General features: G+C 34.5%; 3 protein-coding genes and 1 long non-coding RNA gene across 8 annotated transcripts; 2 read left to right on the plus strand and 2 right to left on the minus strand.

The window, feature by feature from the left end:
• The first annotated feature begins 19,846 nt into the window (after positions 1-19,846).
• Positions 19,847-21,523, plus strand: LOC142240322 (uncharacterized). Its single transcript, XM_075312028.1, has 3 exons — positions 19,847-20,547; positions 20,611-20,778; positions 20,842-21,523. Exons 1-3 carry the CDS (start codon positions 20,326-20,328, stop codon positions 20,989-20,991), a joined length of 540 nt encoding a protein of 179 aa, XP_075168143.1. The 5' UTR covers positions 19,847-20,325; the 3' UTR covers positions 20,992-21,523.
• Positions 21,419-26,956, minus strand: LOC142240321 (uncharacterized). The gene is made up of 3 exons (XM_075312027.1): positions 26,527-26,956; positions 25,807-26,419; positions 21,419-22,589 (listed from the first exon to the last, which is right to left on the minus strand). Exons 1-3 carry the CDS (start codon positions 26,758-26,760, stop codon positions 22,273-22,275), a joined length of 1,164 nt encoding a protein of 387 aa, XP_075168142.1. The 5' UTR covers positions 26,761-26,956; the 3' UTR covers positions 21,419-22,272.
• Positions 26,957-43,779: 16,823 nt separating this feature from the next.
• Topors (Topoisomerase I-interacting protein) lies at positions 43,780-59,371 on the plus strand. Of its 5 annotated transcripts, XM_075312033.1 has the most exons (6): positions 43,781-43,934; positions 44,353-45,338; positions 45,407-45,721; positions 49,212-49,597; positions 49,676-51,818; positions 57,987-59,371. In XM_075312033.1, exons 2-5 carry the CDS (start codon positions 44,677-44,679, stop codon positions 51,811-51,813), a joined length of 3,501 nt encoding a protein of 1,166 aa, XP_075168148.1. In that variant the 5' UTR covers positions 43,781-43,934; positions 44,353-44,676; the 3' UTR covers positions 51,814-51,818; positions 57,987-59,371. The 5 variants fall into 5 exon arrangements, with proteins under 5 accessions (XP_075168144.1, XP_075168148.1, XP_075168147.1 ...); XM_075312029.1 differs by having other exon boundaries at positions 43,780-43,934; positions 49,212-51,818; XM_075312032.1 differs by having other exon boundaries at positions 43,791-43,934; positions 44,433-45,338; positions 49,212-51,818.
• Positions 59,372-66,223: 6,852 nt separating this feature from the next.
• Positions 66,224-67,137, minus strand: LOC142240325 (uncharacterized). Its single transcript, XR_012723232.1, has 2 exons — positions 67,003-67,137; positions 66,224-66,522 (listed from the first exon to the last, which is right to left on the minus strand). It is a non-coding gene; the product is annotated as an uncharacterized LOC142240325 (long non-coding RNA).
• Between the last annotated feature and the right edge of the window lie 4,952 nt (positions 67,138-72,089).

Genomic DNA, 72,089 nt, shown 5'->3' on the forward strand with positions numbered 1-72,089 from the left:
ATATGTTGACCCATAGCTATATGTCTCTAGATCCAATAAAACTTAAAAATCAAAAGAATTTAAAACTCAATAAATTTTATGAAAATTTAGAAACTGCGACAAACTGGTGCACTGGTACTAGTCCTGTGATAGGTCCGTTAGTGGTAATATACAGCAAATTTTCGTAGGATCGCTAATTGGACAGGTGGTGAATTTTTCTCTTATTAATGGTACTACTTGATCATATATTTAGAGAAACTAAGAAATACACAGGAATGTCAACATCATTTGTGGGAGGGATTACCTACGGCTGGAAATTTTTTTTTTGGTGCTGGTACGTCGAGAGTAACATACATCTATGCCGACAGGAGCATGTAGGACGTTTTAGGAAGATGTTACTATGAAAACTACCTATGCCTGGCACATCTTGAAACCGGGGACTGGAAACACATTAGGCTAAATGGTGATACGGTCAAAATTTGGTCAATATAAACTTGACGTATTTCTTTCAATTTTGTATTTAAAAAACCTGAACACCCCTCATTTTGAAGGTATGTGTGTGTAGAATGTTGCTCCTATTTTGATTTTGGAATTCACTCTTCAGTTGTCAAAATGCCGTCCAAGAAAGAAGAGCAGCGTATCAAAATTTTGCTCGCGCATCGCGAAAATCCGAGCTACTCGCACGCAAAGCTGGCAAAATCGCTAAAAGTTGCCAAATCAACCGTTACAAATGTAATTAAAGTGTTTGGGGAACGTTTGTCGACAGCCAGGAAGTCTGGATCGAGGGGAAATCGAAAACCGGAAGCCGCTGAGACGACAAAGAGAGTTGCCGGTAGTTTCAAGCGAAACCCTAACCTCTCTCTCCGAGATGCCGCAAATAAGCTGGGTGTATCGTCTACAACCGTGCATCGAGCCAAAAAACGAGCCAGACTATCGACTTACAGAAGGTAGTGACTCCAAATCGCGATGATAAACAAAATACGACGGCCAAAGCGCGATCCCGGAGGCTGTACACGACGATGCTGACGAAGTTTGACTGCGTGGTCATGGACGACGAAACCTACGTCAAAGCCGACTACAAGCAGCTTCCGGGACAGGAGTTTTATACGGCAAAAGGAAGGGGAAAGCAGATATTTTCAAGCACATAAAACTGTCAAAGTTCGCACAGAAATATCTGGTTTGGCAAGCCATCTGTACCTGTGGCTTGAAAAGCAGCATTTTCATAGCTTCCGGGACTGTCAACCAAGAAATTTACGTGTAAGAGTGTTTGAATAAACGTCTGCTGCCTTTCCTGAAGAAACACGGTTGTTCCGTACTGTTTTGGACGGATTTGGCATCTTGTCATTACGGTAAAAAGGCCTTGGAGTGGTACGTCGCCAACAACGTGCAGGTGGTTCCCAAGGACAAGAACCCTCCCAACACGCCAGAGCTCCGCCCAATTGAGAAATACTGGGCTATTGTCAAGCGGAACCTAAAGAAGACCAAAAAACTGCTAAGGACGAGCAGCAGTTCAAGGCAAACTGGCTTTCTGCGGCGATGAAGGTGGACAAGGTGGCTGTACAAAATCTGTGTCAAGCGTGAGGCCCGGCAATTCGGATTTGGAAAAGCGAAAGTCTAACTGAATATTTTTCCTGAATTGTATACTAATTGAACTTGAAAAAGAAATTTAGTTTGATTTTTTAAATAAACGATTTCACCGATTTACACGCGTTTTACCTTGACCAAATTTTGACCGTATCACCCTTTAAGTAGTTAGAGCACACAAATACTGACATGGGTGTATATAGGCCCCCATAAGATAGCGAATCTTGGATCCTCTTTTCAATCTAACCACAACTAGATGTATCAAGTTCATCAGTTTTTAAGGATTATTTAAATCAATATTTAAGTGCCTCTGTAGTTTAATTTTGCCAAATACTTATGAATTTTCACTCATCTGGTAAAAAACTACGGATTTCAATAAAAGTTAACATTTAATATTCCCGTTCGATTTAACGAATTTTTCGAAATAACGAAAGGGCCTGACAATATATCGTTCGTTAAACCGAGCTTCGACTGTATTTACATAAAATTTTATTTAAAAACGAAGGTAAGCAGTTCTAAATTTGAAGTAAAAAGATTACCACAAATATGTAAGATTTGTCCAAATGAATGAAAAAAGTTCAATAAAATCATTCCATATATGAATTCAATTCAGTTAAATTTTTTTCATTCTGTAGTATAGTGGTACATAAATATAGGAAAATGTTAACTAATATATGAAATGCATTCTACCTAATTTCTACGAAAATCACATCGTTCAAACAAATAAAAATGTCTTTGGCGCTATACGAAGTTCAAATTTCTTCACAATGAGTTCATTTTAACTTAAAGAAGGGGTCACTTTTTTCTGGGTGTATCATTCATCAATATTTGGATATGCGGAAGCTCTGTGCAAAATGGGTGCCGCGCGAGCTCACATTTGACCAAAAACAACAACGTGTTGATGATTCTGAGAGGTGTTTGCAGCTGTTAACTCGTAATACACCCGAGTTTTTCCGTCGATATGTGACAATGGATGAAACATGGCTCCATCACTACACTCCTGAGTCCAATCGACAGTCGGCTGAGTGGACAGCGACCGGTGAACCGTCTCCGAAGCGTGGAAAGACTCAAAAGTCCGCTGGCAAAGTAATGGCCTCTGTTTTTTTGGATGCGCGTGGAATAATTTTTATCGATTATCTTGACGTTATAATCGTTGTATCGCTCTTGAAGAGAACTATGTTGAATAATAAAAACGAATTTTGACAAAAAAAAATGTGTTTTTCTTTGTTAAACCGGGGACTTATCAGCCAACCTGTTATGGGGGTTATATCAAGCCATGGACCGATACACACCATATTTTTAACCTTACATATGAACCCAAACTACCTCTAGATTTTAGATTTCAGGCAAATCGGATAAAACCTCGGATGTCTAGATACTCAAGAAGTCAAATCGGTAGATCGGGCTATATGGGGGCTATATCCAAATGTGGACCGAACCGCACCATTTTCGCCACGCCTATTACCTCAAAATATTGAAATTCAGGCAAATGGGATAAAAATTGCCGTGTCTGGAAACTCAAGAAGTCAAATCGGTAGATCGGGCTATATGGGGGGTATACCAAACCATTGACCGATACACACCATATTCGGAACACTTATATGTAAAGCCAAAATACCTCTAAATTTTGTGAAAGTGAAACATACTTTCCACCCAAAATCCGTCAGTATCAAGTTGCTATTTCTGGCAAATTGGATAAAAATTGCGGTGTCTAGAAGCCTAAGAAGTCAAATCGGGAGATCGGGCTATATGGGAGTTATACCAAACCCTGGACCGATACACACGATATGCGACAAACTTATTTATGGTCCCAAAATACTTCTAAATTTTGGGGTGCGTGATGCGTTCATATGTGGACCGGAGGGGGACCGGAGGGGGACCTCCCCCTTGCCCGACTTTTTGAAACTTGGAACAAAATTATCCGATTTGCTTAAAATTTTCAGGCAAGGTTGAAGGGGGCGTCTAGATATAATATAGGATACGTGCTTTTCCGATATCTGGTCGGAGTGGAGCAAAAGTGGGGAGAGGGTTCCCTTTTGGCCGATTTTTTGAAAATTGAAAGTAGAGGGTTGTCCGTAAATGGGAACTCGGTACATAATTTTATGATTTTTCCACAGGCTTCTGCCAGACTTTTACTCGTATAAGTAAAAGACTTAAATTTACATGAAATTGGCAAAGAACGAAGAGGGTGCATCATTTTTCGGTGTATGATCGGGAAAGGTATGTCCAACATTTTAACAAATGTTAATGTGGTAAATTTTTTAAGTACTTTTGCTCTTTCCGATTTATTGGACGGGAAACAGTGATTCTTTGTATGTTGTTGAAATATAACGCTTAATTTTCCGGTATGTTGAGGAGAAGGATACCTTTTCTTGACAAACAACATTTAAAATTCCCACACGCAAAAAAATAATTCTTTCCTCCCAAAGGAAATTTTAGACAAACAAAGTTCGTTTCTCATTTGCTTTTCGCTGAAAGGAAGTGTATTTGGAAGAAAAGTATATACTTTTTGTGCTAAACGTTTATTCTTTTCCAGGATGTAAAAACAATTTCATAAAGACTAACTCAAATAAATTTTCTTTTCTGGCTAATTGCATTTTCCCTCACATCTTCCTCACTTCCACGAAGTTTTTTAGATCTTAGCACCTTTTCTGTAATACAAACAATGTAGAAGAAATTATACGATTTTATAAATTAAAATTTTTTTTACCTTTCGCCTGGACGGAGAATCGAACCGCGGACCATGCAATTTGTAAGCCAAATTATATTTATATAGCATAGCTTGCGGCGCCCACGAGCCGATTAAACAAACTTTATTTAACAGAAAAATACATTTAGTTGGGCACCGTGGAGCAGTGGTTGCTACACCCTCAAAAAAAATCGCTTCTGTAACATATACTCCCAAACATATTTTGCTTCAAGCATATACATTTTTGGGTATTGCCCAAACATTTATATGTTTGATTTCTTCCAATATATAATATGTTTGAAAGCATATTGGTCTAAACAATATAATATGTTTGGGTAGTCTAAGTTCCAAACATTTTGTATTTTTCCATCCAAATTCAATAATGTTGTCTTCCAAAAAACTATATGTTATTATGTGAACATATAATATGTTTGGAGGCATTTTGGACCCAAAAATATTATATGCTGAGAAGAATTTTCTCCCAAAGGATATTGTGCTCAAATTTTTTTTCTGCCTAATTGTATATTGCCTCACATTTTTTCACTTCCATGAGTGTTTTTAGTTCTTAGCACCTTTTTCTGTAATACAAATATTGTAGAAGAAATTATTATATTTTATATATATTTTTTTTAATTTTACCTTTTGCCACACAGTTTGTAAGCCAGCACACTAACCACTGGCCTACGTAGCTGTTATGGTCATCAAGAGATAATTATCGTTATAAGTTATATTTATATAACATAGCTTGCGGCGCCCACGAGCCAATGCAAACATAACATTGTTTAACAACATAACATTGTTAAACTTACATTTGTTGGCAGCGTGGAGCAGTGGTTGGTCGTCCGCCTTGCGTGACAGGGATCCTGGGTTCGATCCCTGCTTCGACCAACACCATTTTTTTATTTTTTTTTTTTTTTACATATATTTTTTAACATATATTCCAGATACGTTCGGAAGTTCCCGAAAAGGTGTTCAGCATTACATACTATTATATTACATTTTTACTACGAAATTGTAAAGTGTGTTTTATAAAAGACTTAAAGTCAGAAAAGAAAAGTGCTTGATATAAACGAAATGGACTGAGTTCAAATCAAATACTATTTTTTATTGCAAAAATAAAAATTGTGTAACAAATAAAGGTTTTTGTATACAGGTTTAAAATTTTCGAAGAAATTCAAAATCTCTTACAAAAGAAGAACGTGAAGTCGAGTATATATAAATATTTTTCCATCGAATCCTAAGGTTAACGATAACCATTCAAAAGCACATTATATTTAAATTCTAAACAGTAATTTTACAACAGCACATAAATTTATTTTGGTGTGAACAATTGTTTGCTAGCATGTACTACCATTAATTTAGACATACAAATAAATATGAATTTTTATTAACGAATAATTTTGTACTTAATTTAATTCTTAAGGCCGGTATAAATTGGCATTATCGCGTTAAAATGGCCATGTTTACCCTTTTACTTTTCTTTAATAATTTATTTTAAAGAAAATAAACTTATTCAATTGTTGCTTTGGATCTTTCCCCACCATGTTATAATACAATTTACCGGAAAAAGTTGTAATGTTATTCTGGTTTTGCCGCTAAAATGAGAAATAATTTTAGCGGCAAAACTCGAACTCAATGCCCGCTTGAATTTTCGAAAAAATCCGTCAACTCCTCTTGGACTACTCATTAATAAAGAGGAACTAATATTTGTTTTTATAGATCTTATTGTTTAATTTTTCACTGTTTCCCCCTGTTTTCATTTTACTTTCACATCTCTAAAAAGAGTGCACTGAAAAAATATTGTCGTGAGGCCAAAGAGTTCATGTCCTTAAAATAAGAATACAACTTTTGCTTAGCTTACAAGACGCATTTCTCTAATATAAAGTTTTTTTCCATGTTCAAAGGTCGATACTTTCAATGAAGTCGTGTTGTCGTTATAATTAAGTGATTTGACTTAAAAATGGGTATCATAACATGAAAGAACAAATTTTTGGACTAAGGTCAACTTGACTTTAATAATTCAGAAAAATTCTTTAAAATTAATGAAACTGTCTTTAAATTTGTTGCATTTTTGCATCTTGACTACAAGGCAAAATCACTAAAAAATAGGATATGTTTTTCAATACTTTATTTTAAAGACATTTTTTACTTGAAACATAGCATAATTTCTACTGGAAGTCTTGTTTTTAATGGACATTTTATAGCATATGAAAAAAGCTGAAAAAGCGAAAAATTGAAATGTGCTTCGTAGAGTCAAGTACACAAAACCCCATTTAAAAGAGACTTGTGTCTTAAAAGCATCCTTACTTGTATTCTCCGCTTCTTTGGTTTGGAATCAATACCAAAATTGTTAAAGTGGAGACACAATCTTTGGAACCGGACATACTTTTTGTTCAGTGTATAGTGCCCTTTCGTTAGTTTTTATGAAGATCCCTTTAATTACCTTTGTTTGAATATTTTGACTTACTCGTCCTACGTTCCGATTTGTTTTGATGAAACAAAAAAAAATTGTGCCTGCACGCTCATAAAAAATCGCTTCTGTAACATATACTCCCAAACATATTTTGCTTCAAGCATATACATTTTTGGGTATTGCCCAAACATTTATATGTTTGATCTCTTCCAATATATAATATGTTTGAAAGCATATTAGTCTAAACAATATATGTTTGGGTAGTCTAAGTTCCAAACATTTTGTATTTTTGCATCCAAATTCAATAATGTTGTCTTCCAAAAAACAATATGTTATTATGTGAACATATAATATGTTTGGAAGCATTTTGCACCCAAAAATATTATATGCTTAAAAAAAATTCTCCCAAACAATATTGTGCTCAAAATTTTATTTATTTATATATTTACAATCATAACGAATTATGAAAAAAAAAAACAGGTAATAAGGTGCTAACAACATAGGTTTTCGACCTGAATGCTCAAAATTTTATTTCTGCCCAATTGTATATTCCCCCACATCTTTCTCACTTCCACGAGATTTTTTAGTTCTTAGCACCTTTTTCTGTAATACAAACATTGTAGAAGAAATTATTCAATTGTATGATTTTTTTTTATTTTAATTTTACCTTTTGCCGGACGGGGATTCGAACAGCGGACCACACAGTTTGTAAGGATCAAAGAAGTAGCTGATCAATTGCCCAAGGAAAAATAAAATGTTAATTTTGTAATAACAAGCAACAACCACCAACTTAATTCAATATCGCTCCCTGTTAAATAGCGCTCCAAGCTACTAAACACATATATGTTTATAGGCTATTTCTAAATTAATATATGTTTGCATCCAAGCATATTATATTTACAAACATTTTATGTCCCAAACATAATATGTTCTAACATATTAACATATATGTCCCAAACATGTTATGCTAGTTTATGAACATTATATGCTTGCACTCAAAAATATTGTGTTTAAAATTTGTGTTCCAAACATATAATGTTTATAGCCAAACATATGAAAAACAGCCTTTTTCATCCGTGTGTAATGCGAAAATGATAAACAAAACTCATGCTCTTTTTTTCAAATATATTTTACTTGGTTCCGAATGAATTTTCTCTCCGAATACTCATTTTAATATTTTACTTAAGGATGTACAATTTTTGGCGAAGTCTTATATCACAACATATATATGTTTACTCATAATATGTAAATTTATACTTGTTTATATTCACACATAGTATTTTTCCTATATTTAATGAAATTTTCTTTGTGTATATATATTTGTAATGCGCCAATTGGTTACTTTCATTATTTTACTTCCAGCACACACTTTGTCTCTCTTTGTAAACACATATATGTTTATGGGCTATTTCTAAATTAATATATGTTTGAATCCAAGCATATTATATTTACAAACATTTTATGTCCCAAACATAATATGTTCTAACATATTAGCATATATGTCCCAAACATATTATGCTAGTTTATGAACATTATATGTTTGCACTCAAAAATATTGTGTTTAAAAATTTGAGTTCCAAACATATAATGTTTATACCGAAACATATGAAAAACAGTCTTTTTCGTCCGTGTGCATATCCACCGTATTTCTATCTATAAACAAAAAAGCAAGTTGTCCGATTTGTTTGAAAGAATTCAAATCTTTTCGAATTTGTTTTCAGCTCGAATGATATGGTTGACTAAGTTAACACAAAATGTTCCTACAAATACGCTTCGGAAGGCGCAGCGAAGCGGGCCGGGTTACGCTAGTAATACATAGACCTGAATTTATAACAAGCGATGAAACGATTGTCTCTAGTAATTTTTATTTGCTTCTAAAGAAAATTTATTTCCGACAAAAGAAAACTACACGGATGAAAAAGACTGTTTTTCATATGTTTGGCTATAAACATTATATGTTTGGAACACAAATTTTTAAACACAATATTTTTGAGTGGAAGCATATAATGTTCATAAACTAGCATAACATGTTTGGGACATATATGTTAATATGTTAGAACATATTATGTTTGGGACATAAAATGTTTGTAAATATAATATGCTTGGATGCAAACATATATTAATTTAGAAATAGCCTATAAACATATATGTGTTTAGTAGCTTGGAGCGCTATTTAACAGGGAGCGATATTGAATTAAGTTGGTGGTTGTTGCTTGTTATTACAAAATTAACATTTTATTTTTCCTTGGCCAATTGATCAGCTACTTCTTTGATCCTTACAAACTGTGTGGTCCGCTGTTCGAATCCCCGTCCGGCAAAAAGTAAAATTAAAATAAAATAAAAATCATAAAATTGAATAATTTCTTCTACAATGTTTGTATTACAGAAAAAGGTGCTAAGAACTAAAAAATCTCGTGGAAGTGAGAAAGATGTGGGGGAATATACAATTAGGCAGAAACAAAATTTTGAGCATTCAGGTCGAAAACCTATGTTGGTAGCACCTATATTGCCTGTTTATTTTCATAATTCATTATGATTGTAAATATATAAATAAATAAATAAAATTTTGAGCACAATATTGTTTGGGAGAATTTTTTTAAGCATATAATATTTTTGGGTGCAAAATGCTTCCAAACATATTATATGTTCACATAATAACATATTGTTTTTTAGAAGACAACATTATTGAATTTGGATGCAAAAATACAAAATGTTTGGAACTTAGACTACCCAAACATATATTGTTTAGACCAATATGCTTTCAAACATATTATATATTGGAAGAGATCAAACATATAAATGTTTGGGCAATACCCAAAAATGTATATGCTTGAAGCAAAATATGTTTGGGAGTATATGTTACAGAAGCGATTTTTTGTGAGGGTGTACGCTTGCCCAAAAATTTTGTTCCTCAGAAAACCCTTCTTTCAGTGTATACTTTGCAATAAAACGCCCAATTTTCGTAATTTTAAAACGAATAATAATAATACCCCACAACTGTGTAGGTTCACTGATTCAATAGGGTATCATATAGACGGCCCTTCTGACTTTCAATTGTAATAACTTGTTTTTCATATTTTTCAATAATTGTTTTGGTAATCATCTGATTATCATCTGTATGATGGTATACTTCCAATTGAGAATTCACATGCATAGTGGACTTTCGAACACAATTTCTACCGCGTTTAGTCACCCCTCAAGTAATTCAACTTTATAGCTCTTAAACTAATTTTCCTAAAAATCGAGAAATAATCAAGGACCTGGTAAGTAACCGAAGTATATAAATTATAAAATTAACTCCATGTAGGTTAAATAAATGAATTAAATCGAACAGAATTTGAAAAATTAAAACATTTGATTAGAAAAATGACACCGTAAAGTGAAACGCCGTTTAGACTCTGCTATAAAAATGAGGTCCCTTGTCATTGAGCTAAACAAAGACTCGGGCAGCTCTCATTGATATGAAACTAGTTCATCATTTATTGTATTACAATTGACTGAACAGCCGAAGTGAGGCAAAGTAACAGGCCTGACACTATAGCTAATCTACATTAAGCATCATTTATTTATCCATTAATTGTCCACAAATGTATGGAAAATAATTCTGATTTTATTACACCTCATTGAAAATTTGTACACTCAATGAGATTTTTACATTCACCATCACAATGGCATTCGCAATTACTGGAGCCATTGGCATTGCTAGGGATGCTGGAGAAAAATTTTAACTACCCCCTCCTCGCAGAATATTTATCTGTACAATTATTTTGTCTTCATACCTTTGTATTCGAACATTATATACAGTGAGCAAAAAATTAGAAATAAATTGTGCAAGGATATGAAAAATATGAAGTACATATATAATTATTACAACTTAAATTAAAGCTCGGATCTCAAACTTTTATTTAAGGTATAACAAATATAAATTTACTTCATATTTTCAATATATATATCTCATATTGGTGTACAACTTTTTTCTTTGCTGACTGTATGTAACATTATATATGCGAAAGCCTTTTTACCGCAAAAAATCTTGAATTTTTAAAGGACGGGCGAAAAAACTTAAAAACTCAGATACGTGAGTTTGGGAATCGAAATAAGATCCAAATATGTAAACCTGAGAGATAAATATAAGTGGGGGGAATGCATTAAATATTATCCGACGATAACCGTCAAATGTTTATTTATGTTTCTGGGAAACGAAATTTTAGACTTTAGAATAAGTTTTCATTTATTGTTAGAATTTCTATTTGAAGCCAAACAATGTTCTTTGAGGGTAAACGGTTACCATAAGCAAAGATGTGCTTAGATCAAAAACTAAATTTTGTAGGATGTCTTCATAACGATCATACTGTTCTGATATAACCTGTACAGCCATATATCTTTCTGGCTCAAAAATTATTAAAAATGGAAGAAATTCGGTTGGTAACAGCATCTTCTAGAACAACTAGAGGTGTGCGCGTGACACGAAATTCTCGTGGCACGCGTGAATCACGTGAGTCGTGAATAAAATTCAAAGCAATGTACATGAATGGGACTAAAATAAATATGTCGTGCGTGAGAAATAAAATCGGTTCGTGAATGTGTGTGAATAAAGTTTCTGCAAAATCATGCTCACGAAAATAATCAAGATTTAATACACACTCCTATGTTAACTGAAATTCATTTAGCTCTCGAACTATATTATTATTATACCCTGCGCCACACTGTGGAACAGGGTATTATAAGTTAGTGCATATGTTTGCAACACCCAGAAGGAGACGAGATAGACACATGGTGTCTTTGGCAAAAATGCTCAGGGTGGGCTCTTGAGTCGATATAGCGATGTCCGTCTGTCCGTGAACACATTTTTGTAATCAAAGTCTAGGTTGCAGTTTCAGTCCAATCGACTTCAAATTTGGCACAAGTATGTGTTTTGGCTCAGAATAGATCCCTGTTGATTTTGGAAGAAATCGATTCAGATTTAGATATAGCTCCCATATATATATATTTCGCCCGATATGGACTTATATGGCCCCAGAAGCCAGAGTTTTACCCTAATTTGCTTAAAATTTTGCACAAGAAGAACAATTAGTGCTGTAGTCAAGTGTGCCAAAGTTTATTGAAATCGGTTCAGATTTAGATATAGCTCCCATATATATCTTTCGCCCGATATGGACTAATACGGTCCCAGAAGCCAGAGTTTTACCCCAATTTGGTTGAAATTTTGCACAGGGAGTTGAATTAGCATTGTAGCTAAATTTGGTTGAAATCGGTTCAGATTTAGATATATCTCCCATATATAGCTTTCACCCGATTTACACTCATATGAGCACAGAGTCCAATTTTTAACTCCGATTTAGTTGAAATTTTGCACAGGGAGTAGAATTAGCATTGTTGCTATGCGTACCAAATTTGGTTGAAATCGGTTTAGATTTAGATATAGCTCCCATATATATGTTTTTCTGATTTCGACAAAAATGGTCAAAATACCAACATTTTCCTTGTAAAATCGCCACTGCTTAGTCGAAAAGTTGTAAAAATGACTCTAATTTTCCTAAACTTCTCATACATATATATCGAGCGATAAATCATAAATAAACTTTTGCCAAGTTTCCTTAAAATTGTTCAGATTTAAAAGTTTCCCATATTTTTTTTTTTACTAACATTGTGTTCCATCCTAGTGTATTAGCCGACTTAAATTTTGAGTCTATAGATTTTGTAGAAGTCTATCAAACTCCGTCCAGATCGAGTGATATTTAAATGTATGTATTTGGGACAAACCTTTATATATAGCCCCCAACACATTTGACGAATGTGATATGGTATCGAAAATTTAGATCTACACGCAGAGAAGGAATATGATCACCTCAAACATGTTTCAAGAGCAAAATGTTATTTTTGTATGGTGACCATGTAACATGTTTGTCACTAAAATGTTATTTGCTCGTCAAATATAACCTGCTTGCCGAAATCAGATACATGATTTTCGAGAAAATAACATGGTTGCGAAAACCATGTTACATGGTCACCACTCAAAAATAACATTTTGCTCTTAAAACATGTTTGAGGTGATCATATTCCTTCTCTGGGTGTACAAAGTGGTGCAGGGTATAATATAGTCGGTCCCGCCCGACTTTAGACTTTCCTTACTTGTTTTGTTTTTTATACCCTCCACCATAGGATGGGGGTATATTAACTTTGTCATTCCATTTGTAACACATCGAAATATTGCTCTAAGACCCCATAAAGTATATATATTCTGGGTCGTGGTGAAATTCTGAGTCGATCTAAGCATGTCCGTCCGTCCGTCCGTCTGTCCGTCCGTCCGTCTGTCCGTCTGTCCGGCTGTCCGTCCGTCTGTGGAAATCACGCTAACTTCCGAACGAAACAAGCTATCGACTTGAAACTTGGCACAAGTAGTTGTTATTGATGTAGGTCGGATGGTATTGAAAATGGGCCATATCGGACCACGTTTACGTATAGTCCCCATATAAACCGATCCCCAAATTTGGTTTGGGGAGCCTCCCGGAGCAGCAAAATTCATCCGATCCGGTTGAAATTTGGTACGTGGTCTTAGTATACGGTTTATAGCAACCATGCAAAAATTGGTCCATATCGGTACATAATTATATATAGCCCCAATATAAACCGATCCCCAGATTTGACCTCCGGAGCCTCTTGGAGGGGCAAAATTCATCCGATCCGGTTGAAATTTGGTACCTGATGTTAGTTGACGGCCTCTAATAACCATGCAAAAATTGGTCCATATCGGTCCATAATTATATATAGCCCCCATATAAACCGATCCCCAGATTTGACCTCCGGAGCCTCTTGGAAGAGCAAAATTCATCCGATCCAGTTGAAATTTGGTACATGGTGTTAGTATATGGTCTCTAACAACCATGCAAAAATTGGTCCATATCGGTCCATAATTATATAGTTCCCATATAAACCGTCACCAGATTTGACGTCCGGAACCTCTTGGAGGAGCAAAAGTCATCCGATACGGTTGAAATTTGGTACATTTTGTCAATATATGGCCTCTAACAGCCATGTAAAAATTAGTCCATATCGGTCTTTAGTTATATATAGCCGATGACTTATTACACAAAAATTGGTCCATATCGCCAAAAATAATCTACCAAAACTTTATTACCATAGAAAATTTTGTCAAATTTTATTACTATAGAAAGTTTTGTCAAAATTTCATTTCTATAGAAAGTTTTGTCAAAAGTTTATTTCTATACAAATGCTTGTCAAAATTTTATTTCCATAGAAAATTTTGTCAAAATTTTATTTCTATAGAAAATTTTGTAATCTATTAAAACTTTATTTCCATAGAAAATTTTGTCAAATTTTATTACTATAGAAAGTTTTGTTAAAATTTCAATTCTATAGAAAGTTTTGTCAAAAGTTTATTTCTATAGAAATGTTTGTCAAAATTTTATTTCTATAGAAAATTTTGTAAAAAATTTATTTCTGTAGAAAATTTTGTCAACATTTTATTTCTATACAAAATTTTGTCAAAATTTCATTTCTATACAAAATTGTGTCAACATTTTATTTCTATAGAAATTTTTGTCAAAATTGTATTGCTATAGAAAATTCTGTCAACATTTTACTTCCATAGAAAATTTTGTCAACATTTTATTTCTATAGAAAATTTTGTCAAGTTTTTATTTCTATAGAAAATTTTGTCAAATTTTTATTTCTATAGAATATTTTGTCAAAATTTTATTTCTATAGAAAATTTTGTCAAGGTTTCATTTCTATAGAAAATTTTGTCAAAATTTTATTTCTATAGAAAATTTTGTCAAACTAGATTATATACGTATTTAATCGGCCTTTTTTTGTTTAATATATACCCCGTATGGGCTAACTTACAATTTAGAAGACAGTGTTAAAAACTTTTACGATACCTTGCCATCGGCAAGTGTTATCGCAACCCAAGTAATTCGATTGTGGATGACAGCCTTTAGTAGAAGTTCCTACGCAATCCATGGTGGAGGGTACATAAGATTCGGCCTGGCCGAACTTACGGCCGTATATACTTGTTTTTTTTATTTTGTTATCTTTGCTGATTTCCGTTTGGAAAATATCGTGAGTCTTGTGAATTTGTCGTGAATTGTCGTGAATCGTGAATGAACGTGAGTCTTTAAAAGTGGTTCGTGCGTGAGCGTGCGTGAGTACTGGTTTTCATTTCGTGATTGTGCATAAGTGGGATTGGCTACCATACGTATCGTGCGTGAATAAATATCTTGCTTCGTGAATGTGCATGTGTGTGAGTGAAATTTCAGTTACACGCACACCTCTAAGAACAACTTTACGCTTATTTAATTTAATTTATTTTAAAGAAAATAAACGTTTTGAATTAGTACTTTGGTTCACTCCCTGTTCAAGTTCTAATAAAATGTGCCAAAAATATATATCCATAATTTAGTTGACCATTTATTTTAATTTATTCGTTATTTCGGTTTGAGGTCCTTTTCTAATTGTTAATTGTCAATTAATTTTTTTTTAGATTTGTGTTTTTTCTTCTTTTGTGTTAAAATTGTAATTCCCCGTGGATGATTGACGATGTTAGTCGAAAAATTGGAAAAATAAATTCTACAATTAATCAAAACTCGTAAAAGGATTTTTATACCCACCTCCATAGAATGGCGATGGGGGTGTAATAAGTTTGTCATTCCGTTTGTAACACATCGAAATATCGATTTCCGACTATATAAAGAATATATATTCTTGATCAGAGAGAAATTCTAGGACGATATAACCATGTCCGTCTGTCTGTGTGTTGTAATCACGATATCGTCTGTCTTTTGTAATCACGAGATATCGTCCTGAAATTTGGCACAGATTCGGGACAAGTTCGAAGATTGGCTATATCGGTCCAGGTTTTGATATAGCCCCCATATAAACCGACCCCCCGATTTGGGGTCTTGGGCTTCAAGAAACCTATTTTCTATCCGATTTGCCTGAAATTGGATATCTAGAGCTATTTGAGAACCACAAATAAGTGTGCCGAAAATGGTACCTATCGGTCCATGTTTGGTATGGCCCCCATATAGACCGATCTCCCGATTTTCCTTGTTGGGCTTCTAGACACTGTATTTTCTATCCGATTTGTCTGAAATTTGAAGTCTAGAGCTATTTTAGGACCACAAATAGGTTTGCCGAAAATGGGGCGTATCGGACCATGTTTTGCTATAGCCCCCATATAGACCGATCTCCCGATTTTACTCCTTGGGCTTCTAGAAACCATAGATTTTATCCAATTTGCCTGAAATTTGAAATCTAGAGGTTTTTAGGGTCATAAATAGATGTTTCGAATATATTGTGTATCGGTAGAGATTTTAAAATATATCCCTCTTATAAACCCGCCCTCCGATTTGGGGTCTAGATTCTGAAGGTTTTACAGAACCACAATTAGCTGTTCTGAATTTGGTGTGTATCGGTGCATGGTTTTGGCATAGCATCCATATAGACTGATCTCCCGATTTAACTCCTTGAGCTTATATAAACCGTAGTTGTTATCAAATTTGCCTGAACTTTTAACTGGTTTAGTTTTTATCGGTCCATTTGGTAAGGCCCCCATATAGACCGATGTCACTTCTTGAGTGTATAAAAGGCGCACCGATCATGAAAATTGCATAAAACTGAAAGCAAAATTTCCAGATCTTATTTCTTATAATCATTTGAATAATGATTTGAAATCCAAAATCTGTAGTCTACTTTATCTATTACAATAGATAGAGTAGACACGAGCAGTGATGCTCCATTAGAATAATAATTGTTTTGTGATCATTGGCTCATATATCAAATCGCCTCTGAAGAAGCAATTCAATGATAGTTGCGAAATATTAGGAAGGATGGATCAAAAATAAATAAAGGATACTAAGATCTCAAGCTTAATAGAACTATTGACATTTATTAAAAAGAAAACAAGCAAGTAAAGTCTAAAGTCGGGCGGGGCCGACTATATTATACCCTTCACCCCTATGTAGGCCAAAATTTGTGTTACGATCTCAACTACTTCACATTTGCTGGAAGCTATATAAAGTAGACAATATTTGTACTTCTACAAAATCTCTAGAATTAAAATTTAAAACGGCTAACGCTATCCATTTAATTGGAAGAAACTTCCATTGAATATGGGTCTAAAATGTGTAACAGTCTACCATATTTCCCCAACTCTGGTGTACGTATATATGGGAGCTATATATAATCTGAACCGATTTTGACTAAATTTATCATGTATAGTTAGAATAATAATTCTGCTATCTATGCGAAATTTCACGTAAATGGGAGTATAACTTTGGCCCCCCTGGTCATATGAGTGCAAATCGGACGGAAGATATATATGGGAGCCATATCTAAATCTGAACCGATTTCAACCAAATTTGGCACAATTACCGATACTAATAAACGTACTCCTTGTGCGAAATTTGAAGCAAATCACGGTAAAACCCTGGATTTTGAGGCCATATAACTTCAAATCGGACGAAAGATATATATGGGAGCTATATCTAAATCTGAACCGATTTAAAAAAAAAATTGCCACACTTAACGATACTATTAAACGTACCCCTTGTACAAAATTTGAAGCAAATCACGGCAAAACTCTGGCTTTTGTGGCCATATAGTTCAAAGCGGACGAATGATATATATGGGAGCTATATCTAAATTTGAACCGATTTCAATCAAATTTACCAAGCATTGGTAGAATGTCAATTCTACCCTCTGTGCAAAATTTCACGAAGATCGGTAGTAAACTTTGGCCTCTGTGGTCATACGAGTCTAAATCGGACGAAAGATATATATGGGAGCTATATCTAAATCTGAACCGATTTGGCTGATATTTTGCAAGATTTTCGAGATTCATAAAATATTTGGATGTACGGTATTTCAAGAAAATCGGTTGATAAACACGCTATGACCAATCGGGGATAAAGATATATGGCAGCTATATCTAAATCTGAACCGATTTTTTCCAAAACCAATAGCGATTGTCTCTGTCCCAAGAAAGGGCCCTATGCCAAATTTGAGGGCGATCGGACTTATATTGCGAGCTGTACTTTGTGCACAAAATTACATATACAGACAGACGGACGGACAGACAGACAGACGGACATCGCTAAATCGACTCAGAATTTAATTCTAAGCCGATCGGTATACTAAAAGATGGGTCTATGACCACTATTTCTTGGTGTTACATACAAATGCACAAACTTATTATACCCTGTACCACAGTAGTAGTGAAGGGTATAATGATCGATTGTTGCCTAAAATTTAACATTGTTTCATTAAGAAAATTAAGTTTTTCATTTAAAAAATAAAAACGAAAAACAAATAAAACAAGTATATACGGCCGTAAGTTCGGACAGGCCGAATCTTATGTACCCTACACCATGGATTGCATAGAAATGTTTACTAAAGACTGTCATCCACAATCGAATTACTTGGGTTGCGGTAACACTTGCCGATGGCAATGTACTCGTATCGTAAAACTTCTTAACACCGTGTTCTCAATTGTAGGTTAGTCCATACGGGATATACGGTAGGTTAGTCCATACGGGATATAAAAAGGCCGATTAAATACGTAAATAATTCAGTTTGACAAAATGTTCTATAGAAATAAAATTTTGACAAAATTTTCTATAGAAATAAAATCTTGAAACAATTTTGTATAGTAATAAATTTTTGACAAAATTTTTTATAGTAATAAAATTTTGACAAAATTTTCTATAGAAATAAAATCTTGACAAAATTTTGTATAGTAATAAAATTTTGACCAAATTTTCTATAGTAATAATATTTTGACAAAATTTTCTATAGTAATAAAATTTAGACAAAATTTTCTATAGAAATAAAATTTTGGTAAATTATTTTTAGGGATTGGCTATATATAACTATAGACCGATATGGACTAATTTTGGCATGGTTGTTAGCGGCCATATACTAGCGCAATGTACCAAATTTCAACCGGTTCGGATGAATTTTGCTCCACCAATAGCTCCGGAGGTCAAATCTGGGAATCGGTTTAAATGGGGGTTATATATAATTAAGACCGGTATGGACCAATTCCTGCATGGTTGTCAGAGACCATATACTAACACCACGTACCAAATTTCAACCGCATCGGATGAATTTTGTTCATCCATGAGGCTCCGGAGGTCAAATCTGGGGATCGGTTTATATGAGGGCTATATATAATTATGTACCAATGTGAACCAATTTTTGCATGGTTGTTAGGGCCATATACTTACACCATGTACCACATTTCAGCCGGATCGGATGAAATTTGCATCTCTTAGACGCTCCGCAAGCCAAATCTGGGGATCGGTTTATATGGGCGCTATATATGATTATGGACCAATTTTTGCCTGTTTGTTTAAGACCATATACTAACACCATGTACCAAATTTCATCCGGATCGGATGAAATTTGCTTCTATTTGATGCTCCGCAAGCCAAATCTGGGGATCGGTTTATGTGGGGGCTACATATGATTATGGACCAATTTTTGCCTGTTTGTTAAAGACCATATACTAACACCATGTACCAAATTTCAGCCGGATCGGATGAAATTTGCTTCTCTTAGAGGCTCCGCAAGCCAAATCTGGGGATCGGTTTATATGGGGGTATATATAATTATGGACCGATTTGGACCAATTTTTGCATGGTTGTGAGAGACCATATACTAACACCATGTACAAAATTTCAACCGGATCGGATGAATTTGGCTCCTCCAAGAGGCTCCGCAAGCCAAATCTGAGCGTCTGTTTATATGGGGGCTATACGTAAAAGTGGTCCGATATGGCCCATTTGCAATACCATCTCACCTACGTCAATAACATCTACTTGTGCCAAGTTTCAAGTCGATAGCTTGTTTCGTTCGGAAGTTAACGTGATTTCTACAGACGGACGGACATGCTTAGATCGACTCAGAATTTCACCACGACCCAGAATATATATACTCTATGGGGTCTTAGAGCAATATTTCGATGTGTTACAAACGGAATGACAAAGTTAATATACCCCCCATCCTATGGTGGAGGGTATACAAATTACAAACATGTATGGAACTAACACCGTCAATGCAACATTTGGTGTGACGCATGCCAATTTCCCATCTTCCTACATATTATATTGTCTTTGAGCAACACTCATTGGTATCACATTATTTTGCCAATAATTAATTCTGCGTCTCGAATTTCCAAAATATGGAAAACGGAAGAAAATGAAAAAATAACTAAAAGTTTTAAAATGTCGGGCATGTGGTAGATTCCCTCACCAACCATTTATCGAGCACGCATGGCAAGGGGGAAGTACCCGATTTCGGGGCAAATATCATAGAATGAAGTATTGGGTTCCCATTTAGGGAATCTTAAGATAATATCAGAACTTTCAATTGCGAAAAGACGCACGTATGACAAGTTTGGAAGCAGATTCTTGGCTTGAGGCCACACTCAAATAATACGAATTATGGGAAATACGAATTCTGTAAATCTTTATACTTTAGCAAAAAAAAGAGCTTCCAAAAAAGTAGTTTGGATCCCCAATTTGCTTTAAGAATTGTTAAAAACTCAAGAATACTCAAGATTCATATATACTTGTGTATTATTTCTGACAATCTTTTTTTATCGCAGGCATCATTAACACTTTAAAGCGAGTTCCTTATGTGGGTCATTAATTCGATTAAAATTTTTCTAAGCGTAATGCTGCTTAGCTACTTGCAACCATCGGAAATGGTTTATTTTAAATTTACGAATATAAAGTGCCAAGAATTGGACAAACCTTTTGCTTCCTTCAAGCACTGTTACCTGAAAGCTCTAGATCGTCATAAAGTCTCCATGAATATGTATTTGGAATTGCATGATGTTCCAATCAACAATATAACGGTAAGTGTGAGAGATTTCAAGATCCTTATTCATTAACCAAAACTCCTTATTTTTTCACTTTAGGTGCACGCACAATTTTTTCACAAAGGAAATGGCTATCGTCCTTTCATATATAATAACACCATGGATTTCTGTGAATTTTTGAAAAAGCCATCGAGATATATGTTTTGGAAAATCTTTTTTAATTTACTTAAACCCTATTCGAATCTCAATCACACCTGTCCAATTAACGTGAGTTGTAAATTGCAATTTTGAAGCTTAAATTTTACGCTGTGAATGTCAAATATATTTCAGGAGGATATAATTATTAAGGATATGATTTTGTCAGGTGACATGCTAATGCCGATTCCATTTCCACCCAATGATTACATGGTTCAATTGAGAGTAGCCGCCTACAACATATATAGGATCGAGGTTCGAGCCTATGCATCAATCTATAATTGATCACAAATAAATTTTACTTTCGTCAAAAACGAAATTCAAGATAAATAAAATTTCCATTTACCTTGTCATTCCGTTTGTAACGCACCAAAATAGTTTTGTTGACGAATGCTGAGTCCTGTTCAAAAGTCCATGGTTTGCGGCCGAAATGTTTGTCACGAGCGATATGTTTAGTTTACGAGCATGTTTTATACAATTGCGGCATGGATTTTCATCAAATCTGGCCTTCACTTTTCGGATCATTTCTGGTGTTGTAACCGTTTTTTGTGCACTTTTTTGACGAGACTTTATCTATTCCGCAGTGATGGAGACTTTGCGATTTTTTTATCCCACGCCTCTAAATAACCAGATATTTTTGATTCCTGGTTTACAATTCACCAACTTTATAACTACTAGATACATAATTACCCTCTTCTTAGTATGAAAACACTTTGGTTTCTATTTTGTTTTGTATATTTTATTTCTTAATTTTAATAAGAATTTTTAAACATTAATTTCATATGAATATTATTCAAATACAAAAAAATTTAAAACATTTTCTCTGTTTTTATATATATATTTGAGTTTATATATAATTAAATTTGATGAATAATGGCGACTAAATCTATATGACTAAAGTGATCATCATATTTTACTCTAACTTATCCAGGGACATGTAATGAAAGTGTACAACTAAAAAAATGATAAAGAACCAGTGTTGCCTTAACATAGAGAGTATATCGCCAGCTAAATATAAGTAAAAACATTTAATTTGTATAAAGAATTAAGTGAAAACTTTGGGAGAGCTAAATCTAAATAAAGAAATATGCGTTGTGAACCTCTTTCAAATTACACAATTTATTTTTTCCCCCCTTCTTATGTTTTATTGTGGTTCGCATCTTTACGTAGATATTTATTAAGATTTTAGCTGACGATATGCATTTGTGTACGTCTTAACATTTAAATAAATTTGATTTTAAAATAAAACAATTTATTTAACAACACAATTTTGAAATGTTATTGTGAGTGGGCAGGCTGGTGGGTAGATGAAACTTTATTCTGTTTCATTTAAACTACAAAAAAAAAACAAGAGATTTGGGACTAAACTTACATATACAAAAAATTGCTAAAATAAAAATAATACAAATTTATAAATGATGAAAAGTATAAGCGAAAGTCAAATGAAGTTATTACAAGAAGTTAATAATAGAAAAAAATCTTTAAAACTTTACAATATGGTATTTAGGAATAATAAGCTTCATCCGAAACGATATTTACTAAAACATCGTTACTAATATCGTCCTACTATAACGGATTGAAGTTATAGTTAAAACCCGGGTTATTATATTTATAACGGGCAATCTCGAATTTGAGCTTTTCGGTCTTGATATCAGCCAATCGCTTTAATTGTCGTGCCACTTCACGTACATCCTGCGAAGCAAATAACTGGCCACCAAGTGCTGCCGTTGACGAAGAAGATGCAGGCACCTCTTGAACTATGCTATGGTGTTGTTGTTGATGATGATGACTTTGAGTTTGCTGATGATGCTGTTGGTGATGTTGTATATGAGGATGTGAGACCGTAAATGTAGTAGGTCGAGATGAATGTGGCGCTTTTTTTACTGCAAACAATTCGAAAAGAAAACAATGTTTAATACATTACAGGTAAAAGCGAATCAAAATCAAAACAAAATAAACGCCTCATAACATTGAAATATGATCATATTTTAATTGAAAATAATTAGGTATTAGGGAAAGTGTTTTGAAATTTTAGTTTAAGGTATATAGGTCTATTGAATTGTATTTCTATCAATACCATATGTAGACTGAGAAATGGGGCTCAGTCGATTAATAAAAATTTGATTTGAATTGAAAATTGAATTTAAACCAGTATCGGTGGTAGTCTTAAAGTTACAACCTGTTCAAGAGTGTATGTGTGGCTTTTCTCGTTTCTTATAATAATATAGGAATAATTCAATTAACCCTCTAATGCCCCAATTTTTTTGCCAGCTGATTAATGTTAACGACACAAAAGGAAGAAAACGAAACAAGAAAAATGTATGCGGTAAAATTCAGTATATGCTGCAAAGCCTCTTGAATGGTTTCAAATAAGTTATCTTTTTATTTTGCCCATTTTTGTTGCCTTAAGGTGTGTTTTACTAAAAGCTTCCTTATTAAATGAAGCCCGCCTAAAGGCGGGCTTGGTCATTAGAGGGTTAATTGGCATTGAAGCACCGTGAAAATATCAGAAATATTTGTGTAAAAGTAGATTAAGAAAGTTTTTATACAAATTGACTACCGAAAAAGTCTATAATTTACAACAAACGTCAAATTTCTAATTTCTGGGTTAGTAAAATTATACTCACTTCGATTTATGTCAAATTTTCAACAATGATAGTAAAAATTGTCAGTTGCCAAATCTATTTTCTTAGTCAAATCATGGACGATGCTTTATACTTGTAAGCAGTGTGCCTAACTTCTCATACGATGATAGTTTCGTACTAATTGTTTGTCATCATGTGCTACTTTTCAAATAATTCCTTTCAAATTATAAAGTTTTTCTTTATTAGATCGGTTTTAAAAACCGGCTTAGCCATAAGACAAAATTCTCTGTGATATTTCAATTTAGTTCTTTATTTTGTGGTGTTCCTATGCCATCGCATTTTACATTTAATAGTATTAGAAATCTGAACAAAAGTCTAAATATTTCAATAAAATTCATCCAAGAAGAAGTTGGAAATCACCAACGAAACATTGGATAAAAATATTAAAAGGTTTTTTATTTTCAAATATAGAGATATAATAAAATCAAAAATAATAAACTATCAAGGTCGGAAAAAATCACGCAATTCCAAATATAGGCTGATGAAACATTAACATACAATAATTCCGCTCCTTGTTGGTATAAAAATTGAAAGAACCAGGGGAAACTTTAGCAGTGGAGCCGTTGTAGATGTTATTAGACTTATCACTTATATACCAGCAAAATAGAAAGGAAACAGATGTTATTTTCATCCCCAAAGCGGATAAAATACTCCCATTCACATACAAGGGCTTTCTGACCAATAATCTTACAGTCATTCCTTCAAAATGCCCTAAATATGCTGTTTATCATCTTTGAAATAATATCGGTTCAAATTTGCTTTTAAACGATAAAATGCTTACTCGAAGGGGGTTAAACGCAATACTTAAGGTCTAGGAAAGGTAGCCGATTCCAAAGATTATAAACTTGAGGAAGATAGGAAATTGGCTTGCGTCATACCAAATGTTGCATTTACCATGTTAGTTCAATACATGTTTGTAATTTTTTAGTTGTTTTTCGTTTTTATTTTTTAAATGAAAAATTTAATTTTCTTAATGAAACAACTTCTTAATGAAAGCCACCGTGGTGCAATGGTTAGCATGCCCGCCTTGCATACACAAGGTCGTAGGTTCGATTCCTGCTTCGACCGAACACCAAAAAGTTTTTCAGCGGTGGATTATCCCACCTCAGTAATGCTGGTGACATTTCTGAGGGTTTCAAAGCTTCTCTAAGTGGTTTCACTGCAATGTGGAAAGCCGTTCGGACTCGGCTATAAAAAGGAGGTCCCTTGTCATTGAGCTTAACATGGAATCGGGCAGCACTCAATGATAAGAGAGAAGTTCACCAATGTGGTATCACAATGGATTGAATAGTCTAAGTGAGCCTGATACATCGGGCTGCCACCTAACCTAACCTAATGAAACAATGCTAAATTTTAGGCAACAACAAAAAAAAATTAAATGTTCCCCTTTATGGAAATTTATTTCGTGCACTTAATTTCTTTTTATTTGCATTTTAATGCAAGTCAATTCTTGTATACGCGTTTGGTTCGAGTATTAAACTAACCCGGTAAATGGTTCGATCTCCTCAGTAGATAATTTCCTATCTTCCTGAATCTATAATCTTTGGCTGATTCCACTTTTAGCAATATGAGAAATCACCTCTCTTTACATGCGAAGTCACACAGCAAAGCGTAGAAACAATCAGAAATGTCACCAGCATTTCCAATGAGAGATAACCCATTGATGAAAAACCTTTTGGTGTCCGACCGGAGCTGGAATTGAACGTATTACCCTTATATGCTGGTCGCAGGAACATATCAGGAAACTGCAAAACGGATAAGTTATCACATCTACTTTATATATTCCAAAGAGACTGGAAACTATTTGTACGTCTCTAGCAAATCGATGGAGAAGCAATAACCCTTGGAACAGGATGAGGCGGTAAGAAGTATCATTAGATCATTTTTTGGTATACGAAAATTGGATACCTGTTATTGCACACTTAGAGCATGGTCACATTAGGCAAATATTTGTCCAGGAACACTTTCGATAAATGTGGAAAATACTCTTATTGTGATGTAATATATCCAATATGATCTAGAAATCTTTGCGGATTTGACTGTGGCGACGAAGTCTTTTTTATTTAAGTCAAATATTTGCCTAGTTAAGTCATTTGTGATACTGTAAGTGGAGAACTTCATCAAATCAATGAGTGATATGTGTGCAATGGTACACAAGGTGTGATTCACATCAACGGAATAAAAAATGAGCCCAAATTAGAAAAGCTTTGGGACAATATATTTGATTTTTCGGACCGAATATAAAATAGGATAACGTTCCGGTTACAAGTCGGGCTAGGTATTGCATCATGGCGGCTTTCTAATTCATCGACATGTTCTTTTTCATCAATTATTTTGTTTCTTGTCGCTGCCTCAAAACAAGGCACCAGTCTGGGCCTATTCCTATTCCTATTGCAACTTATTCATGGGCAAATACAATGAACAAATAGTCGTAAGATAACTTCATTTTACTTACCCTCATATATGATTTGATCGGATATTTGTGATCGTAACCTCTTCAGTGGTATATCTCCATTGATCAACTTTGTTACTGTCCCCGATGGCGAAGTAACCACAGTTTGAACTCCAGATCCGGTTCGACGGTGTGTTATATATTCCAATTGTTCGTCTGGACTATTGTCTTCATCGTGGTATGTTGAATCTTCGACAACAATAGTACGATAAGTTGTCGGTGCATTACTTCCTCCACCCGAGTGCCCATTATTTTGTCCAACATTTCCTGAATGTGTAACAGAGCTATGGTGTCCGTGTTCCGGTACGATTTCTTCCTGGTCATCCTGTTCGTTTTCCACAATTGGCTCGCCTTCTTCATCCCCAATAGCTTCTTCAACGGCAGCTTGTAATTGTTTTTGGAATGTTTCCGTCGTCGGCATGTGTTCCATGTCGTCGATGTCTTCCTCTTTTTCCGACTTGAAATGTATTGAAATCTGCTCGGGTGTATTCTGAGGGGGGACTTTGCCAAATAAATCCAGGGCACGCATTTCCAAAGAGGTCATAGTAATGTCCTTTTCTCCAGTAACACTGCGCCTATACTTGCAGCGTGTTGTATTTTTCCAATCATTAAGTCGCTGAGTAAAACAAGGTAAGAAAATATTCGAAATGAAAATCTTATTCTCAAAAACAATAAATACACAATTTACTCATATTCAACTAAGCGAATACCTCAGGATCTTACCTTACGCCATTCCTCCGAGGTTAATGTTGGACCATTGGAACAACCATTGAGTTTGTCAGATAGTTCCTTCCACTTGCGAGCAAGATAATGAGTGTCATAATCGCGCGGAACTCTACCTGTGGCAAAGATAGGATCCTTTTCCATCATTTCAATATACATCATATATTGATTGGTGGATGTACGCTTTTTGCGACGATCCATTTTCTGTTGTGTTGTTTCCGCATTTTCTGACATTGGGATAAAATATTTCTATTGCCTCCTTCTTCCTTTTTTGTGGAAAATTTACTGCAAAACTATTGGAGGAACTTGTTTTCCTCCAAAATTCACTGCTTAGCGTCGGTAAATAAATATAACAATATTCGTTTGGGGATGTTTTTTTTTTTTTGTTTGGATTTTAATGTGTTATAGCTTTATGGCACGGTTGATCAATTTGTATTAAAAGTACTATTTCCATATATGCCAATTTTTGTTTTTCACCAGTGATGCCAATTTACGAAAATTTTAATAAATCTATGTGGTGCATTTTCACCACATATTGCCATTACTACCCAATAAAAACAAGAATTGAGGAAATTCTTATATTCAGATCGCATTCTACAAATTTTGGTACTTGTACTTGTAATCGGACATTTTTTCATGAAGTTCGTTGTTTTTTATTCGGATTGATGTGAATTACATCCTGTCAAAAGTTCGAATTTATTGGACACTTCTGTCAAAAGTTATGGTTAATATTCTACGTAGCCTGTGACTAAAGTTTTAAAAATTTCCGATCCAAAAAGGGCAAAAAGCTTTGTTCGGTCTAAAGCAATCTAAGTCATTTTTAGCCATGAACTCGTACCCTATTTTGAACTCGTACATACTAAAAAAATCTACAATAAACACGAAAAAAGTTCCAGTTCATCCTCATCGCTACCACAGACTCGTAAGTAAGTGACACTACAACAATCGCCAACTGTGATAGTATTTTGCCATCACTATTCGGATGAAACTATTTTGCCATCACTATTGTTACAAGAGCCACTTTATATTTTGTGAAACACCAAGCACAACTAGTTCTTATAATTTATTTAAATAAAAATGATAATGAAGTGCTGAAAACATAGTTATATCCCTGCCAACATTTTTTGAATTTGGGGGCGCTTCTGAGAATCCCCACTACGTCGAAAACAATCATATACGACATCAAAAACTCGTCGGAAAAGCGCCGTCACTATTGAGAAGTTGTACCACGACAAGTTACTACGAAAAAGTTTCTCATCAGTGCAATTATTAGGTGCCTATTTCCCTGCCAGCATTTCAATGTTCCATTTCATCCTCATCGGTACCACAGACTCGTAAGTTACACTGCAACAATCGCCAACTGTGATAGTATTTTGCCATCACTATTCGCATGAAAGTATTTTGCCATCAATATTGTTACAAGAGCCATTTTATGTTTTGTGAAACACCAAGCGCAACTGGCTTATTATAATTTATTTCAATGAAAACGAAAATAAAGTGCTGAAAACATAGTTATTACGCTTGAAATTGTGAAAAGTAAATTGGTGAACAATTTTTGACTTTCCAAATGGAATAAAGTGATAGTTTTTCAAATATTTTTCCAGACACGCTGCCTCCATTGGGAATAAAAGTACTGGCTGATAGACGCTACAACATTTAACTTACAACTTGTAACTCAACATCAATCTCTTATTAATGCATAAAAATGTGTTAAATGTGATGTAATAGCCGTATAAATGTTATATTTATGAGAATTTATAACTGTTTCATAGAATTAATAAACATCTAAACAATCGTGTTTTACTTGACCACAATGATTCTTTTACAACTATCTTAAAATGCACTTTGTCTGATTGTTTGAAGGGGCTCTTATTGGCGTCCTTCTAAATGTATCCAGAAGGGCTCCTAATAATTGCACTCATGCGATACTTTTTTGTAGTAACTTGGGGTGGTACAACTTCTCAATAGTGACGGCGCTTTTCCGAGGAGTTTTGGATATCGTATACGACTGTTTTCGACGTAGTGGGGATTCTCTGAAGCGCCCCCAAATTCAAAAAATGTTGGCAGGGTTAGATCAATTTCGAAGGACGCCAATAAGAACCCCTGCAAACTATCAGAAAAAGTGCATTTTAAGGTAATTGTAGAAGAATCATTGTGGTCAAGTAAAACACGATTGTGTAGATGTTTATTGATTTGATTACACATTTATAATTTCTTATAAATATAACATTTTTCGGTTTATCTCATCACATTTAACATAATTTTTTGCATTAATAAAAGAATGATGTTGAGTTTTAAGTAGCAAGTTACATATTGCAGCGTCTATCAGCCAGTTTGTTTATTTTCGATGGAGACAGCGTGCCTGGAAAAATATTTGAAAAACGATCACTTTATTCTATTTGGAAAGTCGAAAATTGTTCACCATATACCTTTCACAATTTTAAGCGTAATATCTATGTTTTCAGAACTTTATTTTCGTTTTTATTTAAATAAAATATAACAAGCTGGTTGCGTTTGGCGTTTCACAAAAAATAAAATGGCTCTTCTAACAGTAGTGATGTCAAAATACTTTCATGTACTTTTTGATATGCTTCCCCCATCACAGTTCGCGATGGTTGTGGTGATATTTACGAGTCTGTGGTAGCGATGAGGATGAAATGGAACTTTGAAATGCTGGCAGGGATAGAAAGCGGTGTTTATTTAGGTAACTTGGAGCGCTATTTTACAGGGAGCGATATTGAATTAAGTTGGTGGTTTCTGCTTGCTATTACAAAGTTAACATTTTATTTTCCTTGGGCAAGAGAAAGTTGGCAACCCTGAGAACAATCAGACGTATATCTTAATAGCAGAAAACAATTTTTTATTTAATTTTAAAATATTTGGTAATATTGTTGACCCAGGCAATTCTACTGCAAATTCTGCAAAGAATATGCCTGGCCGTATACCACGCGACATGGAGTGTGATGTAGTAGAGGTAGAAATACCCTCATCAAACCAAATTCAACAAGTTGCCACAGCCGGCAACAATAACAATGAGCAGCAAATCATAACCCAATCTAATGACCGCAAAAGGCAGCGGCTTGAAAAAACAACACCATCTGATATTGTAATTCCCGACCTGTCGGAGAAATTAAAAAATTATAAACCTACTGACGAGAACAGGTTTGGTATCTTAGGAGTATTGGCAGATGTCAATATTGAATGTCCAGCACCAAGCACCAGCTCGCAAGCGTCAATTAAAAATAACACCAACAACAAAAATACACAGAAACCAAAATGGTGTCCTCCAATCTTCATCTACAATGTGAATATAAAAACATTAGTTGACACTCTCCGCAATACAATTCCAGCGTTTTCATTCAAAATTAAAAACATCAACAGAAACAAAAGCAAAATTTACTTTGCAGACACAAATGTTCATACATCGATGATGGCAATTCTAAGAGAGAAAAATATTCATTCTTATTCTTTCACACCGAAAGATTTGAAACAAACTTCTCTAGTACTAAGAGGACTTACATCTGACACTGAGATTGAAGAAATAAAATCTGAAATAAATAACATTGTTCCTGATACTGTGGCAAGCATAGTCAAATTTACAACCCCTAATTCCATTAAAAACAACATTGATACCGGCCTTTTCCTTGTATCTTTATTTCCAGGGAAAACATTGAGTGACATTTCCAAAATAAACAGTTTACAGAGCCAAATTATTCAATGGGAAAAGCCAAAAAGAAAAGGAACAGACGTACAATGTCGCAGATGTCAAAGATGGGGTCACACTTCAAAAAATTGTAACTCGGCTTACAGATGTGTAAAATGCGACCAAACTCATAACCCAGGTGAGTGCCAGAGAAGACGAGAGGACAACAATGAACCCTTCTGCAATAACTGCAAAGAGCCTGGACACCCCGCAAACTGGCGAGGTTGTCCAACATACAAAAAATATGCAGCGGCTAGAAAACAAAGGCTGGTCAAAGCGGCTGAAGAACGTACCTTAGCAAGAAACAATGTCCACAAAGCGATAGGCATGTCTAACGTTATCCCAGACCAAAGTTTTGCCAGTCTTTTTCATTCACGTCCGGTTCAACAAAATTCAACAACATCAAAACCTTCCATCATTGAACAATTTATGAAGTTGAGTTCAATTTTTCTGGAGTCTGAAGAGCTGTCAATTGAACAGGAGGTAAATATTTTCCTGTCTGAATACCCGAAGATGCAAAAATCTGAAGCCAAAGCCGAATTTATTCGTATTCTGAACAAAATTAATAATAAATATGGACCATAGATCCATAAATTTCTTAACGTTCAATATAAGATCACTGGTTGATCGCAGTCGTCAAATCGACCTTAAAAATACTCTACTTCACAATAAAATAGATATTGGGTTCATTCAGGAATGTCACCTGAAAAGTAAAAAAAGAGTGAAATTGGATGGTTACAACTTTATATATGACTACTCACCATTGGGTGTTGCTGTTGTTTTAAAAAACACTTTTTTTTATGACAAAGTCTTATTAGACAATGTTGGCATCAAAACTTCTCTCATAAAAGTTGAATCGTCTATTAATAATTCCACAAAAAGATACTTGTTTGGGTCTGTTTATATACCTTGTAATCACCCTGCTCAGCAACTTGAAAATGATTTGGAAAATTTACTTCGGCTTTGTCAGGATTACGATGCTTTTGTACTTGGTGGAGACCTCAATTCAAAAAACCCCGCTTGGGGGGATACCATCGAAAACTCAAATGGCAAAATACTTTTCAATTGGCTGGAGAATAATACTTTAGATATTACCAGATTATGTGATTCATCGCCCTCTTATCCGAACGGCTCCTCATATCTTGACCATTTCTTAGTCAGCTCTCAGCTGATCAGTGGAAACATGACGAATCTTCAAATATCAACATTATCATCCTTTTCAGATCATTTCCCACTTAAACTTAATTTAAAACTGCAACATACTGACTTTCTCCTCAGAACTCCACGTAAAATTACATCATATAAAAATACAAACTGGAATAATTTTCGCCGTGATATGGACTCTGCCTCAAGTAGATTGCTGCCTCAACACAACAATAATCTAGAAAATACCGAAATCGACAATTTAATAAATGAATTCAATGAGGCATATAAGGTAGTACATAACTCACACTCACAGCAAATAGAAATCAATGACAATAAATTCCCGTTGTCAGAAAGGACAAAGAAACTATTCAAAATTAAACACAATTGGCAGAAACAATTGAAAAACATCTTCCATCGTACAGGGAACAAAGTGAGTAGCGAATATATCATTATCTCAAAGCAAATCCAGCTGTTAAAAATAATAATAAAAGACTCTGTTAATATTGAGCAAGCGGAAAAATTTAATAAGAAATTACAAAATATCAAACCTGGTCCGTCCGCCTTTAAGGAAATATACCAAATAACGGGTAAAACAAAATCTCCATTTTGTAGCCAAATTATTATCAACAATGATATTTCAAAGAATCCCAACGAAATAGCGTATCACTTTCAACAATACTACAACACAGTCTTTCAGAGAACAATACCCATACAACCAGTTTCAGATTTAAATACAAAAGTACCCGCTTATATTGGCGCCACAACCTCACATATATACTCATTTGATGACGAATTCAGTGCATCACAAAATCCAGATAACCTCCATTTCACTAATATTGAGCGGATTGGAAACATTATCCAGAATATAAATAATAAAAAGTCAAGTGGGATAGATGAAATCTCAAACTTTATTATAAAAAAATTCCCCAGCTCATCAATAAAATTACTTACATGTATATTCAACCATTGTATCAATAATGGATATTTTCCTTCTGTTTGGAAAATTGCAAAAATCTTGCCGATTAAGAAAAAAGCTGATAGTGTTGAACCGGCAGACTTCCGTCCAATCTCCCTCCTGTCTAACATTGGAAAATTGTATGAACATGTCCTAAAGGAGAAAATAGAAAACGGTTATATAATTGATCCTATTCCAAATTTCCAATTTGGTTTCAAAAAGGGCCATTCCACTCAACACGCACTTTTGAAATTCCACAATGACATAATTTCAAATCTCAACAACAAAAAATGTACTATTGCTATAGCACTAGACATCCAAAAAGCATTTGATTCCGTTTGCCATACCGGAATATTGTATAAACTTGTTGAATTGGAAACAGACCCATTCATTGTAAAAATACTTACCAGTTACTTTGCGAACAGAAAATTCTCCGTAAACATTCAAGGGATATCCTCCAACCTAGGAGAAGTCAATAGCGGGGTTCCTCAGGGCAGTGTTCTGGCCCCATTACTATTCAACATTTTCCTGAGTGATTTTCCACACACTCATGCGGACTCACAGGCAATTCTCTATGCGGATGATTGTCTAATCTACGCCCATAGCACTTCTCCAGCAGATGCACTACGCAAAGCCACATATCACCTGCAACTTATCAGTGACTTCTATATACAGTGGGGAATAAAAATCAATGCTTCAAAATCTGAAGCGATATGCATACGAAACGCTTCTGGCAAATGCCCGAGGTTTGTAGTCCCGGAGAGCAAAACACTCAAACTGACATTAAATGGTATTGAAATTCCCTTTGAGACAGAAATAAAATATCTTGGGATCACATTTGACAACTTGTTGAAATTCAACACACATGCACGATCAACGCTGAAAAAGACGAAACGGGTACTTGGATCCTTCTCCTACATATTGGGAAATAAATACTTGCCTCAAAAAACAAAACTTCTACTTTATAAAGTAGCTATAAGGCCAGTATTGATATATGGATTTCCAATCTGGTTCACTATCTCCCCGACAGTGGCTAATGAATTGGAGATCCTTGAACGAAAAATATTAAGAAAATGCGTCAACAAGCATTACCAAAGCCGTGATAAAAAATTTTCAAATACTTACATTTACGAATTATCTGGAATTCAACCACTTTGCAAGTACGCCCTCAACATTCAACGAAAATTCATTGAGCGGCTTGCCACACATGAAAATGACTTGCTGAGCACAATATATAGCACTGACGAAAACTCAAATTGGTCTGACTCAAAATATCTCTCATCGGTTGCCATCATCAACGAAATTCTTGACAATGAACCAGCTAATCATAACTTGCCACAGTTCTACCAGAAGACGACTCCTGGAACACATAGAGGATAAATAATATATATAAATTAGTTTACATTAACCTAGTCATAAAAAAAAAAATAATGATATGTTCACTTATTCACTTCACTAGACGAATTTAAAAGAAAACAAATCCTCTCAATACAATGTACCTGAATACATTCTCGATTCAACTGTGATATTAATGTAGAAATACTTACCTTTATTCCCTAATTGTTACTGTATTAGCATTCGTCGCTAACATATAAATTGTTATCTCGTTTTAAGTGCTTTTTAGTTATAGTTTATTAGTTAACTATTTATTATTAACACAGACACTAACGCTCTGTAAGAAATCGTAAAGGCCAATGAGCAAGCCTTATCTCCATTCATCTAATGTGCAATGTACGCACAATCGATAATTTATTATGAAAGCAAGTTGCTATCTTACTAAATAACCGTGTATTAGAACAAGACAGATATAGTTCTAAGTTTACCATAACTTATCGATAAGTCAACAACAACAAATGTAATCGAAATGAAAAAGTCTCAAATAAAACATACTTACTTACTTACTTACTTTCCTTGGGCAAATGATCTGCTACTCCTTTGATCCTTTGTATAGTTTCGGAACAAAAATATAATCCGTGTTTGTGTTATAAACCCACACAAATTGTTTTAATAAATAAATTATTTCTTAATTCACATTGAAAATGGCGCCATGCTATAAACATCAGTTTTTCAACTCAAAAAAAAAACACACAAAGTACACCCAGAAAAAAGTGACCCCTTCTTTAAGTTAAAATGAACTCATTGTGAAGAAAGTTGAACTTCGTATAGCGCCAAAGACATTTTTATTTGTTTGAACGATGTGATTTTCGTAGAAATTAGGAATAATGCATTCCATATATTAGTTAACATTTTCCTATATTTATATACCACTATACTACAGAATGAAAAAATTTAACTAATTTGAATTCATATATGGAATGATTTTATTGAAATTTTTTCATTCATTTCGACAAATCTTTCACATTTGTGGTAAAATTTTTACTTCATAATTAGAACTGCTTACCTTCGTTTTTAAATACAATTTTATTTATTTCTATAAGCAATTTTATCTTCAATAAAAGACATGTTTTATTAATATATTGAATATATTTATTAAGAATCAACAGCATCGAATCTCTTTGAAATATTAGTTTATTAATCCACTATTTCCAATTTCCGTGTGATATTATCAACTGTAAAACGCACTTTTTCTTCTTCTTGTACTTTTCACTTTTAATAAGTTGCTGCCTAACGATTTTGACCTCCTTTTACAATTTCAATACCTACAAATATAAAAAATCATAAAACATTTTTGTTGCAAAAGGTTAGCGTCACTGAATATTACCTGATATTTGAAGATTCCAAAATGAAGACAAATGAAAGGGTTGTTATTCTGCTGGTGTTTTCTTTCTTTATACACTATCACGAACATTGATAGATTTATTTAAAAAAAAACGAAAATTTTTCTCACTAATTTAAAATAACAAATATTTTATATATTTTATTTGTTATTTATTATATTATTTTACCATATTATTTTTTAACAATCTCTCCGTATACCAAAACAACGCGATTCCAACTAAGTAAGTAAGTAAGTAAGTATTTTTTTATTGAGTCTTCTTCTTTTTCGATAACAGGGTATGTTTTTAACTCTAAATGATAGTGAGAGATATAGAACTATATTTGTCTTATTCTAATACAATGATTTGTAGATGTATGCTACTTGCGATTTCATTTCAAGTGAGAAACATGTTGGTTAACATAAAGGGAGAGAATAGCGAGGTTTGCTCCCGGCCTCTGATGTGTCTTGACATGAATGGGTAATGTCAAATAAATAAATAAATAACAAAACAACTTAAAAACTACATAAATATAAATTGCACGTAATAAAATATGATTTGTGATATTAAGGTGTATATATACATATGTATGCGTGTATCAAAAATGGTTGTGAGTTATATGGTTTTTTTTTTGTTTTTTTTTTAGCCTCTGTGAGTTCCAGGTACATGTTTTGTGTAAAATTGTGGAGTAGAGTATTGGACTGGGTCGTTGTCGTTTACTGCATTTATAATTCCTATCGGTGAGAGGTATGCTGAGTCAGTCCAGCTGATAGATTTTTCGGTTTCATGTATATCATTCAATAGTACGTTTTCGTGGAATTCCAGGTTATCGGCAAACTGTTTTTGAAGACGAAAGGCGAATTTGCAGAAGGGCTCGATTCCTGAAGAGTTATAGATGTACGTATTTGAATACTTCTTATGTTGGGATTCGTAATGTCTATTGATGCATTTACGCAGAATTGTCCTCTCGAATACTTCTATTTCTTTGGCAACCGTTGGTGAAATTGCAAACCAGATTGGGAATCCGTAAGCCAGTATGGGTCTGACAACCACTTTGTAAAGCAGTAATTTTGTTTGTTGGGGTAAATATTTGTTGTTGAGGAGGTATGTGAATATTCCAGCAATTCGTTTCGCCTTTTGTAGGGTTTGTCTAGCGTGATCATTGAATTTCATCAAGTTGTCAAAACATATGCCTAGGTATTTTATGCTAGGCTTAAAAGGTATTTCGATCCCGTCGAGAATTGCTCGTAAAGCTTTGCTCTCTGGAACAACTGATCGTGGACATTTCCCCGATGGATTTCGGATACAAATGGTTTCTGATTTTGAGGCGTTTATTTCAATACCCCACGTTTTGTAGTATCTGTGAATAACTTTTAGATGTTCTAGTGCGTGATCTAAGGCTTGTTGTGGTGATTTGTTGTGAGCGTATATTAAGCAGTCGTCTGCATACAATATGGCTTTAGCGTTGTCTGTAGTGTGTGGAAAGTCATTTAAGAACAAATTGAATAAGTATGGCGCAAGAACGCTGCCCTGGGGCACGCCGCTTTTGATTTGTCCTGGCTCTGATATTGAGTCTTTAATTTTTATGGAGAATTTCCTTTGAGAAAGGAAGCTGTGAATTAATTTGATCAGGTATGGGTCAACGTCTAGGTCTATTAATTTATATAGAATGGCTTTGTGGCAGACAGAGTCAAAGGCTTTTTCGATGTCTAGTGATATTGCAACTGTGCAAATCTTTTCTCTTAAGTTTTTGGTGATGTCACTATGAAATTTCAGTAGAGCGTGCTGGGTCGAGTGTCCCTTTTTGAAGCCGAATTGGAAATTTGAAATTGGGTCGAAGATGAATTGATTTTCAAGTCTATCCTTTAAAATATGTTCAAACAGTTTGCCAATGTTTGAGAGCATGGAGATTGGTCGAAATTCTGCTGGGGTCTCGCTATTGGGTTTCTTTTTAATCGGAATGATAATTGCATTTTTCCATGCTGTTGGGAAGTAGCCGTTGTTGATGCAGTTATTGAATAAGCATGATAGTAGATTTATTGTACTGTCGGGGAACTTCTTAATTATGAAGTTGGAGATGTTGTCGCAACCGGTCGATTTCTTAGAATTTAATCTTTGAATAACAGTTTTTATTTCTGTAGGGCTGGTGAAGTGAAATGTGTCTTCATTTGTGAGAGAATTAAAATCGTCACTAAATGTGTAAATATGACTGGGGATCGCAGTAAGGCAAGAAGTAATCTTGGAGTCAAGATCTCTCACTGGTCTCTCAGGAATAGTCTCGCGGAAGGCGGAATTGTAAAATATTTGGAAGTTATCAGCTATATCCGTGCTCTTTGTTATGGTCTTGTTATTTATAATCAGTTGTTCACAAAATGGCGATTTAGTTTTCCCGGTGAAAGAATATATTTCTTTAAAAGCGGACGGACCTGGTTTGATTCTACTTAATTTGTTGTTTAGTTTGTGGGCATTTTCCAAAGCCATTGTCTGATTGATTATGTTTTTTAAGAGTTGTACCTGTTTGGATAATATTTTATACTCACTGCTGAGTCTGTTTCCGTTTCGGTGAAAGATTTTTTTCAATTCCTTTTGCCAATGATGTTTCGTTGTGAACAATCTTTTTACTTTTTCGGATAACTGTGGTTTACTGTTGTTGACTTCTACAGTCTCCGAGTGAGAGTCATGAATTGCGTTGAATCCCGCATTAAATTCACCGATGACGTTGTCAATTTCACTGTTATTGAGATTTTGGTTAGTTTGCGGTAAACTGTTGATGGATTGAGAGCTCATATCTTGACGAAAGTTTGTCCAGTTGGAGTTCCTGTAAGATTTATAGGTAAGTGGTAAAGTTAAGGTAATATTTGTGCTTTGAATTTTTATTTTTAATTTTAGTGGAAAGTGATCGGAGAACGTTGGAAGCGACGAAACCTCGTAGTTTCTCAATGCTGTGTCTAACAAATTGGTGCTTATAATGAAGTGGTCAAGAAATGACGAGCCGTTTGGGTACGATGGCGTTGTATCGCATAGTCGTGTTAGCTCCAATGAGTTGTTTTCTAACCACGTTTCAAATACTTTTCCATTTCTGTTTGCTATAGCATCACCCCAAGATGGACTCTTGGCGTTCAAGTCTCCTCCGAAGAAAAAGCCATTAAAATTAGAGCATAGTTGTATCAATTTAGATAGGTCACTTGAAAGCTGTTGTGAACTGAAATTACACGGGATGTAAATTGAACCCACAAGGTACTTTTTTTGTGTGTTGTTGTAAGATGACTGGATTTGGACCAACGATGATTTTATGCCGACGTCCTGAAGAATTATTCGATCAAATTTGATGTTGTTTTTGATTTCCACCGCAGTTCCAATTGAAGAATTATCTTGAATAAATGTATATCCAGTGATCATAATTTTTGTTTTAGCTCTTAGGTGAGTTTCTTGGATGAATGCAATATCAATATTGTTATGATATAGGGTTTTACTCAATTCAATTTGTCTACTTTTATCTGTTAGAGAACGGACATTGAATGTTAGAAAATTCAAATTTCTATGGTTCATATCCATATTGAACTTTGACTTTATTGAGTAGCCGAAGAAACTCGACTTTGGCTTCAGATTTTGACATGTTTTGAAATTCGTTAAGGAAGACTGTGATTTCTTGCTCAAGAGTTAGCTCTTGGGGTTCTAAGAAGTAGCTTGATAGTTTGAGAAAATCATCTATGAAAGACGGTTTATTTTGAAGAACTTTCTGTTGAGGAGCGGGCGGTTTTAATAGGCTGGCGAAAGATTTGCCTGGTGTTCTTAGAGACATATTAATGGCCCTATTTACATTATTAGTAGCTGCGGCCTTTTCTTGCCTTGCTTTGTCTAGTCTTTGTTTCCTAGCCTCCATATATTTTTTATATACCGGGCATCCTTTCCAGTTAGCTGGGTGACCGGAGTTGCCACAATTGCTACAATATGGCGCTGAGGAGTCAGAACGTGTCCTCTGGCATTCTCCTGGGGAGTGCTTTTGGTCACATTTAACGCAATTATAACTGGAATTACAATTGCGAGAAATGTGACCCCACCTCTGGCATCTGTGGCACTGAGTGTCGCCGTCTTTTTTCTTGGGCTTTTCCCACGTTATAATTTGCTTTTCTATCTCGTAGATGTTCGAAACGTCAGTAAGGCTTTTGCCTGGCTTTAAAATGACTAGGAAGAGGTTAGTGTCTGTGTTGTTTTTTATAGACATGGGCGTTCTAAACTTGGTCACTGCTGCGACCGTGTCGGGTACCTTTGTGTCCAAATCAGTTTTTATTACGTTTACGTCTGTTTTTGCGTACATTCCACGCAGTACTAAAGATTCTTGTTTTAATTCCTTAGGGGTAAAGGAATATGAGTGTATGTTTTTTGCTCTAAGCAAAGACATCATAGCTGTATGCACAGCTGGGTCAGTAAAGTATAACTTACTTTTATTTTTGTTAACATTTCGCACTTTAAATGAAAATTCTGGTATTGATGCACCACTTGGGTTTCTCTTTTGTTGGTTTCATTTTGTCTTTAGATAGCCTTGGTTGTTTAGCTGGCGGGGGGGCATTCTCTATGTCCATATCTGCTAAAACGCTTAATAAGCCATATTTGTTTTGGTCTTGGGGCACATGATTAGCTAATTTCTCCGTTAATGAAGAAATGTCAACGTTAATGGGTGAAATGATGCTTTCTAAACGCTGTCGTTTGCGATCGTTTGATTTATTTTGCATTTTGTTTGTTGTTGTTTGGGCATTTGATATTCTGCCAGTCTCCATGGTTTGTTTATGTTTTGAAAAACTAGGTACAATTTCTTCTACCACGTCACAATCCATGTCAGGGTGCAGGGAACCATCCATATCAATTGCTTGGAGGCAATCGGATGTCCTTTGCTGTTTATATTCGATGAATATCCAAAGAAATTTTAACTTTTATTTACTCTTATAGAAATTCTGTCTGTTTGCTTCCAGGGTTGCCAAACAACCGACGCGCAAATATATCGATTACACCCACGCGCAAACACATCGATTACGATGACAGGTATCGATTACAGGTAGACAATAGAAATTTAAGAAAATTTCCTATATTCTAACAAGTGTGTTTCCTTAAGTTTTGAAAGGATTGCATACTTCTTAGTACGAATGAACTAAAATATTTTTCTATACCAAGTGTTGTTCGTATGTATGAAAAACTTTCTATTATAAAGGAAGTCGCAATTATCATTTTATAAGAAATTTTACTAATTTTGAGGAAACTTGGTTTTAGTTCGGTTTTCGTTTATTTTTACGAATGCTTTGTTATCGGTGAATAAAATTTTCTTTTTCATTTGTAAATTCTTATACCCAGCGAAGAAAATAGTATGAGTAAAATTCCATGCCTTATTCTAGTTAATGAACTATTCCTAACTGCTTACAGTTTAGGATTTTTTTACTGAAACGAGTAAATTTTATTATTTTTCACAAAAATTTACCTTAATGGAAATAAAATGAATAAACTATATTGATGAAAATTTTTTCCTTTAGTTTCGAAGGCACTTTTTTCTGGGTGTACCACAAATGGAAAAATTTCGCTAGTTTTTCGCATTTTTTAATTTTGTATGGAGTTTCAACGCGAAAACCGAACAGAGTACCGGCCTTATCTTAAAATGCACTTTGTTTGATTGTTTGAAGGGGCTCTTATTGTCCTTCTAAATGTATCCAGAAGGGCACCTAATAATTGCACTCATGCGATACTTTTTTGTAGTAACTTGGTGTGGTACAACTTTTCAATAGTGACGGCCCTTTTCCGAGGAGTTTTGGATATCGTATACGACCGTTTTTTTCGACGTAGGGGGGTTTCTCAGAAGCGCCCCCAAATTCAAAAAATATTGGCAGGGTTATATCTTAAGGCTGGTACTCTGTTCGGCTTTCGCGTTGAAAATCCATACAATACCAAAAAATGTGAAAAACAAGCGAAATTGTTTCCATTTGTGGTACTTTGTTTTTTCGAGTTGAAAAACTGACGTTTATAGCATGGCGCCATATGCAATGTGAATTAAGAAATAATATATTTATTAAAACTATATGTGTGGGTTTATAACGCAAACACGGATCATATTTTTGTTCCGAAAATATACAAAGGAGTAGCAGATCAATTGCCCAAGGAAAAATAAAATGTAATTTTATAAAAGCAAGTACCCTGCCAGCATTTCAATGTTCCATTTCATCCTCATCGCTACCACAGACTCGTAAGTGACACTGCAACAATCGCCAATTGTGATAGTATTTTGCCATCACTATTCGCATAAAAGTATTTTGCCATCACTATTGTTACAAGAGCCATTTTATATTTTGTGAAACACCAAGCGCAACTGGCTTATTATAATTTATTTCAATGAAAACGAAAATAAAGTGCTGAAAACATAGTTATTACGCTTAAAATTGTGAAAAGTAAATTGGTGAACAATTTTCGACTTTCCAAATGGAATAAATTGATAGTTTTTCAAATATATTTCCAGACACGCTGCCTCCATTGGGAATAAAAGTACTGGCTGATAGACGCTACAACATTTAACTTACATCTTGTAACTCAACATCAATCTCTTATTAATGCATAAAAATGTGTTAAATGTGATGTGATAGTCGTATAAATGTTATATTTATGAGAATTTATAAATGTTTCATAAAATTAATAAACATCTAAACAATCGTGTTTTACTTGACCACAATGATTCTTTTACAACTATCTTAAAATGCACTTTGTCTGATTGTTTGAAGGGGCTCTTATTGGCGTCCTTCTAAATGTATCCAGAAGGGCTCCTAATAATTGCACTCATGCGATACTTTTTTGTAGTAACTTGGCGTGGTACAACTTCTCAATAGTGACGGCGCTTTTCCGAGGAGTTTTGGATATCGTATACGACTGTTTTCGACGTAGTGGGGATTCTCAGAAGCGTCCCCAAATTCAAAAAATGTTGGCAGGGTAGCATCCATCAAAGAATCTTACAGTGTGTCGGATCGATACGACTTGTCGACGTTGACTAAAGGGCACCATATACGGTCGGATAAACCCTGCGACACAACACGTTGCGGCGACAAATCCGATTGTGTAAGGTCGTGTTCGGCTGTCGCGGGGACGTGTTGGCATAAAATCAAAACAACTTTGATTTTTTCTGGTTGGGTGGTACAAATCATTGAGTGTAAGGGGATGTTCGACAAACATTATCAAAGACAAATTTATTTTTACATTAAAAACAGGCATTTCTGCAATGAAATTAATGATGGATCGCCAATTCTGGTTGAAAATTAAAGAAATACATAAATCTAAACCAGTATTGTGGCAAAAACGTGGAAAAATTCCACTTCCAATCTATGGGAAACCAGGCGACAAGTATAGGGCTGTTTTCTTTTAGCACTGGATACCCTAAGCCGTGAAGGACTAAAAGAAAACAGAGTACTCGTTTATCCAGGACATCTCCAAAAATATGCAACACTGTCATCAGCTGTTCAAAAACAATCACAGAAAAGAAGTGAAATCTTGCATTTTTAATGTATGAAATGCTCCAATTAGTAATAAATATTTACTGCTGCGATTATTTATGACACTATACCACTTTGAATTTCATGTTTTTCGCTAAATTAGTCACAATAAAGTGATATTGTGAATCGATGAAGCGTCACTTTATCAAAACACAATCTGGCAAGATCGGCGCGACTTGCACTGATGAGATGTTCTGGATAGAACACCAGTGCAACGATGTTCTGGATAGCCCATACAAATGTTGTATCCAGTGCAAAAAGAAAACAGCCCTTATTTTAAATTCATCAAGTAATTTGTAATATATTAAATGTGGATTACTTCAGGAATCATTGTTTTGACACATATACCAGGATTTTTTTTATTATTTTCTTCCATTTTTTCAGTAAAAAATGGTTTCACCCATAAATCTTCGTACAACTTCATTGTTTGTTTATGCTTCTTCTTATTTTTTCATGTTGTCATCACATTTGTTCGTGCAGTGTAAGGGCAAAACTTGAACGAACACACAACAAATAGACGAACCTCTGTCGGAGTGTTTATCCGACCGTCTAAGGTCCGCTTAAATAGTTGGTAAATGTGTTATCGATCCCATAAACATGCAGCAGTACCGATTATGCCATCGGACTTAGCTTATAATGTGCACAATATATGGGATATGTTCGACACGAGCACTGTCGTCCGGAATAACTGATAGTCTGTAAAGCGCATTAATGAAACGTAATGCGCTTTACAGATTATCAGTTATTCCGGACGGAATGTCGGTGTTTGTAAAGAATCTTACAGTGTGTCGGATCGATACGACTTGTCGGCGATGGCTAAATAATCGGTAAATGTGTTATCGATTCCATAAACATGCAGCAGTATCGATTATGCCTTCGGACTTACCTTATAGTGTGCACAATATATGGGATATGTCCGACACGAGCACTGTCGTCCGGAATACCTGATAGTCTGTAAAGCGCATAAGGAAAATATGATTTAGAACCTACATTGTAATAACAAATGTTCTTTTATATAAATCTTTTCATTCTATTGAATTTTTTGGCAAACAAATTGAAATTATAACTTCCGATGCCTTTATAAACAATTTATCAAAACAGCGCTTCGAACGCAACGTCGGTAATACCAAAGCTGCAGGCATTGTGCGACATCTATACGGTTGACATTTGTTGTTTTTGTAGAAGAGAAATTTTCGTCCTCTTGTGTTTTTATTCTCTCTGGGAACGTGCTTATTTATTAATAATTTTGTAGTAACATCGGTGTAATTAAAACAAAATTGAAGTTATTATATGTGTATAAAAGCACATACCATGGTTTTCAGCTCAAATAAGTGATTTTTCCGAGATTAAGATGTGTTATTTACTGATGTGTATGTACATAGATTCGCAGTTAAAAGAGACTAGTAAGAATAGCCCCCTTAAACTAAGGCTACTATAGTGAACAACTTAAAATGGGTTCAATTCGAAGGAACAGAAAATTCTGGAATGGCCGCTGTTGCATTGATTGTTAGGATAATTCCTAATGCCTTTCCTAAAACTGGAAATAGTCAAAAGATTTAAGTGAATTTCCATAGTCCTTAGAAAATATCAATATAAAGTCTGTGCGAAAAACACATAGAGAATTGCAAAAGAGAGTTGCCGTGTGTTTTCTGAAGATATCGATAACTATCGGTTTTTATTGCAGTTCTCCTCGTTTTCGTAAACATAAAAATTCTTAATCGAAAAAAAAAAAAATATTTCTTCATGGTACATGTACTATGATTTTCTCCTTTATTAATTTATTAATAGTGATCATTATTTAAAAAATGCTGATTACTACAGTTGTATGAATCCTAAATAATTTCATCCGTTACCAAAAACAATTGAAGTGAGACACAACAAAACAAAAACAAATTATGACAGCCGAACAAATGTCACTCGTATGAATGAATGAATGGATAAGTAGTAGCGATGAAGTGTGTGTTCAATTATACAAAGAAATAGCAGAGAAAAAAATGTAGACATTCCGTCTTTAGGAAAAAATTTTGACTATTTTTTAATAAATTCATAAAAAAAAACGGAGAGACTCAATAGGGCACTGCTTAGTGATTAATAATTCAGTACTGCATCCATATGGATCTTTTGGAGAGTGTAATGGAGTTATTGAATAACAATTCTTCAGCATCTATCAGCGGAACGAATAATACTAGTTCGACACAACATAGTGAAAATTTATATCAAATACCAATGGAAGCAAATAATGTTGCCCAAGAAACGGGAGACATCTCATTGTCTAACCCAAATGTCGGTGAGGATATCAATGGGACTGGTGTGGGAGAGAGTGTTGTTGTCGAACAACAGCAACAGCCTACCTTAGAGGAAACCTTCTCACCATTACTACCACGTCTGGAATTAAAACTGCCAAGGTCTTCGAGTAGCAGCGAGAGTGAAACGGAGGAAGTCGCAAATCCAACTGCTGGAACATCTGCCGATGGCAATGGTGAACGTGCTGCTTCACCCCCTCCGAATTGTGCCATTTGCTTGGGTCGTTGCAAAAACAAGTGCTTCACCGACTCGTGTATGCATCAATTCTGTTTCAAGTGTCTGTGCGAGTGGAGTAAAGTAAAACCGGAATGTCCTTTGTGCAAGCAAACCTTCAAATCCATCATTCACAATGTAAAGTCTGAAGATCAATTTGAAGAGTATCATGTCCAACCGCCCACAGTACAGATTGCCCATCCCCAATTTGAAATGGATCTAACACAAATGCGTATATTTGGTGTAGTAAGTCAAAAGTAAGTTCATATTAAAGAATATACGGAAGAGAATGGCAATTTATGTAATTGTGTAAACCTTTTTTTAGCATTGGTCGCAATGAAGCTTGGAATGAACGTGTTCATCGTCCCTTGTTCATATACCCTGGCAACAATGGGAGTGGTGCTGTGTCTTCGTCTGGTAATCTTGGCGCTTCCGGTGGCAATAGTCGCGTTGCCCAATTTCGCAATCTACGCAATCAATATGTGTACCGGGGCGAGCTGATTGATTTATATCGTCAAGATTATCCCGACAGTACCCTAAGCCAATTATGGAGGCGTTATGTATACGACCGAAAATTGTATGCCTTGCCAGTATGTGATATAACTGGAAGATTTCGAGAAAGTAGTTCACAATACTATAGGTAAGATAGCGATGTTTATTATATAGTAGAAACCTTTGCGATTTGGCACATAAATACAAGATGTACACATTTGACTTCATCAGTATATTTTAATTGCTAAAGAATATATGATGAACAATTTGTTTTAGTTGATAATTTTTTAAGTTACTGACAAATGTATTAATTCCTAAAAAATCCATTCCACTGAAGCTATTCTTATGGAGTAACATTTTCGTATTTGGTTGCAAAATATAAATACAATTATCGAATATTTTGGATGTAGGATCGCTCCCAAAAATTTGAAATAGAAATAATTTTAGCATGAAAGGCCAATGGGGGAAAAGATAATGCAACACGAGGGAAACACATTTTCAAGGAAACCAAAAAGTACTTATATTTTTTCTTATTTATTGTTTTATATTAATTATAACATATTACAATATTCTTTACCTATGTTGTCCTTTTTTAGTTTTAGATAGAAAGAGAAGAAAGCAAAGTTAAAAGCTCCCAGAAAAAATTAAGTTTTTTAAACATATTAAATTTCACAAATTATTAAAGATTTAACAATTAAACATCGCATTTAATTGACGACTTTTATTCAAATAAATACATTATATTATATTTTGTTCGTTTGTAATAAATCCAAAGTGTTTTTGGGAGTCCCACCTCAGTAATGCTGGTGACATTTCTGAGTGTTTCAAAGCTTCTATAAGTGGTTTCACTGCAATGTGGAACGCCATTCGGCCTCGGCTATAACAATTAAATATCGCATTTAATTGACGCCTTTTATGCGAATAAATAATTTATATTATATTTTGTTGGTTTGCACTAAATCGAAAATGTGTTTGGGAGTCCCACCTCAGTAATGCTGGTGACATTTCTGAGTGTTTTAAATCTTCTCTAAGTCGTTTCACTGCAATGTGGTTGGGACTTGGCTATAAAAAGGCGGTCCCTTGTCATTGAGCTTAACATAGAATCGGGCATCACTCAGTGATAAGAGCGAAGTTCACTACTGGGGCATCACAATGGACTCAATAGTCTAAGTGAGCCTGAAATATCGGGCTACCACTATACCTCACCAAGGGAGTCCCAAAATATGACCTACAAAAAAGTGGAGACGCGGCCAGTGCAATAGCAAAATGTGTTTGGGACTCTCGATATGTGGCCTACAAAATGTGTGAGAGGTGCTCCTCGAGAGAAACGTAACCACACAGAATAATGTTTTCCCGATTCAATATCTAAATTAATTTTTTGATTAAAATTGCTTTAATCATACAGATCACAGTATTAATTGGAAATTATAATTAATTATTTCTCCGACACTTTCATTTCATTTCATTTATTAGACATGTAATACAAAAGCCTTCGCGGCTTGCTGTTATTACTCAATCTATAGTATATGCCCAATCTATCTATAGTATATGCCCAAAAATCTGAATGTCTATTAAATTCAGATTTTTGGGCATATACTATAGATATTCATAATGGTTTTAATTGTGTTACGATAGTCCATAAGTTGACATTTTTATTTGTTTCAACCAAACTAAAACATGTTTTAGTGTAATCGTGTATCTTTGGTTAAAATTTGGCTTTTCTAACTTCCCGTTTATACCGATTTCTATGATGAAACATAACGCTAAAAATTTTTTTTGGAGTTCATATATGTTGCTAAACTAAGAACATACATTTCGTTTAAAATCTTGCTAATGTGCGAATACGTAAAACTAATATGTGAAAACCAGAATAGGTTTTGTATATTAGGTCTACGTTAGATAAAAGGCAGATTAAATACCTAAATAAGTAAATATTGCATGGTATTGTACCTTAATGATGAATTAATGTTACTTTAAGTTAATGCGTAAGGACTAACCCTCATATTCAAAAACGTTAACGAAAATTTTAAACCTATTGTTACCACACAAACTACTCGATAAACTGCCAGTAAATTGCTTTGAATATGGGTATAAATAAATAAATATAAACACTTTTGTTCTTGATCGGTTTATATGGAACCATCTAAGCATGGTAGTTAGAGACCATATACTGCATATACATAGTACACCAAATGTGAACCGAATTGGATATATTTTTTTTAAATCTGGGGTTCTGTTTATATCCTGGCTACTTCAAGTTGATAGCTTGTTTGATTCGGAAGTTAGCGTGATTTCAACAGACGGACGGACGTCGCTAGATCGGCTCAGAATACCATCCCAATATTTCGATGCGTTATAAACGGAATGACAAACTTAGTATGGTGGTATAAAAAGAACATATTTTGTCATTCATGTATTTCCATTTTCATTTAGTTAATCATAAAATATTTTTTGGTTTCAATCACGTAATTAATTGATCCAATTAATTTTTCATTAAAGTTGCTTCAATCATAAAATATCAATCACTGAATTTATATATTATATTGTATTTAGTCAAAACTCTATTGGTTTTACATCTCTCATTTGCAACTTCAAACTATTCTTGGTTTGTATGGTTCATAATGTCCAACCAAGCCTTAGTTGCATCACTAGCTACATTTTTAAAGATTTTAATTAGTATGGAAATTGGAAATAAGCCAAAAAGTGATTTCATAAAATTCTCTCTAAACAAAAATTCACTTATGCAAGACTTAAGTAGTTTTCCTTCCTTCCAGTTTCTGCAGAAATTTTGGAAAGAAAGGATGAACGAATGCCGACCATCGGAACAATGGTGTAGTCAGCTGAAGAATGTCCGTCCGTCCGTTTCCGATATATATTCAAATTCAAAGGTGTAACTGTCCATTGTTATGCGTTCAAAATCAAATCGTTTAAAAATTTATAACACCAGGCACTTCAAATTTGAATGTATGGATTAGAGCGGAAAGAACCCCCAGCTTCCGGCGAGATACAGCCGCAACCAATTGCTAAGAGTGCCACCGCTAATTCCACAAAACCAGTCCATTACATTACACGTTTACTACACCATCAAGTAGTTGATAGTAATTTTGGCTTGGAGTCTCCAATTGAAATAATTCTATTCTCTATTTTTTTAAACTCGTTAATAACATTATGAACATTCCTGAGAATTGAAATTTCTTAGCACATATCATCATGTTAGATATCATTCGCTGCCTAGCTGAAGGGACTGAGTTTGCGACGTTTGCTACTTTTTCTACATTTACGACGCGTATGTGACGTTTACGACATTCACAACTTTGCCTTTACAACTTTGCGTTTACAACTTAGATTATTGAATTTTCCTCGCACAGGTATCATTTTTCTACGCCCAGTCTGTTTTGATTAATGTTCCGTTTACTTTTTGGGTTTATTTAATTGGTTTGCTACGAAAGCGGATATTACCTCTGCACTTTTCTTAAATTACTGGGTACTTTTGAATAAATATTTTCATAGTTTTTTTTGTGTTACTTCTACATATTATAAAGTTTTCCCTTTTTGTCAATGTAGAAAAGTATGGCTTTATTCAAATTGCCTGTATCATTGTATCTACAATATGTATACATTTTCTATTTCTATTTCAGGGATAATCCAGCACAAATCCATCGTCTGGTGCCTTGGATCAGCCGAGATCTTCAATGTCTATTGAGGCAAACGCAGCATGATGTCAATACTGTCTTGGAATCCATCAACTCAGCATTAATTCTTATGAATATATTATCTCCAGCATTCCGTCGACGATTGCAAACATTTTTGGGCAACAAAACTGCTCATTTCATTCACGAACTGAATAATTTCGCAAGGTCTCCGTATGATATGATTGGATATGATCGGGTAGTAGAATATTCACCACAATCAAGTGAAGATGTTGTCATCGAATTCAGCTCTTCGGACGATACGACAGATAATGATGAAATTGATGTAGCGGATGATTCGGCCGTTGTTATACCAAACACTTCATCGACAAATGGTGGGACTTTTGATTATGATGATGCATATGTTCCAAGTTATGCCAGAGTATTAAATACTCATTTAAACTCTTTTACAGCTATAAATCTAACAATACATAATCGTTTGACATCGAATGGGAGCGGCAGAGCAGCAGAATTAACGGCATCGGGAACCAGTGGCTCTGTGCGTTCTGGTGTAGAGGAGGGTGTAAGCTATGTCATCGATTTGAGAGGCGAACCAGAAGACCCATCAACATCCGTTGGAAGTTCCCAATCTGCACCGCAGGGTAACGCAAATGCTGCACAATCTGCGGTAACGGTCGCCGATAATATAGAACTGACATCGGGTAGCAGTGACGAGTGCGAGTTTGTTTTGGAACGCAAACCTCCACATTTGCGTACACCAGAAATGGTTAGTTTGGATTCTGCATCGGACTCGGACGTGGTATTTGTTGATGAATCGAAGCCATTGAACAAAACCACATTTAGTACAAGTGAAGAGGAATTGGATGGCGACGGCAGTGCCGAGAGGAAAACAAGATCATCTGGACGTATTAAAATATCAGCCTTAGTGGAAGCAAAGAAGCGTAACCAGCAACCGTCTAATGCTGCAAGAAATGATGCTCAAAGCACCAGTGAAGTATATAATGTTGGGGCCAGTACCTCCGCAGCTCTGCGGTTATCTATACAACAAAGGAGTGACAGGTCTAGAATGAGACGATCCAAGTATGCGTTAAGAAACAGTAAGGCCGATTCTAATAATCCACCTAAACGCCGTGGCAAACGTTTGCCCAGTGAAAGCAGCCATTCCAGTAGCTCAGCGTTTTCATCCAATTCAGAATTAGGTAATGGGACATCAAGTGGATCCTCAAGTGATGATGAATATGTGTTATCTGGTGCACAAAAACTGAACACAAATCAAAGAAAAAGGCGAAGAGCACAGAAGACCAGAAGCACTACATGCCTAAGTTCATCGAAAAATAATACGCGAAAGCGAAGGAGAGCTGACAATGATGATACCGTGGACAGTGATAATGATGATGACGAAGAAGAGGAAGACAACGGTCATATCGGAAAGAATTTCGCTCTTGTTATGGCGATTGGCGAAAGGTTGAGGAGGCAAAAAGAAAAACTAAAAAAAGATCGTACAACGAATATCTCGAATGAAGAAGATCCCAGCGAAGAGGAAGATTCCTGGCGCGTTAAAGCCATTAACGAACCACTCAGAAAGCAGCAAGAGCAAGCAAATAATGAACGTAAGCGAAAGATCCGCAAGTCGTCCCAAACAGAAAACGTTAGTAAACAACCCAAAATCGATAAGAAAGAGAGAACGGAAACACACTTAGAGGAGGATGATAGGAAACAAAAATATTCTGCAACATCAAGCGATGAAAGCGAAAGTGATAACGTAAAACTGATAGAACTAAAAACTAAGCTTACAACAAAATCTAGTAATGCAAGTCTTGAAGGATTAGATTCCAATCGTGTAGAATCACAACAGCAGGATTTACCAGGTTCTGCAAATAGTCCCCAACAAAACGATATGGATGAAAGTACTTCTCCTGCGGTTAAGATAGAACAACCTCAAACAGAAACAGCAACAAATTCGCCTAATGCACCTACCACAATGAATGATAATGAAGAAACAAACAATCTAGCAACACAAACCAGCAGCGAAATGCATAGTTCAGATGATGATAATCAAAATGGAATAAGGGATAATAGTTCTACGAGTTTTAACAACACAGAAGAACAAAAACGTAATGAAGAGGAAAGAAGGCTCTTTAAAACAGAGACAAACTCGGATGACATCGATGAGCAAGACCATAATGAGAATGATTACAGTAATGTAACTGAAAATGTGTCTTCTCCCACTGGACAAGATGAAGAAAACTTCGCACGTGAATACGACGATGATAATGAGGATGATAACGAAGATGCCAATAATATTCACTCGTCTATAAATCAATCGCATGAGTCCAATGTATTCGATGGTACTAGTATGAGTACCACAACTACAGATACTATACTAAACGATACTGCCGAACAGATTTCATCAGCTGCGGTGAATTTCTATAATCCCCAACAGCAGTCCTTCAATACTGCCGACTTTGCCGACGACAATACTTCGAATAGTAGCTGCTCGGAAAGTTCTGTGTCTTCTACATCAACATCATCGAGCAGTAATAGTAGCAGCAGTAATACCAATGGATTTGTAAATTATGATCTTTCCTAAATTGTGTAAGTAATGACATCAGCTCCCATACAAAAACCAAACTATATTGGAGTTTTGAATATATCTTAGTAATGTAAATTGCATTCATGTTCCGCGGGAATTATCACACGGGATGTTCTCTAGTTGTTACAGACTCATACTATTATGTCCATTGTAATACCACAGGTAGTGATATCTTATCCCATGAATGTTTACAATAACATACAGAAAAATTGATTAGTAATTGAACTAAACAGACGTTTGTTTGTTAATTTAAATAGGCCCAATATAATGGATATAATGACGTGGGACCGGACAATTTCTTCATTTTGTAGAAACTACATTATTCAAATCATATACATTTTCCTCAAATTTCTTTAAAATAATAGGGAATTAGGTCGAAACCATATATGCAGGATAGGTTGCATCCTATCCTATTTATTTCCATAATTTATTACTTCACTTGTGTAAATAGGACGATGTGCTGCAATGACTCAGACAGGTTTAGAGCTCACTGGTTCAGTTTTTGGAATGTTATAGTATTCCAAATTGCTATATCTTTTTAACTCCTCAACTTGTGGTGTAGTTAGAGGGGTAGTGGGGGTGATTAACCACTCCGGAATAATTTTAGCCCATCCCAGAATATTTATCGGAAGAATTTTTTAGTCGTTTTACCTTTGAATTCGAACCTTACTGTCATGTATATAAGGTTATATATTTATAACATAGTGGTGGTGAAGGGTATAAAAACGGTCGAAAAAGTTTAAAATCTAAGATAGAATCTTAGAATCGTAAGTTTGTGAGTTATAATAAGATCCAGATATGTTAACCTCAGAGATAAATAAGGTATGTGTGAGAAATGCATTAAATACTATCCGAACGAACCTTCAAACTTTCTATTTGTGTAGCTTAAAGAGCATCAGGAAGGATTTTCCTTCCCCGTAGAAGTAAAAATTAACTCAACTGCATTACGAACGAAAATAAGTACATATATTTCGACAAATTCGAGAAAATTATTAGACATATTGACATATTTTTCAATTTGTTTTCACTTGTTAAGAAAATTTTATAGTTTGAAGGAAAAGTTGGAGTTCAAAATTGCAAGAATGTCTGTAGTGCCATACTAATTTTAAGAAATTCTGAACTATTTTGTGGGAAATAAGAATATATCAGGAGACAAAAACGCACACATGCAAATTTATTTCATTGCATAGAAAATTTCACTGTATAGAAATTCATTAAAAGGAGAATACAAGGAAATGGAAACGAAAACGCTGTGTTCTTGAAATCAATTTAGCCTAAGGAGTGCTACATTTTTTAAAAGGTTCCTTTAGCGAAGTTCGACTATTAGAATCATTCGTCCCCACCTTGTTGGCTACAGTCAACAAAGGAACAGGGGACGGTGAGTGTGGAAAGCCCAATTGGGGTAAGAGCGTATAACTAGCCTCTACTACCATGTGATTGAAAAGTTTTTTGACCTAAAAATAATCATATTAAGGAATTTACTTCTCATGTTATCAGTTTGTTGTTGGGAATCAGACTCAGGTTATTTATACAGATTTTAGTAAGGCTTTTGACCGGGTGAATCATAAGCTCTTGTTATATAAGCTGGATAGGATTGGATTGGTCAGTACACTTTTGGCTTGGATTTCGTCGTATCTTGATTGCCGTACGCAGATTGTGTCTTTTGGTGATTCCTATTCAAAGTGCTTTGATGTCCCATCAGGTGTGCCTCACAGAGATGGACTGTATCAAACTTTTTTAGGTTTGTAACTGTCGCAAAGTTGTAAACGTCACATATGCGTCGTAAATGTAGAAAAAGTAACAAAAGTCGCAAACTGAAAATACTTTAGTCGCGTCAGCTAGGCAGCGAATTCGATGATATCCAAGACGATGTTATGTGCGAAGAAGTTTCAATTCTTAGGAATGTTCACAATTTTCGGTTTTAGTCCCCACCTTTTCCCTATTGCCTTTTACACGAGTACAGGGTAACCCTGGATTTTCTCGTCCAATATAACCCCAAGGTATTTTGCACACTCACCAACGGGAATTTCGATACCACCTAAGAAAATAGGCTTGACCATGGGAAAACTTTCACAAATTTCTGCAGAAACTCACAGCGAATGCTGTCAAACTAAATTAAAAAATGTTCAGGATTTATTCTATTCAAAATTTGATTTTCTACAGTAGGTTTACGACTTTTGCGACATACGTATTATACCTTCGCAAATGTATGTCGCAAAAGTCACAGTTTGTGACAGGCCAACCCTGGTGCCTCAGTGTAGTCATTTGGGGCCTGTCGTATTTTTGTTATTTATAAACGATTTACCTCAGTCCGTAGTTAACTCTAGGATTTTGATGTATACTGATGACATTAAGTTATTCTCCTCGTTTGATAATTCTGGTCAGGTGCATTTATTACAAGGTGATTTGGATCGCTTTGATGATTGGTGTAGGGTAAATCAGTATGGGGTTCTAGGATTCATAAAGTGTTGGGCGAAGGAGTTTTCGGACCCTTATGTTACAAAGAGGCTTTTTACTGCCCTTGTTAGACCCATTCTAGAGTATGGTTCTATCGTGTGGGATCCTCAGTATGAAGTTTACATTGATAGGATAGAATCGGTTGAGAAGCAGTTCTTGTTGTTCGCTTTGAGACATCTTCATTGGAACAGTGATTTTGTTCTTCCTTCATACACTTCTAGATTGAGGCTGATTAATTTGCCTTAGGAGCCGACGGACGATGTTGAGCTCCATGATGATGTATAGGTTAGTTAGTGGGGATATTCCATGCTCGGAATTGATATCTAGGATTAGGATAAATGTTCCCTTTAGGGCATCTAGGAATTACCAGTTTCTTTACATCGATTTTCAACGTTCGAATTATGCTTCTGTGGAGCCTATTGGTAGGATGTGCATTATTTTTAATTCAATCTATCATCTAGTTGACACTAACAAGTATTGATATGATGAAGTCTAGAATTTTAGCATATTTGGATAACTAATACATTAGTTTTTATTGAATAACCTAATATTTGATATTGTGTTTTAATATATCCGGCTGATGAGTCCTTCTCTGTAGCTGGTAAAATCCCTCTGCCTCCACCCCGCCATGGTCGGGATCATGGTGTGTACGCTGTCCCTACGTCATGGGGACGAGGCCCTCGCGGTCGGAAGGGGCGGGAAAGTGGGCGATGGGACCGTTCGTATATAAAAAAAAATTAAGAACCAGAGGTCAATAGATTTTTTAAAGCATCTTTAGGTTAGGCTAAAAATAGAATCCAAGTGTCATGGATGTTTTCGCATTGTTGTGCGCTCCCTGTACCAGCTGTGTAAAATTCAATCCGTCTCAATAAATACAGGCATCAAAGAATTATTTCATGTGCTTGGCTGCGATATGCAGGGGCTTTATTAACTTATCCAGGAAAATGGAGGATTTTCTTTTGATCTTGTATCACTCATACCAAAAAGGTGCTAGACAGAAGCCTTTGTATGCTGTTATATTTTCGTTCGTTGGTGTTATATCATACGGTACGGTCACTTTGGGCAAATATTTGACAGAAATCAAAAAAACAGAACTCGTCACCATTGTCAAAACAGCAAACATTTTTAGCTCCTGTTGGATACATAACATCACGATGGGAGCCCAAAGACGGTATCCAGATATTTCGAAAACGCTCCTGTGACCACACCCTTAATTTGAGAAAAATTCAGATACAAGACATATGTATACAGTTTTTATTGTCATGCTATAGCCCCTAGATTATTTTTTTAAGGATTTAAATATAGTACCCCTAAAAGTTCAATACTCAACAAAAAATGACAATAATATATCCATTACATAGAAAAAACAATTTTCTGATTCAATTACTAAATTAATTGATGTCATTAACCCTCTAATGCCCCAATTTTTTTTTGCCAGCTGATTAAATTTGCATTGTTAACGACACAAAAGCAAGAGAACTAAGCAAGAAAAAATTATACGGTAAAATTCAGCATATGCTGCAAAACCTCTTGAATAGTTTCAAATAAGTTTTCTTTTTATTTTGCCCATTTTTGTTGTCTTAAGGTGTGTTTTACTAAAAGTTTCCTTATAAAATGAAGCCCGCCTAAAGGCGGGTTTGGGCATTAGAAGGTTAATTATACCCACCACCATAGAATGGTAATGGGGATATAAAAAGTTTCCATTCCCCCTGTAACGCATCTAAATATCGATTTTCGAAAGTATATATTCTTGATCAGGAAGAAATTCTAAGAAGATATAACCATGTCTCTCCGTCCGTCTGTCTTTTGCAATTACTCTACAACCTTCAATAATGACACAATAGTGTTGAAATTTGGCACATATCCTTTTTTTTGTCTGCAAGCAGGTCAAGTTCGAAGATGGGCTATATCGGTTGTGATAAAAATAGACCCCAGATTTGGGGTTTTGAGAATTCGTTTCTCCGATTTGCCTGAAATTAGAAATCTAGAGGTATTTTGGGTCCATAACTAAATCTTCCGAATATTGTGTGAATCGGTCCATGTTTTGGTATAGCCCAAAGCACGTGGCGCGTGAGCGTGAGTAAAAATCAAATTGTGTTCGTGATTGTGAGTGAGTAAAATTTCTTCGAAATCACGCTCCCGATAAAAATTCACTTTCACGACACAACTCACGCTCACGGTCCAACTCACGCTCAAGATAAAATTGACTTTCACGATAAAATTCATGTTCACGATAAAATTCACAATCACGGTAAAACTGAGACACAAAAAGTCACAATCACGAACAAATTCACGTTAACGATTAAATTCAAGCTCACCGATTTTAATCACCTTTACTTATTTAATCACGCTTAAGATTTCAATAGCGTGAGTCACGAGAAATATAGTGAATTACGAGAATTTTTTTGAGCCACGAAAATTGCCGTGTTCCGAAAATATTCGTGAATCACGAGATTTGTCGTGAATTACGAAAATTGTCGTGATTCGTGCGAAAGCGTGAGGCATAAACGTTGTTCATGTGTGAGCGTGCGCGAGTATGACTTTTCTTTTCGTGAATTGGCGTGAGCGTGAATTCCTACCCACATGAAGTGCGTGAGTACAAATATTTCTTCGTGAATGTATTTGAGTATATATTTAGTGTAAAATAACAAAAAAACTTAAAAAAAAATCCAATAAAACGTAATACGTCTATCATTACAAAACAAACTATTTTGTAGTCATAATTGCCCAAAGTTGCCCACAAGCAACATTCTCTACCGCCTAAACGATTGGGCGTGGCGACCAGAAATTTTGGCTACAAGCTTTTTAAATGACTTCAACATGATTAAAAGTAAAAAAAAAAAATAGCGATACCTATAAAAATTCGGGGTCGGAAGGGTTAAATAAGGAAATCAATTACACACAAAACAAATTTCTGATTCAATCACGAAATTAATTGATCGAATTAATATTTTAATTGAAATGTCCTCAATCACGAAAATAATAGTATCAATCACACTTTTAATTGGACATAGAAAAAGTTCTTGATTAAAAAAATAATTGATTTCATTAGCAAATTTCAATTAATTTTTTAATTGATTCAATTAAAAATTTAATTGATGTTGATTGCAAAACTCAATAAACTTTTTAATTGAACAAGGTCAATAGTTTCAATTACTTTCTGAACTGGCTTAAGAGTTTTTATTTGGAATATGTTGACAAATGATTGTTTGAAATACATTTTTAATTATAAAATAAATAAAATGTTCATCACTTTTTTTAACTGACTTAGTCTTTCGAATTTGATTAAAAAGTTAATTGTATCAATTAATTTTTTAATTAAACATTTTAAAATTTTCAATCATTTACTTAATTAACTTGATGTTTCTACCTTGATTAAAAAGTTAATTGTATAAATTAATTTATTAATTGAAAACATTTCCAACTTCAATTAACTTTTTAATTGGAAATATTTTGGTGATATTTTTTTCTGTGTACTTGTTATTTATTTATTTACAATTATCTTCCCTTTAGTTGAAGTAATTTTATTTCTTAATTCTGACACTATTTTCCAATTTAATTAAAAAGTTAATTGTATCAGTTAATATTTTTAGTTGATTTCGTTGAGTTCAACTTCTATGAGAAAATCGATTTCGCCCTACTTAAAACTCTCCTTTAATAGAAATATGTTTGACGCAACACTAACTAACCATTTACTTTTTTTCCTCTTTCAGATTTATTCCGATATTCATATATTTTTAAGATGAGTTTAATGAAATATGATTCCATTTCATGCCCCTTGCGAAAAACTTCATAAGAACAAATAGCAAAAATGTGAGACAACAATTAGCACGAAAACCCCATAGACATATACATAGTATACACACACACACACACAAACAAACACTTATTATGGCATATGTAAACTATATAAACAAATTACTATTTGCTTAGGACCAGGATAATTTACGTATTCAATTTCGTTGACTGTAAAACCTTTATGGCGTTCAATATCGCTTATGAGGATGAATGCCAACCACAAATGTTAGTTTAATTTATTATTATAAGTTTAGTTTTAATAAAACTATCAAATTTTAGTTAGTAAGCATAAGTGTATGTTTATTGCATTTTATTTTTATAATTGAAAGGAATAAATATATAAATATGTTTGTGTAATTCAGACACCTACCTACACATACATACCTTCATAATACATACATATTTGTAATTTTATTTTATGACTATTACCATAAAAACTCTATCCCTAAATGAATAAGAAGAATAAGAATGTGTTATAAATAATTACCATAATAATAATATAAAATAAATGGCGTTTTATTTCCCCTCACAACAATAATAACAATGCATTTTAACCCTGGAAAGTCATCCTTATTTTTTGTACACTAACGTCATCCTTCGTCATTTTGACTACGGCTTATTTCACGACGCTATAATTTGCATCGTGAGCAAAAATAAGAACCAAAATTGAGTTTATTTCCTTATTCAATTTGTTTTTAATTAGTATAAGACGAAAATTCATAAAACGGTTGAATTGGTATAAGTTAAATTTACCATTTCCTAATCGGCCAAAATGTATTTTAAATCGAAAATGAAATTACGCGTCGTCATTTTGACGAATGATGACTGTCCAGGGTTAATAACTATGTTAAATACAAAAATACACATTGTTTCACTTTGTACAACAAGCATCATATAATCCATTGGTAATTTGACCACATCTACTCTATTCTGTGACATGTCTCATATGAGCTCTGGTCGAGGATAATCTAACCAAACAAATTGTACATATACCATACATATTTATGCAGTTGCTAACGTTAATTTGAAATTCGCAAAGAAACAAGCAAATATAAAATGATTGGGTTGTTCCTCCTTGAAGGCTTGAATATATGCATTGTTCATAATATCATAAGAAAACGAAAGTTTATTGTATTAACTAATGAAATGCTTTTCTCGTTCTAAGTTTTATAAGCGATATTTTACAATTAAATTTACTTATTCATACTTTAAAACAACACACTCATACACACAACACAAACTCATACATTTCGATGGAGCAAAGGAAGTAATATTAAATACATACTTTGGTGTATTCGAATTCAATTGTGTTTTATTTGATTTCTTTAAGTATATGGTGTTGCAATGCCGTCTTGATGTCATGGTGTATTCCAGAGAACAGATCCGATGCACCGGAACCATCCGCGGTACTAATTTTTTACTGCTATTTGCAGTTGAAAAGTAGAAATGCCATACTCAATGCTAATGCTTAGCTGTAATACGAGTGCCAAGATTGCTGGAAACAACCGAGAAAAACTACACCCTATACTTAACATATGTGGTTTCTAAGTTGCGATGCCAACTGTTATTAGCTATCGTTTTTAACCGATGTTGACGCATTTGTATGAACAACGTATGGTTGTGGTAGTCAAGAATAGAAACACCACACGACACTGGCACTGTTACTCCGAGTGTTTTTCTTTTTGTAGTTGTACTAATGGTAAAACACCAGAGTATTTCGGTGTTTTACTCAATGCCAATAAATAAAAACCTTATTCTTGTATCGTGAATGAAATAAGCGGTAATAATTGATTATAGTTATTTTAAAAATGGTGACCCAGATAACATAACAAAGAGACTGGAGAACAACTCAAGCAGAGTAGGACGACAGTCAGGAGGACCGTGCGAATAATAACCGGACACCTAGAATTGAGAGCACATCTGTGCTAAATAGGAGCAGCAGAGGATGATGCATGTAGGGCATGTTTTGAGGATGATGAGACGTTGGAACACTCCCTTTGTCGATGCCATGCCTTTACCAGGCAAAAAGTTAAATAAGTATGTATAAAAAATAAGTTGGTGAATTCGTTAGAGACACAGAGTTCGTTAGAGACGAAGAAGGGTTCGCTGGAAAGAAGAAGTTAGAGCGCCCAACAAGCCGAATACTGGCTCGGGTGTATGTCAGCCGACATGATACGGGCAACATGAATCCTCTCTTCAACCTAACCTAACCTAACCTATTTTAAATAAAGGGTGATACGGTCAAAATTTGGCAATATAAACTTGACGTATTTCTTTCAATTTTGCATTTAAAAAACCTGAACACCCCTCATTTTGAAGGTTTGTGTGAGTAGAATGTTGCTCCTATTTTGATTTTGGAATTCACTCTTCAGTTGTTAAAATGCCGTCCAAGCAAGAAGAGCAGCGTATCAAAATTTTGCTCGCGCATCGCGAAAATCCGAGCTACTCGCACGCAAAGCTGGCAAAATCGCTAAAAGTTGCCAAATCAACCGTTACAAATGTAATTAAAGTGTTTGGGGAACGTTTGTCGACAGCCAGGAAGTCTGGATCGGGGGGAAATCGAAAACCGGAAGCCGCTGAGACGACAAAGAGAGTTGCCGGTAGTCTCAAGCGAAACCCTAACCTCTCTCTCCGAGATGCCGCAAATAAGCTGGGTGTATCGTCTACAACCGTGCATCGAGCCAAAAAACGAGCCGGACTATCGACTTACAAGAAGGTAGTGACTCCAAATCGCGATGATAAACAAAATACGACGGCCAAAGCGCGATCCCGGAGGCTGTACACGACGATGCTGACGAAGTTTGACTGCGTGGTAATGGACGACGAAACCTACGTCAAAGCGTCCGGGACAGGAGTTTTATACGGTAAAAGGAAGGGAAAAGGTAGCAGATATTTTCAAGCACATAAAACTGTCAAAGCTCGCAAAGAAATATCTGGTTTGGCAAGCCATCTGTACCTGTGGCTTGAAAAGCAGCATTTTCATAGCTTCCGGGACTGTCAACCAAGAAATTTACGTGAAAGAGTGTTTGAATAAACGTCTGCTGCCTTTCCTGAAGAAACACGGTTGTTCCGTACTGTTTTGGCCGGATTTGGCATCTTGCCATTACGGTAAAAAGGCCATGGAGTGGTACGCCGCCAACAACGTGCAGGTGGTTCCCAAGGACAAGAACCCTCCCTACACTCCAGAGCTCCGCCCAATTGAGAAATACAGGGCTATTGTCAAGCGGAACCTAAAGAAGACCCAAAAAACTACTAAGGACGAGCAGCAGTTCAAGGCAAACTGGCTTTCTGCGGCGAAGAAGGTGGACAAGGTGGCTGTACAAAATCCGATGGCAGGTGTCAAGCGTGAGGCCCGGCAATTCGGATTTGGAAAAGCGAAAGCCTAACTGAATATTTTTCCTGAATTTTATACTAATTGAACTTGAAAAAGAAATTTAATTAGATTTTTTAAATAAACGATTTCACCGAGCGTTTTCCCTTGACCATTAGCGTAGCTAGACAACTTTCCTAGGGGGGGCTATAGCCCCCCTAGCTTAAAATTTATAGACTGAACTAATAGGTTCAATTATTGTTTTATTTCATAAAAATGAATAAAATATAGACATCAAAATAATATATAATAAAGCAACTAAAAGTAGTTCCACACTTTTCCCAGCAAAAAAAAATGGGATTTGTTTTAAAGGCACAACTTTAAAAGCACTTCCAAAAATGTCCTCACAAAGAAGTTAATTATATTAACTACACAGGAAGTTTTTTACTTCAGTTTTTTCATATTTTAATGCGTATGTTTTGTTTTCTTTTTTCAAATAGTTTAAAAAAAGAGTAAGAATAAATAAAATGGTAAAAATTATTCAAATTTTGCCACAAAAATGCTAAATCCATTATAGAAAAATCGATAATTTTTGAAAATATTCAAACAAATAGGTCGACCAAAAATCAAATAAAAAACGAATAAATAAAAATTATTTATTTGGGAAAATATCACACAATTTTTTAATTCACATTCAAAACACTGAATTGGGATCACACCGTAAGAAGTGATGCAAATTTATTGCAACGGCTGTTGAAACGGTGGACATTCGTTCTATGACGAGTCGCTTCTCCGCCAATTCAATCACAGCTCTATTTCATAAATATCAGACTTCAAACATTGCCATCGGCAACTGCTACCACACCCCAAGTAATTTGATTGTGCATGAAAGTCTTTAGCGGAAGTTTGTGCGGTTGTATGTACTTGTTTAATTTTTATAAAAATGTAAAATCGTAAATAGGTTTTCAAATTCTGGGGGTGGGCTAAATTTTTTCTGGGGGGGGTCAAAGCCCCCTCCCCAGAGGCCTTCCTACGCTTATGCCCTTGACCAAATTTTGACCGTATCACCCTTTATGTCGCAAATGTTATACATGTCGTGAGAATAAGTGTGTAAGAGTGGTAATTTTAAGTCGAGAACATGCTTAAGTTTGAGTAATCTCTGGTGTATTTATAGATTTGAGACAGGATGTAAAATCATTCGAAAAAAATCCTGAGTTGAAATCATTAATCTCTTTTTTCAGAGTACATTAAGAATTACTAAGTAATATTCAGAAAACGATTTAAAATGTCGAAACCCATACAATTAGTCAACACGACCGATAAAGAACGGGATGATCCATGGGTGGCAAAATTGCTATAGCTAACATAGCTTAGATTACAATTCCATCTTTTATGGAATTGCAGAAATCAGTGATGGCGAACATGATTATGTGTTAGATTTCACTTCACTATATGCCTTATTGATACTAATTTTGTAGTGATTTTATTAATCCTAGCACAATAACCTATCTAAATGAAATGAAGTTGCGGCCCTGGGCGTAGCGAATGGGTGGCGAGATGGGCAGCTGAATATTCGGCTATATTAGAACCGTAGCAAACGATTTATATTCAAAGAGCTTAATTAATGCACTGTGCGAAACATATAGAAATAATTATTGACATAGTGCTATCATCGTAAAAATTTAGACACAAAGTTAAGAGATTTTAAATGAGTCTTATGAACTAGTGAAATAAGAGTTGAAATAAATTATCCAAGAATCGTTGTCACACTGAGCATAATACGAATTCCATACATATCATTGAAAGTGTGAACGAGAAGTCCGCAAAAAGAATGTTCTCAACATATTTTAGCATAATTGAGATAAAGTTTTCTACTTTTATTAAGAGACTTGTTACTTTGTAACACTATTTTTAACTAAACTTCTGAATCCATATATTTTCGCCGACATTCGTTCTATGACGAGTCGCTTCTCCGCCAATTCAATCACAGCTCTATTTCATAAATATCAGACTTCAAACATTGCCATCGGCAACTGCTACCACACCCCAAGTAATTTGATTGTGCATGAAAGTCTTTAGCGGAAGTTTGTGCGGTTGTATGTACTTGTTTAATTTTTATAAAAATGTAAAATCGTAAATAGGTTTTCAAATTCTGGGGGTGGGCTAAATTTTTTCTGGGGGGGTCTAAGCCCCCTCCCCAGAGGCCTTCCTACGCTTATGCCCTTGACCAAATTTTGACCGTATCACCCTTTATGTCGCAAATGTTATACATGTCGTGAGAATAAGTGTGTAAGAGTGGTAATTTTAAGTCGAGAACATGCTTAAGTTTGAGTAATCTCTGGTGTATTTATAGATTTGAGACAGGATGTAAAATCATTCGAAAAAAATCCTGAGTTGAAATCATTAATCTCTTTTTTCAGAGTACATTAAGAATTACTAAGTAATATTCAGAAAACGATTTAAAATGTCGAAACCCATACAATTAGTCAACACGACCGATAAAGAACGGGATGATCCATGGGTGGCAAAATTGCTATAGCTAACATAGCTTAGATTACAATTCCATCTTTTATGGAATTGCAGAAATCAGTGATGGCGAACATGATTATGTGTTAGATTTCACTTCACTATATGCCTTATTGATACTAATTTTGTAGTGATTTTATTAATCCTAGCACAATAACCTATCTAAATGAAATGAAGTTGCGGCCCTGGGCGTAGCGAATGGGTGGCGAGATGGGCAGCTGAATATTCGGCTATATTAGAACCGTAGCAAACGATTTATATTCAAAGAGCTTAATTAATGCACTGTGCGAAACATATAGAAATAATTATTGACATAGTGCTATCATCGTAAAAATTTAGACACAAAGTTAAGAGATTTTAAATGAGTCTTATGAACTAGTGAAATAAGAGTTGAAATAAATTATCCAAGAATCGTTGTCACACTGAGCATAATACGAATTCCATACATATCATTGAAAGTGTGAACGAGAAGTCCGCAAAAAGAATGTTCTCAACATATTTTAGCATAATTGAGATAAAGTTTTCTACTTTTATTAAGAGACTTGTTACTTTGTAACACTATTTTTAACTAAACTTCTGAATCCATATATTTTCGCCGAGTAATACTTTCTACTATGGCTACAAAAAAAAAACTGGCATATTTTTAACCACACAAAACAGAATCCTGCATTTCATATACAGTTTATATAGGTCCATTTTGTTATATTGCGCCCAGGATTCGCATGTCGCTAAATTTTGGTTTGGAGTCTCCCATTGAAATAAGTCTATTCTCAAGTATTCTTTTCGAAACATCTTCGCACATATTAGATATTATCGAACTCGCTGCTTAGCTGACTCAACTGAAGTATTTTGAGTTTATGACGGGTGTTAGGTTAGGTGGCAGCCCGATGTATCAGGCTCACTTAGAATATTCAGTCCATTGTGATACCACATTGGTGAACTTCTCTCTTATCACTGAGTGCTGCCCGATTCCATGTTAAGCTCAATAACAAGGGACCTCCTTTTTATAGCCGAGCCCGAACGGCGTTCCACATTGCAGTGAAACCACTTAGAGAAGCTTTGAAACCCTCAGAAATGTCACCAGCATTACTGAGGTGTGATACCACCGCTGAAAAAATTTTTGGTGTTTGGTCGAAGCAGGAATCCAACCCACGACCTTGTATATGCAAGGCGGGCATGCTAACCATTGCACCACGGTTGCTCGGGTGTTACTTTTTCCGCATTCCACCTATATTCAGTGAAACCTGTCAAACTCGCTGTATTATCACATTGAAAATAAATCCTCAAAATGTAGGCAATGGGCCAATTTTAAGTGCTGCGAAGTCAAAGATAAAAGTTTACAAAAGCATTTAGAAAAATGAAATTTAAAAAAGCAATACGTAAATACCTTTAAATAACCTACAAGGCACTCAGAAGCCATTAAAAATTAGGAATTTCCTTACATCTTGAGAGTTCACAGCTTTAAGGCGGAAATTTAAAAATTTGTCTTTGTTTTGCAACATGGCAGCAATTTTTCAAAAAATTCAGAATTAAAAATAGCACGAGAAAATATTAAGGAAGTATTTTTCATAAAAATCCTGGAATTTTTGCTCATTTGGTAAAAATAGTATATTTTAAGGAACAAAACTACTTTTGCAAAAGTTGTTAAAAACAAACAAAAATTTGCAAGGGTCGGAACCTCGAAAACTACGCTCTTCCGATAAAATTTTTACTTAATATTTTCTCTTTAAAATGTACTATTTCTATCAAAAACGCAATTTCATTCGTTTCATGAAAAATTGTTGTCAGACAACAAAAATATAAAGGAAAATACCGATTTTTAGATGTCGATATCTCGAAAACAAGGCTTTATCGACAATTTTTTTACTTTACATTTTCGCATTAAAATCCCTTCTCCTACATTCAAAAAAATTTTTGTTTGTTTTTAACAACTTTTGCTAAAGTAGATTTGTTCCCATTTTGAAGAGCCAGTTCCTCTCCGGGTCCATTGTTCTGAAGTTTTTTATGTACATTTTAAATATAGACATTATTACCTATTATTTACTTACTACTTTTAGGTAGATTATGTGCGGTGAGTACTTAATTCAATGTAAATGATAATCAAAACTCTGGAGATAAGCTTTTTCTTCGACAAAAATGGTATTACATTTTGTACTTAGAATTGAAAAATCTTCCAAATTGCACCGATAGATTTAAGCCAATTAATCTCGAAGACACTCCCCAAATATGGATAAAATCTGGGCAACGGTATACATTTCTGAGAAGTTTCTCCGCATTTTTTACCGATCACTTTCAACAAACAAACTGCAAAATTAATTTAATTTTCGCTTATTTAATTTCTGCAAAAACACATATAGAAAATGCTTTTTTGTAACCCTTACTTATATTTGTGAGTGTTGGCAACACTGTTTTTCATATACTTTCAATCTTTACAAAGGATTAGAACAAAATCAGGTAAATTCAACCCCGTTTTATGCAAATGTATTATAATAAGGGGATGTTACCTTTGAAGAATGAACACACGTGTGAGGGAATGTTGAAAATCCTGCGATCAAAAGGAATGAAAGGAGATCAGGCAACCGTACCAAAACAAGAAAAACTGGATGTGGATGAGCCTGAAAAGACAATAGAAAATGAATTTGCATAAATCTTAAAGAAATTGAGAGCAGATGTTCAAAAAAAAAAAAACATAAAAAGAAAATCTTCTCATGTGACATACTATTGTTGATCGCAATTTTATTTACAGGCCGGGGATTGTGCAATATGATTTGAAGCAAAAACACATATTTGCAACAAACCACGGTCTTCAAATAATTATGCATTTTGTTTACGTTTAGAGCACAAAATTACAAAAAATATAACCTCAAAATATACAGTGCGCGGCAAAGTCTTAGCAAGGAATTAATCTCAAATAAAAATAATGTGGCAAAATGTAAGATATTATTATACACTTTTATAGTTACAAATAACATCAATTGAAAACTACATGATATATCTTCTTTGTACCACACTGCACTTTCCTCCTTGTTAAAGAGATGGAATATTCTTCCGTTAAAACTGTAAATTTTTCAAACGGTATAATTGTTGTTGCTTACACGCTAAACACAATTTAATCGAGGCACAAAACTCCCGACCGCTCCAATTTCTCAATGGAAAATAAAATTATTTCGAATTTCGCGAACCACCAAAACGAAATCCGAAGACGATGAAAAGCACCACCAACGTCGTTGTAAAACACCGTCTGGCGACACAATCACACTTCCAAGTCGATGGCTGCGCTATTAAGGAGTTGCAGCTATTAAGTGTGCCCTATATCAATGTGCGTGCGTACAAACGCATAAGACGTGTTCGTGCATACTTTCAGTAGATGTGTTTAGAGCATAGATAACTAATTAATAGATGACCCATCGTTCTCCGACTAGAAAATGTTGAAGAAGCCTAAACGAATTTTCTGATATTTCGTTTTGTGTTTTCCGTAAAGGCCGGTATGCACCTCTAGCGAAATTTTCGGTAGCAAAAATTTATTTAAGTCTACAACAAAAAAACAGGGCTGTGTACACAAATTTTAAACCAGCTAATCGCTTTTAAAAATTATTAAAATATGTTCCAAATATTCCTCAAATAAATTGTTTATTATTTACAGACCTTTTAAAACTTTTACGCACACAATGATTGTAATAAATTAAATGTTTGCTGCCAAAATATGCTTTTGACAACCCTGTTATTTTCATTAGAGGTGCGTACCAGCTTACGAAATTGAACGCTACCGAAAATTTCGTTAGCATAAATAGCAATGCATTTCTTATGGGAATGAAATTTTTCGCTAGAGGTGCATACCGGCCTTAAAGAGAAAATTTGCTCAAAATTAAATTTTGTATTTTCTCGGTTTAAAGGTGGGTATTAAGTTCGAGTTTAAGGTAAGTACTATGTTCGCTTTTCGAGTTGAAATTTTTGCGGTTACTTTATTAAAATAGTTCAAGATGAAGCAGATAAATTAATTCCATTCATGCGCAGTTTCTTGTTCCCCTAGATTTCGGCAAGACTTTACAGGAATATTTTGGTTTTAATTTATAATTTTGATTATTTCAGGAAAAGTAATCGCGAAAATAAAGTGATTTTCAACTCGAAAACCGAACATAGTACCCACCTTTAGCCGCTAAAGTGAAAACTAAATCAGTATAAAAAGGCATACAATTATACATTTTTGTTGCAAATTTTATTATAACTTGATGGATAATATCACAAAACAAATTTTCACAAAGTTAGGTTAGGTTAGGTGGCAGCCCGATGTATCAGGCTCACTTAGACTATTCAGTCCATTGTGATACCACATTGGTGAACTTCTCACAAAGTTTGTATTCCTTAAAGTGGATCAACGGATAAACTCGAACTTAATACCCACCTTTAAGGTGAGTATTAAGTTCGAGTTTAAGGTTGGTACTATGTTCGGTTTTCGAGTTGAAAATCACTTTATTTTCGCGATTACTTTTCCTGAAATAAACAAAATTATAAATGAAAACAAACATATTCCCATAATGTCTAACCGAAATTTAGAGGAACAAGAAACTGCGCATGAATTGAGTTATCTGCTTTATATTGAACTGTTTTAATAAAGTAACAGCGAAAATTTCAACTCGAAAAGCGAACATAGTACTTACCTTTGGCCGCTAAAATCACCATTTTTTTCACGATTATTTTTCTTTAATAATCAATTTTAAGGAAAACAAACTTTGTTAAAATTTGCTTTGCTATTCCCCATCAAGTTATAATGAAATATGCAACATATATCTATAATTTTATGCCATTTTCTACTGATTTAGTTTTCACTTTAGTGAAAATATGACTATTTTAAGGTGAGTACTATGTTCGTATTGTTACGTTTTTATATTTAAGGTGAGTACTATGTTCGTATTTTTCACGAAAACACTAAATTAAAAGTTCAAAAATCTGTGTGAAGACGATTATATTTTTATAAAGTCTTGTGAAATAATGAATGGAAGAGATCTAAAGAATTGATTGTGAACCATTTTATATTTATAATTTAATTAATTTAAAAAAGTAACCGTGAAAACAAGCTGGTTTTCAGCTTGAAAACTGAACATAGTACTCAGCTTTAGGCGTTTTTAATTACCCGTCAATTAAAATACTGTTCGTTTCAATAACGTTAATCTACAATTTATTTACTTTGACTTTACACTAATTCACTTTACAATTCGTTCACACTGATGTTATTCGTTTGACGCTTTAAGGCTGGTACTCTGTTCGGTTTTCGCGTTGAAACTCCATACAAAACCAAAAAATGCGAAAAACTAGCGAAATTTTTTCCATTTGTGATACTTTGTTTTTTTTTTTCGAGTTGAAAAACTGACGTAAATCGATCAGTCAGTATTTTCATAACATGGCGCCATTTGCAATGTGAATTAAGAAATAATTTATTTATTAAACTGACGGTGAATTTATAATGCAAAAGTGGATCGGATTATTATTTAAAAATGTAATCTGATCGATTGAGAAAACAAAGTATAACATGGAGTTGTATTTCCGTAATAAACTAGCAACCAACATCTAGCCGCTTGTAGAACATAAATAATGTATAAAACATGAAATTTAATCACAAATGTTAACAAAATAAAAGCTTTATTTGGTGAATTATATTTTACAATCGTTTCATTTGTACTGGGCATCAGGATAATAAACACAAAACAAAATGTTAACAAAAGGTAACTCGAATGTCAAAACTTTTGAATATTTAATTTTATTATAAATCATCACCCACCTTTAAGGTAGGTACTAGGTTCGAGTTTAGCCGCTAAAATCAAATCTAAATCTGCAAAAACATAATAAAATTATATCTTCTGTTGGCAAATTTTATTATAACTTGTTGGGGAATGATTCAATACAAAAATTGAAAAAGTTTATTTTTGGTGAAATTAATTATTAAAGAAAAGTAACCGTGAAAAAATTTAGCTCGATAATGCCAACTTAATACTAGAGCTGCAGAACTATCGATAGTCATATTCGATATTTTCGATACTTTTAAAACAAAACATTTAATTTTAAATGGTTTTGATTAATCAAAAGTATGAGTTTAGATTATTTCAAAAGAATAAACAACAACGAAAAACGCTACTTGGAGTGCTAATTACTAATTTACATTGAGATTTATTGAAAATATGTTGATATTATTTGATTTCAAATAAGCCCTTCTTTTTGACTTCGTGCTTGCTGGTATGCAAAACAAAACGTAAACCCCAAGATTTTTTATTTATTCATATATTATACTAAGCCTACAAGGCCAATTATTTCACCGTCATCCCGATGATCATTGCAATTAGAACATAATCAATAATCTTTTTACGTTCTGAATTTGATTCGTATTTAGTCTTGAGGGTTTAGTCTTGAGTTTGAGTAAGAAACAAGAAATTGCTACAGAATAAAAGAGAAGGAAATATATTTCATGCAAAGACGTAAATTTTAGTATATTTTTAAAGAAATAAGACAGACATTAAAATAAATTACAATTTTCCAATTTTTAGTATGTAGCATCGCCAGTATTTTTATAGCTATCCGGGTTTCTTCGATTGTATCGCTAACGGAAAATAAATATCGATAGTACCTTAAAAATAAAACCATCGATAGTTTTCCAGCTCTACTTAATACTAGCCTTTATGCGTCGTGCAGACTATAATTTTATCCGGACATATTATTGACCACGTTATATTTAGTCATCGCTGACAATTCGTATCAATTGGACACACTGTAAGATTCTTTACAAACACAGACATTCCGTCCGGAAAAAACTTATAATATGTAAGACTATAAGCCGCTAAAATCGCAATTTTTCACTATTTCTTTTCTTTAGTAATCCTTTTTAAAGATTATAAACGTTATAAAAAGCCGTTTTGGGTTATTCCACATTAAGTTATATCCCTGCCAACATTTTTTGAATTTGAGTGCGCTTCTGAGCACCCCCACTACGTCGAAAACTTTCGTATACGATATCCAAAACTCCTCGGAAAAGCTCCGTCACTATTGAGAAGTTGTACCAAGTTACTTCAAAAAAGTATCGCATGAGTGCAATTATTAGGTGCCCTTCTGGATATATTTAGATTGTCGCCAATAAGAGCCCATTCAAACAATCAGAGAAAGTGCATTTTAAGATAGTTGTAAAAGAATCATTGTGGTCAAGTAAAACACGATTGTTTAGATGTTTATTAATTTTATTAAACATTTATAAATTCTCATAAATATAACATTTATACGACTATCACATCACATTTAACATATTTTTATGCATTAATAAAAGATTGATGTTGAGTTACAAGTTGTAAGTTACATGTTGTAGCGTCTATCAGCCAGTGCTTTTATTCCCAAAGGAAGCAGCGTGTCTGGAAAAATATTTGAAAAACTATCACTTTATTCCATTTGGAAACTCAAAAATTGTTCACCAATATACCTTTTACAATTCTAAACGATATAACTATGTTTTCAGCACTTCATTTATTTATTTAAATACCACCAACATCAAGGACATGCTCAATAGCCTAAATGTTCACAGCAGCAAATGACTAGCCTTCTTCTAAATATAACTGGAGGGAAAGGTCCAGGGAAGTCATTGCTTTCAAGCCTTTTTGAGTTCATGATGAAGCCCACTTGCAGTCAACGTGCTACAACACAAATTTCAAACGAAATGAAGGCGAAAGAAATTAATGCCCTGTTCCTGTATATCGAACGAAAACCAGTTCGAAAGAAAGGCAGTCACTCGAATTCGAATGAATTTAGGTTTTTCTATTTTTGAAAGTTCGATTCGTTTGTATGAGACTACATTGATTATTAAAAATGAGTATTTTTAAATTTTTGGTCTGAGAATTCATTCAAATGTTAACAATGATTTTACTTTTTTCTTGACACTTATTGTATATGTTCTTTTATTACTCGACAACAAAATATCAAGTGACTTGCCTTTCGAAATAAAAGAACAAAAATCAATTTTCTTTCGTTTGGAATACGAAAGAAAGCTTTCGTTCGAAATACAGGAACAGGCCATAAGTCAACACTTACTCGTATACACTGATGTTGCAGCCGCGGATTGGTCCGATGAGTAGGACCCACGTGCGTAGACGCATATATAAATTTCAAATCGAAACCATTGAAGTACACTAATAGAAAAAATTGCGTTTCA

Source organism: Haematobia irritans, chromosome 5, assembly GCF_050003625.1.
Source record: "Haematobia irritans isolate KBUSLIRL chromosome 5, ASM5000362v1, whole genome shotgun sequence".
NCBI lineage: Eukaryota > Metazoa > Arthropoda > Insecta > Diptera > Muscidae > Haematobia > Haematobia irritans.

Coding starts and splice junctions, on each gene's coding strand:
- LOC142240322 (XM_075312028.1), top strand. CDS start 20,326: ATGTGGGTCATTAATTCGATTAAAATTTTTCTAAGCGTAATGCTGCTT. Junction 20,548..20,610: donor TTCCAATCAACAATATAACG/GTAAGTGTGAGA, acceptor TTTTCACTTTAG/GTGCACGCACAATTTTTTCA. Junction 20,779..20,841: donor ATCACACCTGTCCAATTAAC/GTGAGTTGTAAA, acceptor AATATATTTCAG/GAGGATATAATTATTAAGGA.
- LOC142240321 (XM_075312027.1), bottom strand. CDS start 26,760: ATGTCAGAAAATGCGGAAACAACACAACAGAAAATGGATCGTCGCAAA. Junction 26,420..26,526: donor CCTCGGAGGAATGGCGTAAG/GTAAGATCCTGA, acceptor TGTTTTACTCAG/CGACTTAATGATTGGAAAAA. Junction 22,590..25,806: donor CGATCAAATCATATATGAGG/GTAAGTAAAATG, acceptor AATTGTTTGCAG/TAAAAAAAGCGCCACATTCA.
- Topors (XM_075312029.1), top strand. CDS start 44,677: ATGGATCTTTTGGAGAGTGTAATGGAGTTATTGAATAACAATTCTTCA. Junction 45,339..45,406: donor TTTGGTGTAGTAAGTCAAAA/GTAAGTTCATAT, acceptor ACCTTTTTTTAG/CATTGGTCGCAATGAAGCTT. Junction 45,722..49,211: donor AGTAGTTCACAATACTATAG/GTAAGATAGCGA, acceptor TTTCTATTTCAG/GGATAATCCAGCACAAATCC.